We start from the raw sequence: 72,089 nt of genomic DNA, 5'->3' as shown, positions 1-72,089 counted from the left end.
TTTTCACATCCCACATGATTATGGTGGATTATGTAATTCTCGTTCCAAAAATGTATTGTAAATTGAAAGTCCAAATGACATGTATGAAATATGAATAGTCATGTCAAGGTGAAAATTCATAGAAGTCAAATAGTCATGAGAGTAGATGAAGAGTCACAAGGAAGGTGAAGCATCACCTCCTAATTTTTATATATACACCCTCATCGTAGAAGCAAAGGAATTTTCACCTTAGCTCCTCCCGCAAGGCATTAGAGAGATAAGCTAGTTCTTTTAAGGAGCAAGGAGTGGCTCCAACACTCCACTATTGGAGTTAGTGATGTTAACTATATACAAGTGTCTTGGAACTTTTACTTAATATAATAAGCCTTATGGGCTAGCATGTTCCTCATGCATGGATTATGGATACTTGTAAGACTATTATGTGAATGTTTGTAGTTCATGTTCACTTTCATCTGTGCTAAAGTAGTTGAACTATTTCGGTTATTTTTGTACTTATCATATTGAGAATGTGTTGTAAATTCTATTATCGTTGTCGCATCCTCATGAACTATTCCACTGGATATTAGACAGATTTTCCTTGTTACATTGGTTGCAATTCCCGTTTCATATTCGTGGACTATTCCGCTTGATTTTGTATGGATCTCTCTTGCTCACGTGTGTCTCTACTAAGGTGTTGCTGCTACCTATCTCTTAGAGGCTCACTTCTCCTCCCCTCTGCAGTGAAATAACTTTGACACACATACAATTGAAACACTCACTAGGCACACCACCTCTCTTTTCGAATGCGCATTTGCACTTCTCTCTCTTGTTGACAGTTAGATCCAATGTATATCTTTAAGATAACTAGAAACCAGGCCATACTCTAGATGGGGATCCTATCTCAAACGGTGTGAGGTATAATTGGGACCACATATCGGGGGGACCCCTTGAATGTTAGCAGGTCTAACATCGTCAACATTTCTAGCACTAGAAGGAGGGCAGCTAGATTTGTATGCCTGATAACCTCACCAACCCAAATCTTACTTCCTTTGGTCAAAGAAGTAACATTCCCAACACCTCCCCTCTGTACATTCCTGAAGTTGGTAATTCTTCTCAGCCTGAAAATGTACAAACTTGTGAAATCTCTTACGATTAGATCTGAGCCATCCACCCCATCACCCAAAAGTTTGCAAGAGTTATTGGATTGATTCCCAAAGTACATAATCTTCCATATTTTCCAAAGAAGAACCAAACCACCCCCACTAGGATAGTGGTATCAACAGTTGAATATTTGGTTCCCGCTACCCTTGACAAGTTAGCATATTCTAAAGAAAATGCAAAAAAACTAGAGCAGCCTCCAATATTCAACAGTGGTGATGGTGATAACGTGGTACTTTTGGACGATACTTTCCATGGGTTATATGACGAATAAGAAGAAGAAGAATACCAATTAGATTGTGATGAAGAAGGGGAAAATAGTGACGAAGACATGGTAGACCAAGATCTATACTCGATAACTCAGGGCCCACTTGTGCTACTGAGTGTGTTACACAAGATTTCGAAGCAACCAAAGAAGCTACTAACAAAGTATGATCCCGATAAAGAAATTAAAGTGGAGTACCATCTAGACAACTTCTACCTACATATGCAAACACTTGAGGTACATTATGATGATGTTGCATGTAGACTTTTTCCATGTACCTTAGATGGCAGAGAAGTTGTATGGTATCATAGCCTTCCTCCGAACTCAATCCAGAATTGGAGGGGTTTTAAGAAACTGTTTCTTGAGAAATTCGTTGATGATAAAACCCCCACCATGCTTTTAAAAGAGTTGGGAAATCTCAAGATGGATCAGAAAGAAAAGGTGAAATATTTCAATAAGAGGTTTAACTACATTTTGAACGGATTTCCAACAGACACAAAACGTCATGAATCCATTACTATCGACTATTTCACATCTTCCTTACCAACAAGCATTGCACAATTAATAAAAAAGAACTATGAAACCAACTTTGGCTAAGACTTTTAAAGAGGCAATCACATTTGAAAAGGAATTGTGTATGATTGGAGTCATCGTCGATGACGAATAAAAAAAGGACTCCGAAGACATGGGGAAAAGGTCTCAGGCCTTCGTAGGAAAGGCAAAGGAAAAATAAGCAATTGATCTTGAGAGCTTGACCCGCACTATCAAGTCTCTATCCAATGAGTTGGCAGAATTAAAAAAAAATCAAGCGAGACCACTGCGAGCAGCAAGCCACCCAAGTTCAACTTGCTGAGAAGGACTCCCAACTCTAACAGTAGCAACAATCATTCAACCAAGTCTGCACAAAGCTCGAATATTGTGCTGAATATTGAAAGCATGGCCATGGACCAGTATTGTTCATTTCATCAAGAAAATCATTCAGAAAAAACATGCCCATAATGGAACCACAGCATAAATGCTCTGGCTGGGCATTTTATTGATACAATGCTTACTGATGAGCAGACTGAGTCTGCGGAAGAAAAGGAAGAAACTGATGTGATCGAAGAGACATCAAGCATGGGGCATGCAGTGAACACATTCAGTTGCATACTTGCATCTAGAAAGGTAAATGCCGAAAAGTAGCCACTCAGTGATGACCTGACCCTGAAGTAGAACACTCGATATAACTTAATAATCCAAGGGAAAAATCCCACACAAGAGTTGACGAAGTAGAAATTGAAAGAACATTTGTTAAGTAAGATCAATCCACCTGTCAACTCAATGTAGAACACTCAAAACAAGTCTAGAAATGAAGTTACAATGAAAATTACTTCCGCAAGTAGTAAAAGTAATTCCATCTCTCTGGAAGTAGCATAAAAGCCTACTTCCCCAAACACTTCGACAATCTCTCCCACATTAGATTACAACATAGATGAATAGATGAAGAAATATCGTATGAATATCTCACTTTTCAAATTTACAAAGATCAAGAGCCAGTAGGACATGCTCCTACACGCACTCAGACAACCCATCTTAGGTAACAACGCTTCTTCATAGAGGGGATATGAATCTAGCAATTCCTTTGGTTCCTTGGAGTTTGTACTTAATGCTTTAACATCTGATGTAAACACACTATGCCCCTCATTTCTATTAACATTTGAAATTTTCAATTATAATGTACACAATTTCTTAGTTGATTATGGTGCATCAGTAAACGTAATGCCTCTATCTATTGCAAAGAAAATCAATGCAAAGTGGGATAAAATGGATGCACAGATCATTTAGTTGGACAAGACTCTTGTCCATGCAATTGGTGAACTCAAAAATGTGCTTATTCATTTATCATCCAATCACCAAGTTCACCAATGTATAAATATAGTAATTATGGACATTCCCGAACCATATGCTTTATTATTGAGCAAAGACTATTCCAACAAGTTACAGGGTTATTTTACGATGGACTAGTCACATTTATGGCTTTTGTACAAGGGAAAAAAAATCAGATTTGGGTGAACTCAGAGCGGTACATGAAACACATGGTAACTCCCTTTGAGAACGAGAATGAGAAAATGGATTTCACAAATATCATCTTTGGTAACTGCTTCTTGGAAACTGATCTAGGGTCTTATCTGGCTAAGTGATCCCCAATTCCACCAGACACACAGTTGGAGCTCCTTCCTAGTTCAACTGGTGAAAATGATATTTGTACAGTTAGTAGTAGTATTAATAACAGTACTAGTGCAGCATGTAGTCCTTGTACATATGATTTTTTGAAATTGTATTTGATGGTTCTAAAACATAGGAGGGCTCTAGATCTTGTTGTGTTTTAGTAGACCTGTGATAGAGAAAACATCTGATTTCCAGTTGCATCGAATTCAAGTGCACAAACAACACCGCAAAATACGAAGCACTCATCTTGGGTTTGCAAAGGGCCATCGACCTCAACGTTGTGATTCTCAAAGCAGTAGATGACTCAGAAATTTTCGTACGGTAGGTACGTGATACTATAGATTGTGTGTCACCTCATCTGAAAAGTTATCAACAAGAGATATGGCGTTTTATTTCACATTTCCAAGATTTTAATATTAATTTTTTTCCTAGAATACATAATGCAATTGCGTATGCATTGTCAAATGTTACTGCTAGGTTATCATCACTCAAGGAATTTTTTTTGTAGAAATTATTTATAAATGATTCGTCCCCAAAAATATTACTAATTTATGCATTTTCAATTATGACCAGCAGATACTACACTTTATGGTGAATGCTAATGCATTCAAAGATGCAACTATCAATGAAGACGAGCAGAAGAAAGCGTGTAGGATGCAGTTTGTGCAAGCAAAGAGAATCTCATGCCAAAAGGCGGGGTATCATTATAAATGATATATGATTTGCAGAACCGCTTTCAAGGGCCAGTCAATGAGAAAACCCATAGTTCAACGTTGTCACATAAGAAAATAAATCTGGGAATAGAAAAGGATTCAAAGTATGTCAATACTGGTACTTATTGAACAACGCAAGAGTGATAGGCTTTAATCCACTTATTTAAGTAGTACTGACATGTATTCACATGGACATACAATGAGCTCAAAGCTTATGACACGTGAATAATCGAGCATGTGATTCCAATCAAAGAAGGGGCCAAGTTATCTCAACAAAAGCTGAAGAAGGTACATCGATGCTTGAACCCCTGATTCTAAAAGAGTTAAGGAAATTTTTGGATGCTTAGATCATATAAAAACTGTGACATTCTACCTCAGGGTATCAAACTTGGTTGCAGTGAGAAAGAAGTCTAGGGAAATTTGCATGTGTGTCGATTTCTGCAACTTGAACCGCACCTCGGAAAAAGACAATTACCCCATTCCATCTGTTAGGTCCCTTTACTACTAGTGTAACCCCTTATTTTGATTATTGTAACCCCCTTATTATATTGTTGTGCCCATGTAGTCCACATATTGTTATTATTGTGCCCCATAGAAGCCCACTATTATTATTGTTGTGCCCTTACATTATTATTGGTATGTCAGCTCTGATTATATTATGACCCCTTAGACTCCTATATATAGAAAAGAGGCCTTGTCAATTGTATCATCCAAGAATTATTCATTTGTGTAATGTAAAGGAGGTTTCCCCCTCGAAGAGGCTGATTTTTAAGTCATTGATCTATCTTTTCTATATTTTTGTGAGCTGGTTTCATAACATTTGGCATCAGAGCTTTGGATTCTAGGGTTTCACTGCTCCAAATAGGTTATCGTGGAATTTTCACTATAAATTTTTTTCTACAAAGTTTCAGAAGCTAAAACAAAAACCCATTTGAACCGAAATCGTTTTGAACCTCAGGTACGAATTTAAGATCTTTTCTCACTATATTTTTGGAGATATGATTTGAGGAAGTAAGGGTTTTGCAAGCTCCAGAATTCCATCTCAAACAGGTCATCGTGGAATTTTCACTCTAATTTTGTTTCTAAGAAGGTTCCAACTCTGAAATTACAACCCATTTGAGCTAATATCGTGGTGAATCTTGGGCCCAAATTTCAGATCTTGTTTCACTATATTTTCGGAGCTATTGTCCAAGACATTTAGGGTTTTTGCAGGCTCCCGAATTACATCTCAAACATGTGACCTTGGGAAAATTGTCATAACTTTCTCTCTGAGAATCAGATTGAAATTTCATCAAAAGTTACAGAAATAAGGAATACTTGAATTCCCCTCGTATAATTTTCAAGTCCGAAGGTCGAAACAGTGACATGTGGAACTTCGTACAAGTTAGCTCTACTCAAAAATTATATAATTCAGTAATCTTGGGAGATTGGGAATAACTCTTTCTTGGAGAACCCAATTTCAATCAGACTTGTGGCATTGGAAGGAGGATGTAGAGGGCTACCACGGGTTTCAATTCCAAACATTGGAGATACGAACTTTCAAAGATATCAAAAATTCAAGAGCAAGATCCTAAAAGTAAGAAAAAAATGAGTCGAATAAAGAAAACAGAAACACCTAGTAATCAAAATTGGATTGATGATTTGAAGAATGCGATTGAAGCTAAGATAAATAGTTTTATCTATGCCATGGAAGCTGATATCGATGGTATGGAAGCATATTGGAAGAAATTCATGGAAGATTTGAAGAAATACATGGAAGGTTTGGAGGAAGGTGGGACAAACCTGCTACAAGAAAGGCCTCCTAATGGCGAAAAGGTAGTAGAGGAAACTGATGATGAGAACAAAAGTAATGTTAATCATGATTTCATAGAATCTAACATTGGATTGAAGACTCGTCATATTCCAAAGATAGATATGAGTAAGTTTTATGGCAAGAATCCCGTAACATGGATACTACAGATGGATAAATATTTTGATCTACATAATGTGCAAAACACACGAAAGGTGTGTATTGCATCTTTATATTTAGAACCGAATCAGTTTGTATGGTATAGAGGGATTTGTTCTCGTAAACAACTTGTCACCTAGTCAATTTTCACAGAGGAAATGATAGTAGATTATGAGGATACAAAGAGAAACACCTTAGTTAGCCAATTGATAAATCTCAAACAAAAGGGTTCAATGGCAGAGCACATTGAGGACTTCCAAAAATTGAAGATAAGGGTAAATGATATTCCAGAGAAGCATAGGATTGAAGTCTTCATAGGGTCTTTAAATGATAACATCCAACATGAGGTTCGCCTTTAGGAACCTGATTCATTGGAGAAGGCATACAGGGTGGAAAGAAAAATTGAAAGAAAAATTATAGCAACAAGGAAATCTACCACTCATAACTATAAAGATGGAACTGTTGTTTCTCCTAGCCTTTCACCACCTACAAGGTTGACACCAAAACAATTGGAAGAAAAAATAGAAAAAGGGCTTTGTTACAGTTGTGATAGAAAATACACTAAAGTTCATAAGTGTGCTGAGAAGAAATTAATTTACATAGATGGGGAAGAGGAGCAAGAAAAGGAACAAGAAACATCAAAAGAAGAGGATATACACCAGGAACCAATCCCAAAGGCAGAAGAAATGAATCTGACCATATCTTGTAATGCATTGATAGGAATAACCACTCCTCAAAGTACCAAGATAGAAGGGAATATCAAGAAGAAAAAGGCAATAGTGTTGATTGATTCAGGTAGTACCCATAATTTTATTCATTGTAAGATAGCCAAGGAATTGAATTGCTTCCTATATCCAGCACCAGAGTGTCAAGTAATGGTTTCAAATGGAGGAACCATAAATTTCTCTAGAAAGTGTCATAATATCAAGCTATCCATGGGAGAATATTTCTTGAATAGTCCAATGCTTTCCATTCCAACGAGTGGTGCAGACGTTGTACCAGGAGTCCAATGGATACAATCTTTGGGTATGATAGCTTTAAATTTTCAATAAATTTTCTTGGAAGTTTTTTGGGAAGGAAAATAAGTTGAATTAAGTGATATCGCAAGGAAACTGGGAAAGATAATCAGCTCTAATAGCATGAAAAAGATTCTAAATAAAGAACAACGAGGCATAATTGCACAATTATGTTCACTAGAGGTTCCCACATCGAAATCATATATTTCTCCATATCTCAAAAACATTTTGGACAATCATGACAAGGTATTTGAGACTCCCAAAGGCCTCCCACCTATTCGTGATCATGATCATGCTATTCATTTTATTCTAGGAAGTGTTCCCCCAAACATCATGCCTTACATATATCCATATGCCCAAAAGAGTGAAATTGAATGTATGGTTGCAAAAATGTTAGAGGTTGGTATAATTCAATCTAGTCAAAATTCTTTCTCTACTCCAGAGGTATTGGTACACAAGAAGGATTATAGGGAGCTCAACAAGCTTACTATTAAAGATAAATTTCCCATTCCTATCATTGATGAATTATTGGATGAATTACATGGAGCAATATACTTTACCAAGTTGGATCTTCGTTCAGGATATCATCAAATCAAAATTAAGACTAAAGACATTCCAAAAACAACATTTAGAACTCATGAGGGTCATTATGAATTTTTGGTCATGCCTTTTGGCCTTACCAATGCACCTTCTACATTTCAAGGTTTTATTAATTCCATTTTCAAACCCTTCCTTAGAAAATTTGTGTTAGTATTTTTTGATGATATACTAAACTACAAAAAGTCTTGGAAGGATCATGTTCAACATGTTGACAGGGTCCTCAAACTATTGGAGGAAAAGCAATTATATGCAAAAAGCTCCAAATGTTTCTTTGGAGTATAAGAGGTGGAATATTTGGGTACTCAGTTAGCTCATAGCTCATCTTATCATCCTCAATCTCATGGGAAAAATGAGATAGTGAACAAATTTTTGGAAGGACATCCTCGTTGTTTTGTATCTGATAAATAGACACAATGGGTCAAGTGGTTGCCTCTGGCTAAATGGTGGTATAACAATTCCTTCCATACTGCAGCAAAAATGACCCCATTTATAACTTTATGGATATTGTCCACCATCCATCACATCATCTTTAAAAGAAAATTCTAAGGTTCAAGCAGTGGAACATCACATCGAGCATCAACAACAAGTTCTCAAACTCTTAAAGGATAACCTCACATTGGCGCAAAATAGAATGAAATAATAGGTAGATCAACATCGCAACAAAATAAGTTTTGATGTAGGTGACTAGGTATTTCTACGACTACAACCATACAAACAAATGTCCCTAAAGCAAGCTAAGAAGGATAATAAACTATCACCAAAGTATTATGGTCCGTATAAGGTGTTACAAAATATTGGTACTGTGGCATATAAATTGGAGCTTCCTACATCTTCCCGTACGCACCCAGTTTTCCATGTTTCATGCTAAAAGAGTGTTATAGGTGACAAGCTCCTAGTTCAAACAATATTGTCCGAACTTGATGAGGAAGGAAAAGTCATATTGGAACCTGAAGCAGCCACGGAAACAAGAACCCAATAGCTACAAAGTCAATCAATTTCAGAATATCACATCAAGTGGAAGAACTTACCCGTTGAAGATTCCACATGGGAGGACGAGAATTTTATACAGAAGCATCCAGAACTACTCACGCATTGAGGATAACAATTTTTGAAGGAGAGAGGCATGTTAGTTCCCTATACTACTAGTGTAACCCCTTATTGTTATTAGTGCAACCCCCTTATTATATTGTTGTGCCCATGTAGTCCCCATATTGTTATTATTGTGCCCCGTAGAAGCACACTATTGTTATTGTTGTGCCCTTACATTATTATTCTCATGTCAGCTCTGATTATATTATGACCCCTTAGAATCCTATATATAGAAAGGAGGTCTTGTCATTTGTATCATCCAAGAATTGTTCATTTGTGTAATGTAAAGGAGGTTTCCCCCTCGAAGAGGATGATTTTTAAGTCGTTGATCTATCTTTTCTATCTTTTTGTGAGTTCGTTGCATAACACCGTCTATGGAATAGATACCGCAAACAGTGTCGGGGATAAAGATTTTTTCTTTGTTGTATGGGTATTCCGGTAATAACCAGGTTCTACTCTCAAATCCTGACAGGCTGAAGACAACTTTCGGCACAAAGTGGGGTACGTTTGCATTTAAAAGAATTTCATTTAGGTTGATCAACGTTGGTGCAACATTTCAAAGTGTCATGGACATCGCATTACATGGATTGATCTGACAAAGCGTAATGGTCTATCTCGATGATGTCATGTTATTTTCTAAGAAGATATCCGACGTGCGCCACTTGAAGAAAATTTTTGAGGGATGTCACAAATACAAGATATCTCTTAATCCAAAAAAGAGTATTTTCACAATGTCCGAGGGGAACCTCTTGGGCTATATCATTGCTAAAATTGGGATTAAATTTGACCCAGAGAGGGTAAAATAAATTACACAAATTCCCTTCCATGTGAAAAAGAAATTTATGCAATCCTTCTTGGGGAAAATCAACTTCCTTCGCAAATTCATCTCCAATTACATGCAGATCGTGAAGCCTATATATGATATGATCAAGAAGGAAGCGATATACAAATGGGATAAAAGGGAAAAGAACATGTTCTCCCTTATTAAGCAAGCCATTACAGAAGCACCCACTTTGCACAACCCATATTTCAACAAATATTTCTTTCTCTACACTTTCGCTTCCGAGACTTCTCTTATCATTGTGATGACATAAAAGGATGATCAAAACAATGAGCGGTCAATATCTTTAATGAGTGTTGGCCTCCAGGGACCTGAAATTAACTATACCGCCATTGAAAAAAAATATTATGCATTATACAAGGCGGTGAAGAATTTATGGCCCTATCTCTTGAAAAATCATTTTATGCAGACAAATCACTATTCGTTCAACAAGCGCTGGGTGAATGAAGAGTGAATTGGATGACTATTTTATAGGAGTACGACTTGGAATTCAAACCAGTTCACACAATCAAGGGCTGTGGTATTTTTCAAATAGCAGTGGAAGTAGTGGATGCAAAAGAAGAGGATCCTTCTATATGGGAGCAGTAGATCGAAATGTATAATGTCGAGTGAGCATCCCCCACTGCCATCACAAAATCTTGGTATGCAGATGTGCGCCAATACCTTGAGCACGACACAATTCCCTCCCATTTATTTGCACGGTAGAAGAGGGCACAAAAGTCTTAAAGTATTATCTTAACATTTTGTGCATGGGGTACTTTTCAAAAAACATCATAATGGAGTATTGCTCAGGTTCCTAAAAGCGCACGATTCACAGAAAGTATTGCGTGATCTCCATGACGGACCATTCAGGGGACACTTCCCAGGTAACACAATAGCGCATAAGCTTATGCAGGTTGGTTTCTACTGGCCTACATTATTCAAAGATCCTCATTCTTATGCTCGCAAGTATCTAGTCTGTCAAAGGTGCGTCGGCTAAAACAAGAAGTTAGTCACCCCATTGCATCCTATCGCTGTGGAATAACTTTTCCAACGTTGGGGCTTGGATGACATTGGAGAAATATTTCTACATTCGTCAAAGTAGCACCTCTCTATTCTCGTTGTTACAGACTACTTCACACATTGGACTGAAGCAGTTCTGCTCAAACATGTGAATGATCAGGAAGTCATCAACTTCCTTAGGTAGAATATCATTTACAAGTTCACATTCTGACTTCACTTGTTTTCGATAATGCAACATATTTTTTATCGTTAAAATTATATGATTTTCAATTATAAAATGGAATCTTATTGAAAAATTTAGCTAATTACTATCTACATGGGAATGATCTTGTTGAACCCACAAATAAGAACCTTATTCGTATCATAAAAAATACCATCTTCTCATAACAAAGGAACTAGAACTCTGATTTGGTAAATTCCTTATGGGTTGACCAATTCATGCCAAAGCCCTCTTTGAACGCCTCTCCTTACTTCCTATTTTATGGAAAATAAGCCATCCTCCCTCCCAACATCTACTTTCCTACTCTTTAAATTTCGCAAGAATCCCAAGGAAAACCATGTCTATTAGTTCAACGTAGTATGCATAATCTTCACAAGCTACAGGAAGAAAGCATGAAAGCAAAAGAAAATGTTTCCCTTCACGAGAGTCATATCAAGAGGTGGTTTGACAAGAAGTTTGCAGGGAAGAATAACTTTAGTGTGGGTGACTTAGTCTTGAAGTGGGACAAAGCCCACAAGGACAAAAGAAAGCACACCAATTTTAAATCCATATCAATTGGACCATTCACTATTCACAAAAATCTTGGCAAACACATTTATCGTCTGTAATCACTAGATGGGGATATTCACTCTGTTAACACCCAGGTTGTTCCCTATGACTCCCAAGGGAATACGGCCGGGGTAACCACTAACCAATCTTTGGATCACTGTTTCTAGCCAAACTGTGATCAGAGAGGGCTCTCTCTTTATGATTTGTAACTGTTTATGATAGGGTTTTAGGCTAGCTATTATGCACAGGTTTTGTTTATGTTTTTGTTGAAGAATATCCTTCAGATCTCTTGTGATGTGATTTTCAGAGAGTCAAGTATCATTGGGCAATGGAGTCTGTGGCTGTAGGTGTCTAGAAACTTTGAGATGAACTGGTGAAACTTACAGGGCCATTTGGATGTTTCATAGAACAAATTTTGATTAAAAACAGGAAACAGGTAAGGCAAACAAATGAAAGCATTCAAGAATTTTCACTCGTTGTTAACTGTTTCCACCAAACTGGTTACGAGAAAAGACAGATGTCACAGGGGCAAACTTGAATCCCTGGGAATGTCTATCACAGCGAAAGATATATATTCAAAGTGCAGCAACTAAGAATTACACTTCTGTTACTATATCTGAGGAAAACATAGATAATAGCTCAGTTTGAGTTCAGGGTAATCATGGATTAAGTCCTGAACTATTCTTCTACTTTGCTATTAAGTGTAAAGTATCTGAACGATAAAAGAGAACAAAAAGACTTTGAAAACATGTAATACAGAGATTTGAGAAGACTTATTGTTTTATGAAACAACTGGAATCCTGCAACATTCACCATTCATCACAACGCACCAAATACACCATGCTTTGGAAATTCCATTCTCCTTTTCTATTATTTCTCTCTGGGAATTTTACAACGAGCGAGAGCTCTTCAAAGGAAAATTACAACAACCCATTTCAACTGCTGTGAAGGGTGAATATATACTTGCGGTGATTTACAAAATATCTGAGTTCTGAGTTATCTCAGATTTTACATTCTTACCAACCACTTAAGATATTATGACCAAAATTTAATACAGCATTGATTACAGAGTACAGGCATTTTAATGCTCTGTCAGAAGATATTTTAGCCTTTGGAAACAGCTAAGTCGGTCGAGATATTCTGAATAAATGCTGGAAGACCTGTCTTTAAGGCTTGTACGCTGTATCCTGGACTTGTCACCTGTGATTGTGACTGCTGCTTGTGGTGAGTCAATGGTCCTGCTGAGTTGGCTCAGCCTCTGCCTCTTCCTTGTAGATATCTTTCTTCAAAATTGTGCCTGCGCATGTATGCTCATTTGCCTGGAGAATTAGCGCTACTGATTCTGGCCTGACAAAATTGTCTGTGTCAAATTTCTCCAGACATCCTGTGTGGGCAGTTGGTGTGCTAAGATTGCCCCTAGAGTTTCATCTACTTCTGTGAATTTGAAGAAGTTAGGTGGTGTATCAAACAGATGCTCAACTTCATTCATGAGGAAAAATAGGTTCTCCACCCTGTCATACATAGTCTGCCCGGTGGCTGGCCCTGTGTCTGCTGAAGTGCTGGGCGGTTTTGCAATCTCTGCTACTGCATGGGCATCAATTCTCTTATTGTAATTGTCTAGGGTGAGCAGTCTTCCTACACTGCTTAAAATGCTGGGGAGGCCTCTGTTCTGTAGTGCCACGAATTTTTCCAGGAATCTGTTGATTTCAGTCTGCATATCCTGTGTCCTCCTCTCCAGTGTTCCAACCAAGTTCCTCAATGTTATGACTCTTTTGGCTACAGAAATTGTTTCTGTCCTGTTGGTGATTCCCATGACAGCTAATTGAGAGCTAGTCTTATAGTTCAGAATATTGATCATCCTAGTAGCAGCTTCTGGCATGTGTCCAAGGCTTGCCCTGGCTCTCTGTATTTCTCTGTTTGCTTTAGTGATGAGCACCATTTGCTCATCCATGGTCTCAATATATTGCCACTGGTTGGCAATGGACCGCCCAATGTTGCTCCATAGCACTGCTTTCATTTCAGCTGTCACTTTTTCTAGTGCAAGCTCTTTCTCTAGTTCAGCAATTCTCCTCTTAAGAGCTCTTACCTCTCTCTCCTTGGCTGCCTCATTCTGTTTGCTCTTGTCAAACTTTTCATTTACTTTGGCCAAGGTTTTCTTAAGTTCATCCAGCTCTTTCATTTGAGATTCCATGGCTTGGATCTCAGCTTGCAGCTTTTGCATGTCTAAACTAGTAGCCTGTTCCGATGTTGTAGTTGTTGTTGTTGCTGTGGATGGCGCTGTAGTTGGTGCTGTAGCTTCTGTTTGCTGAGGAGGAGGAGTAGTCTTTGGAGGAATTTCCTCAAGATTTATTATCACAGGAGGAGGCTGGGAGGGTTGGCCCTCTTCTCTTTGTTTCAGTGCTTCTTGTAGTGCTGCCTTTGCAGCTTCAGTTTGTCCTAGCTGGTCTTGAGTCCTAACCAGCTCTTTGTATAGGGATACCAGCAGGTCTGTAGTATCCTTTTCTTGCCTTTGCTGGGCAACTTCATCTGTTTGTGGATGGATGGTGGCCGGGAGTTTGATTTTCTTTCTTAGGGCCGCCATGTCTGCATCCCTTATCTTCAGGAGTTCTTGGATGCCTTTGACATCTTTAGGATCATGCCCTATATCTATAATTACCTCTTCCAAGGACTTGATCCTATTGTCCTTGGCTTGTGATGATGCTCTTTCTAATTCCAGCTGAGAAGCTGTGTTATTCAGGCTGCTCTTTAGTTTGTAGTTCTCCAATGTCTCATCTGCCAGGGAGGCATACACCATTTCACCAGTTTGCTTATGTAATTCAATCTTGTCCATAGGGTGTATGTCTTTGGCAAGAACCTCCATGTTGGTTCTTAGATAGTCCGAGGTGGACTGAGGATGCAAAGTTGTGGGCATGAAGTGGCTCATTATCATTTTGCCTTCGCTCACATCGAAAGCAGACATAAGTCTCTGCTGGTTGCTAGGAGCTAGTTTTAACAAGTGATCATAGAGCTGCACTTTTATGGGATCACTCCTCCTTTTGATGTCAATGAACTGCTGCTTTATACTTGACTGCTCTTCTCTATGTTGACCGGAGGAGCTGACCTCTCCTCCCATAGTCATGTCATGTCCACGCTGAGATGAGCTGGCCGAAAGTTCTCCACTGGGTGGGCCCATGCCCATGGCTTGCCTTACTGCTATGTCCTCCTCTTGGGAGTCATTCAGTCTTTGTCTCTTCTCTCCTCTGATGAAGGATGAGGTCTGGGGGGTCTCTCTCTCCCTTTTCCTGGTCAAGTCCTCCTTCTGTGGTGTTTGGAGGACTGAGGTGTCTACATTGGTGTCTGTCCTGGGAGGCACCTCTGTTTTGGGCTGCTGCTCAGTGTAACTAGGTAGATCTGTCCCCTTTTCCTGCTGCAAGGGCTGCTGTTCACTGGACTGTGCTTCTTCTTGTTGCTGCCCCAGTTCTTGCTGTTCCATTTCTTCTTGCTGCTGTAGCAAGGTGTCAACTTGTTCTTCTGTCAATATAGGTGGCTGTTCCACCTGTTTTCCTTTGTCTTTGCTTGCTGCCTGGGGTGTCTTCTCAGTAGTTTGCTGCTGTGCTGCTGAAGATTTAGCAGCTGTTCCAATTTGCTTTCTGTAGGAGAGGGGCACCTGTCCACAAGTTTCCAAGTCAGCTTCTTTTTGCACATTCCTAGCTTCTTTCTCAAGTAATTCTTCCTTAGTGACTTGTTCTACTAGTGTACCCTCTTCCCAATCTAGTGCATTGGCATACATTTCAATTTCAGGTTGTCTTTTATGTGCATAGTTGCCCAATTTGTATCTAATTCTCCTGAGGGAGATAGAATGATTGGGGTCATAGGGAATCCATTCAAAGCTGGTCTGCAATCTGAGGCCTTCCAGGATGCTGCCTGCCTCTTTCCACCCTTCCTCTTTCCTGTTATATAGGAAGGAACCTAGCTGGTTTCTTACCTTCAATTGTGACTTCTTGTTTCTACTCTGAAAGTGAAGGTAATCTGAGTTCCCAAACTGCCTGAAATATTCTAAGGCAAAAAGCCTCATGGGGACATACCTCGGCAACCTAAATGGGTTCAATTCACAGCCATATATCCTAATGACTGTGTGGTTCTGGTAGAAGTACCAGTTGCCAATATTGTAAGATTTGTTCAAATGTAGAATCCTCTTCATATCATCGGTTAATCTAGGAGGAGGAGTACCTTGCAGCGCTGTTAGGGCTGGATGAACAAATAAATCAATAAACTCACAGTATGTATAGGGTGATACTGAGGTAGAATGAAAAACAGAGGTCCAGAAAACAACTGATCTTGGGATTCCTTGGGCATTGAGTGGCCTCAAAGGAACAGAGAAGGTAGCTGGCTGGTAGAAAAGGAATAAATGATATATATAGGAGGTGTACCTGAACAGTCTCTCCCTTTTCAAATTCATGAACTGCTCATGGATTTTCTCTGCTATGTAAGTTGCATAATCATACTGCACAGCTGGAGGCTTACCAGGGGCAAATATAGACAGCATTGCCATTATGCTGTCATCTACATCTTCCAACCCCCTGAATCCTAGGACATAGCCAATTAGATCCACCAACATTCTGCCCAACTCATTTAGAAAGTGGTACCCAATAGGAGGGGTTCTGACTGTTTCAGAACCTGGTGTGACAAACAGTTGGTTGATTTTGACAATCTGGTCACTGGACAGCTTGATTCCTCTGTTAATCAGATTCTGCATGGATAGAGGGGTCAATTTCTTGGCTATTTTGAAGCGCAGCATCTGGTTTATGCTCTCTGGGGTAATCTGGAACAGGACTAGGCCTGTGGAGCTCATGACTGCTCTTTGGCTGGGGTCATAGCATTCCTGGCAGCTATAAATGAGCTCTGGCATAGGATTGACTTGGGGAAGGTTGTATATGGGCAAATTTGACTCCCAAATCCCCAAGATATCTGCCCCACTGAGGTGCTGGGCTCTTAATTCATTCAACATTTGAATATTGTACTTGGTTCCCATGGGGAACCAATCCAGCATTTGGTAGTCCATGTCTCCTAGGGCTTTCCATGCTAATTCCTGGTGAGGAGCATTGATGGGCTTAATATTCAGTGCAATAGGGGTCTCCATAGCTCTTCAAGTTGCAAGAATTGCAGGTGGACAGGTGGAATGGTAAAAACACAGTCTGGAGGCAGTTCTCTGTGGAAACAGTTGATGTTTTGAGTATCCAAGGGGAATTCTCTCAATAGCAATTGAAATACTACTGGAGTCTAGTGACAGAACTTCTCTGTGGTCTAACTGAACTCTCCAATCGGGCGAATTATATCTATTAGGAACTCTGCCGGGAAAACGCAGAATTACAGTGGTTTTATGTGAATTGCAGGTTTCTAAAGCTCTGCAGGTACTTCTTGGCCCTCACAATGACAATGGTGGATGAACAAATGGAAATGAACGGTGCAAATATTGTTTTTATGGTTCTACTATCCCTCTGAGCAATTTCAAGCTTAATGAAGGTCGTATGGAGGGCGAAACGGTCTAAATACCTGTAATTCGATGAGCAGAGGTTGAAGCAAAGGTGCACAGTTGCTGCTTGAGGAGGTCGCCCGGGCTAATAGACTGGTTGGCGAAAATTGGAGTGCAAACGGTCATGCAGAGCGTCCAACAGAAATAACAGTGAAAGTGGTAAAAAACACGGGAAAATTGGTAAATATGGGTTATTTTACCAATTTGGCGCTTTTTTCTGCTGACGTCAGCATGACGTCATTGGTGGGTCATGGTGAGGTGACGTCAGCTGACGTCATCGGGCGACGTGGCAGTGGGTGACTGGTCAAAGGGGCGGTGAGGTGGCAACCCAGTCAGCAGTGAGGTGGACCAATAACAAATGCAGGTACGAGCAGATAAGGACGTGGCGGCGAGTCAGCGACGGGTAGGTGGCAGTCAAACCGCAGCGGTCACGGTTAAGGCCTTAACCGCCGCGGTTTCTCGGGGCGGTTTAGGTACGGCGCAGAAGCTGTCAGACTTGGCTCCGAGATGGTTGATCGGTTGACGCGTGGAGGAGGCGTGACAAGGCGCAACGTCACTTTCTCGGAGGTTAAAGTGCCGCCATAGGATGCGCTCCGATATTAATGTGGACCGTCGGATCTGATGGGCTTGATCCGACGGCTGGCGGAGGAGAAAGGTGCGCGCTTTATACTGCGGGCGGAAAAGATTAAAGTTTGTGGGTTTTTATGGGTTTTTCAAATGTTTTGGCTTAACCAATAGTGTGGTAGGATTGGGGAACGTGCCAGAGGCGGGTATTAACCTTTGCAAAGGTTTTTATAGGCAAAAGGGGTTTGGAGAGGGGGTTTTATCAATGCAGAGGTGATTTGAGGGTAAATTAACTTGCAGCAAAGGGGGAATAGGGTGGAATAGGTTCACCAAAGTGGCCAGATGCCATTTTGGTCCCTTTTGAAAAATACACGGCTATTATGCCTAGGGGAGGGAATATACATAAGATTTGGGGTTTTATACACCTTAGTGTTAATATTATTAGGGGTGGGGGTAAGATAGGGGAGGTTATATAGTAGAATTAGGAGTTAATATGAATGAAGGAAGGGAATTAGAAAGGGGGTGTTAGTGATGGACTAGAGAGGAAAGAAAAGAAGTTAGTGATCCTCTTTGCTGTGAGTTCATGGAATTCACCACTTTGTTTGCTGATAGATTTATTGCCTTGGCAAGAGACCTATTGATACCTGTGTAATGGTGATCATATTCTTTCTGCAACCATAACTGCCTACCCAACTATTTTGCCTAGCATTTTTTGTTTCTTCTTGGAGGGGCACTTGGACTTGCAACCCTCAATTGCCTTTTCTTTTCTTTGGATTTTTCCTTTTCTCTCTATCTACTTCTACCCTTATGTCTTCCAAGGTCCCAGATTAAACTTTTGGGAACCTTTGCTTCTCTACCTGAACTACTTGTCTGCCAAGATTAAGCTGTTTGGACAGACCTCTTTCTCTATTCTACAACTCAAAATTGAAACATGGCATGATCCAGATTAGACTGTTGAATCATCCACAAAATTGAAATAAGGTCCTCAATACTTGAAACACTTTACCCAGCTCTTGCTTTCTAGAAAATATGGGATGTTTGGGATACCAGAGCAGAGCATATTTGGCTTTTCTCTTGCCAATCATGAAATATGAAACCTATTACTATAGGTATCCAACAGTGGCTCCACATGGGGATGGTTTTTCTTTTGAAAGACCAAGAACAGCAGGTCAGATTGCCTTGTTCCTTGACTGCCCATCTTTGTCTTTGAAATCTGCTGCATGAATGTGTCAAAATTGTGTGCTTCTTTCTTGGAGAACCTCCGATTCTATCTGCCTGTTGCTGCTAGGTGCAGCATTTGGGAAAACCTCTTTTTACATTCTAAAATAGAAGATAATATGTAAGGCTGCATATATACAATGAACCTCTGAATTTCTATCATAGTGAACAGTCAAAATAGTGCTTCAGCATCCTGCCATTGACAGGACCTTCATCCAGTTCAGTTACAGTCAAACTTTTTAGGAAGTAAGTGTTATTACCTTGTACTGCTTGGACAGAAAATGGTCCTTTCCATAAAGAATCAAACTTCCCATGTTTTCCTTTCTCTTCTCTTCTTGCATCCCACTTTAAAACTTTGTCCCCTACATTGAAATCTTCTGCTTTAGTTCTTCTGTCAAAGGCCTTTTTTAGTTTCTCTTGTAGTATCTGCACTTTGCTGAAAACTTGTTCTCTGGTCTGCTGTAAACAGATTATCTGGTTAATCCTTCTTTGCATATTATTTGGCTCTGCTTGACTTTCTTGCAGAAGTTTCATAACCGGCACTCCTAGTGATGAAGGAAATCTGGCCTCTAATCCATAGACTAACTCATATGGGCTGGTCCCAATTGATCTTTTAGTGGTTAATCTGTCTGCCCATAAAGCATTTACTAGTTTCTTATGCCAGTTCTTTTTGTTCTCTTCCAGCACTTTCTTTATGATGTTTATCAGGCTTTTATTTGAGGATTCAGCAAGGCCATTTCCTTGAGGATAGTAAGCTGTAGAATGGCCCAAAGTAATGTGAAATTTATGGCAGAAGTTCACCATCTTCTTGGATCTGAAGGCAGCAGCATTGTCTGTTATTATCTTGTCTGGGCAGCCAAATCTAGCCAGTATATTGTTTTCCAAAAATTGAATGATTACTGAATCATTTGCTTGTCTGCATGGGACAGCTTCAATCCACTTGGTGAAGTAGTCTGTTGCTGTCAAGATCCATCTGTGTTGTCCTGAAGATGAGGGGTGAATTTCTCCAATGAAATCCAAGCCCCATTGTTGAAAAGGTCTCTCTGTTGCAATGGGCCTCAAAGGAAGTGGCAGCAACTGTCTTTTGCCTTCAAACAGTTGGCACTTGTGGCATGATGTTGTGAATTTCTTCACATCAGAGAACATAGTGGGCCAGTAATAACCAGCCCTTAATATCTTGTCTACAGTGGACTTCCAGTACAAATGTCCACCACAGTCTCCAGCATGGAATTCTTGCATGATATTGTCAGTTTCACTCTCAAGAAGACAGTGCAGCAAAATACCTTCATGGTTTTTCCAGAGTAGATTCTCATCTATCACACAAAATTTAGATATTTTCATTTTTAGGAACCTAGACTTAGTTCTGGACAGTCCTGGGGGAGCACACAGGTTTTGTAACACATAACAGATATCAGAGTACCATGGAGATTGTTCAAAGGCTACATTGATCTTTGGAGTCGCCAGCTCTGTTTCACTGTCCAGTTGGTTGATATCTAAGGCTTGGAAATTTGCTTCTGTCATTAACTTGGCCAAACCTTGCCCTTTTATCAGCTTTGTAGGCTTTATTTCAATGTCAAATTCAAGTATGTTTGCAATCCATTTTCCTCTTCTACCCTCTAAGTTTTCTTGTGAGAGAATGTCTTTGACAATAGGACTTGGTACATAAGCCACAACATGGGAGTAAAGGATGTAAATCCTAAAATATTTGATAGCTTTGATCAAGGCATAGGCTTGTTTTTCCATTATTTGGTACGTTAGAGGGGCATCTCTCAGAGCTCTGCTGAAAAAAGCAATGGGCTTTTCATTCCCTTGGTCATCTTTCTGTAATAATACAGTAGCAATAGTATGTTGGGAGGCAAAGGAGAAAATGATGAAGTCTCTGTCAAACTGAGGATTAGTTAACACTGGGGTTTGAGTCAAGGCCAATTTTATACTTTCAAAAGCTTGTTTTGCTTCAACAGTCCATTTGACCTTTGAATCTTTCTTTAGCATATTGTTTAGTAATCTGATTAACTCTGCTAAATTTGGGATAAACCTTCTCAAAAAGTTGATTTTTCCTAAGAATCCTTGCAGCTCCTTGACATTCCTTGGGTGAGGCATTTGTAGGATAGCTTGTATCCTATCTGGATCAATTCTTATGCCCTCTTTCGAAATGATGTGTCCTAAAAGTTTCCCTTCTTCCAAGCCAAATAATGACTTCTTGGGGTTTAAGGAAATGCCATATTTTCTGCATGTTATGAAGATTTGTCTTAAATGTTTTAAGTGTTCTTGGTCAGATTTTGAAAAGGGTGTAAGATCATCTAGGTAAATGACCAAGAAATCATGAATTTCCTTTGCAAAAGCAATGTCCATTGCTCTCTGAAATGTTGCCCCTGCGTTTTTTAATCCAAAGGGCATTTTCACATACTTGAAAGTTCCCCATGGGGTAGTGAATGCAGTTTTGTCTTGATCATCAGGGTGTACCAGGATTTGATTGAAACCTGAGAATCCATCAAGCAGTGATATCCTTGAAGCCCCTACTACCCTCTGAAGGATGTGATCCATTTTGGGTAAGGGGTAGTTGTCTTTGAGTGACACTAGGTTCAAATTCCTTAAGTCTACACAAAGTCTAATCTCACCAGTTTTCTTTCTTGTAGGGACCAAATTTGAAATCCACTCAGAAAACCTGATTGGTGCTATGATACCAGCTTTGAACATTTTTTGTAATTCCTTTTCAATGGAAGGAAGGAGCACAGGATTGATTCTTCTCAATTTCTGTTTGAATGGTTTTTGATTAGGCTTGAGGGGAATGGTGTGCTAGATAACAGAGGTATCATAAGACTTCAAGTCCTCATAACCCCAGGCAAAGACATCTTGGAACTCTTTAAAGAGATCAATATATTTGGGTTTTTGGTCAGGGGGCAAAGCAGCAGATAGCTTTATAATTTTAGGCTTGTCAGTGGTACCAATGTTACATTCTTCAATTGTTGCATCTAATGGCTGCATCTTTGGTTTCCTGGGGACATCATTTGAGTCAAAAATGTCCTCTAGTGGGGTAAGGCCTGCTGGAAGGAGATTGTCTGTGAGTTGTATGATTTCATCTTCAGCGTTGCTCACCTCTTCACAGTCAATTTGGTGAATTTGCTGAATGTTTTCTTTGTTGAAAATGGTTGGACTGAGTAATTGTTTGGCTGTTCTAGGTGACATTGGGTGGGCAGACTGTTGAAACTGTAATTGTGATTGACTTGCTCCATCAAATATTTGTGATTGACTTGCTGTCTCAAGGTCAATATTTAATCCTGTAAACTCTTGTTGCAAGGTTAAAAAGTTGTTTATTTGCATGTCATTCTCAAATACTTGCCACTCTTTGACATTGTTTGGAATAGAAGGCCTATATTTGACCTCTGCCGTGAAACAATTGTTGGGTTCTAATGGGAATTTAAAGGTGCTGGCAAATGTTGCCAAGCTGTGAGCATGGAGATTGTGGCCCCTTGGAATCTTTGTGATAACAAACTCAGAGAAAGTCTCTAGTATTTCAATTACAGCAGACCTATAGGACCTCAATCTTTTGTCATTGGTAACAAAATTTCCTTTGACTTGTTGAATTATTAGATCAGAGTCTCCCATGATGGAGAGTTTAGGAGCTTGTAGTGATTTTGCTAGCTTTAGACCCAATAGCAGCGCTTCATATTCTGCTATGTTGTTAGTGCATCTAAACTTCAATCTGTAAGCCCTGCCTTCTGCATAGCCTTTCTCTTTGTTATGTATCCATACTCCAGCTCCTGCCCCTAACTTGTTAACTGAGCCATCAAACTCTAGGACCCACAGACTATCTTGCTGGTCAGGAGATTTTAAATTCTTTTCATGGGATGGCAATGTGAGCATGAGTTGAGGTTTCTTTTCCCATTTGTCTCGTAGGATAATTTCATCATTTGTTTGACAATCTTTGACAACTAGAGGAGGGTTAATGGGTATTGTTGGCCTATTTGAAATTTGGCAGGTGCTACTTGTTTGATCAATGTTTTGTTCTTGTATGAGTGTTTGGGTCTTAATATCACTGCTTGAGAAGCTTGCGCTGTCATTGAAGAGGATGAAGGAGTCTATGTCCGAATGGACAGCATATATTGGAAAATTTTGGGGTTTCTCTTCACTGCTGACCATATATTTCATGAGTGTTTCCCTATAAAGTCTCTTTGGTTGTCCAAAGACAGAGATGGTTGCATATGACATGTCTAATTGCAGGGAGCCTTGGAGTTTCGCTCCCCATGATCTTGATAAGAGCATCCCATATTTGGGTGGGATATCAGCAACAACAACATCCATTAAAATGGTTTTGTTGGGAAATTGAACCAAGGACACACATAAATCCTTAATTAGGCCCAAGCATTTGACTTGACTAGAATCAAAAGAAAACAGGTCTTTGTATGGTCTTGTGATGTCTAAGTTTAATCTTTCCATGACTGCTTTTGGCATCAGGTTATGAGATGCACCTGAGTCAAACATTGCATTATGCAGTATTTTATCATGAACATGCAAGCTGACATAAAAAGGTAAAACCCCTGTGACTACTGTTTTTCCATCTACCTCTGGGCCAAACAGTAATTCCGGAGTGTCATCTAGCACATTTACATCATCTTTGCTGTTGGTGAGCAGAAGGGATTTTTTGATCTGTTGCTTATATATGTCATGCTTGGCTAGCTCTGAAAGGGGGATTGCTACCTTTAACTTGCCAATCTCTGTTCCTAGGTCAAAGGGTTTATCAATTTGGATTTTGGAGTCACGGGTAGCAGTTCTTTCTCTGTTCATTAAATCTTCTTGTTGGATTTCATCTTGATTTTGGAACCTGCCCCTTATATTGATGTCTTGAGGGGTAATGTTCGGATTTGGGTGGGAGGATGAGGTTGCCGTGGGCTGTTGTGGTGTGGACAGTAATTCAGTGACTTCCTCAACCACTACTTCTTTTGTAGGCAAGTTTGTTTTGTCATTAGGTTCAGTGACTAAGGTTTCTTTAGATTGCTGTTTCTCCTTTATCTTTTCAAGCTGATTTGCATTTACAGTCCGACTTCTTAGTTTGTATTGTTTATGGACTTCATAGACAGCAGTATCATATCCTTGTTTAAAGTCAAAGGATTCTCCTGATTGAGTTTGGAATGTTTTGCTTTCATCCTCCTCATGGTCCTCCTGAGTCAAGAATACATGACTTTTGCCATCCAGACCTATTAGGTTGATTTCAAGATCCTCATTGAGCTGATTAGCTGAGGAAGTTTCTGCATAATTTTCTTGAAAAGGGGGTCTGATATCTTGGTCAGCACCTGTCTTTCCTATATTTGGGTTCTGTGTTCTCCTAAAATTTGGGTTTCTAGGAGGATTGTTTTGTGGTGCCTCCCATGATGACTTTCTTTCAACTGATTCCACTCTCTCTCCCAATCTCTTCATGCTATTTAGTATTGCATCCAACTTTTGATCAAAACCCGAGGGTTCTTCTTTGAAACCAGTCTTCTTTTCCAGCTTTGCCCTGTTTCTTTTGGCAATTAGGTTGGCCTCTACAGTGACTGCAACCCTTTGGGCTTCTGCAAGGGTTGGAGGGTCTCTTTCCCTCAACTGATAGGCCATATCAGAATCAAAACCATCAGGGAAGTTATAAAGGGCCAAATCAGGAGGGGGCCTTAAGTTCTGGGGGATAGCATTGTATATGTTGTTGAACCTAGCACAATACTCCAAAACCGTTTCTTGGGGACCTCTTTTAATAGTGTTATATTCACCAAGTATATGGTGCGGATCTCTCTTTTTCTCCCATCTGTTGGTAAATTCCTGGTATAGAACTTCAGGGGTTGCAATGGAATTTGCATTTAAGGATCTAAACCAAGTTCTGACATCCCCAGTTAAGCTTTGAACGAAGATTCTCATCCTGACACTGTCATCATCTATTTCATAGGTCTCAAAGTGGTCTTGCATCTTTTTAGCATGCTGAATGGCTGTCAAAGGGCCATGGGAGTCAAAAAATGAGAGTCTGGTTTGGTAGTCTTGGGGTAGAGCTGGAGCATTGGCTGGTATCTGCAGGGGTGCATATCTGTTAGCCATATTTATGGGGTTTATAGGGTTAATAGGAACAAATGGGACAACAGGGATTACAGGTGTAACCGGGTTAAGAGGATGGGTAATAAGTGGGGAACTGGTTGAGAGAGTATGTGCAGATGGTGAAGATGGGAGAGGAGGGCTTTGAGGTGTTGATGACGAACTAGGGGAATTAGGTGTGGAACGGAAAAGGACTTTACAAGGAGTTGGAATGAGGATAGGTTGGTCTAAACTTGTATCTGAATCAGCAGGCTTTTCCTGCTTTTGCTGTCTCCTTATGTGTTTTGGAATGATATTTGGATTATCAACAATGATGGGTTGATCAGGGTCAGGGTTTGCCCTAGTGTGCCTTGGGTTTCTTTTGGGAGCCAGCTTCTAAGTATTCTTTTAGAACTTTATACAGGAGGTTTTGTATGTACAAGGACTAGGTAAGAATTCTGGAATGACTATATATTTTTCAAAGCTAAGATGAAGTTTCCCTAGCTAGCTCTTCCCTAAAGCTGTCCCTGTATTAGAGAAACAGTCCTAAGGCCTCTTGGCTAGTTTCAGGCTTGATGGTAGCTTTGGAAAATAGATAGTAATTGAAAAAATCTTAAGTCCCCAGTGGAGTCGCCAATGATGTTAACACCCAGGTTGTTCCCTATGACTCCCAAGGGAATACGGCCGGGGTAACCACTAACCAATCTTTGGATCACTGTTTCTAGCCAAACTGTGATCAGAGAGGGCTCTCTCTTTATGATTTGTAACTGTTTATGATAGGGTTTTAGGCTAGCTATTATGCACAGGTTTTGTTTATGTTTTGGTTGAAGAATATCCTTCAGATCTCTTGTGATGTGATTTTCAGAGAGTCAAGTATCATTGGGCAATGGAGTCTGTGGCTGTAGGTGTCTAGAAACTTTGAGATGAACTGGTGAAACTTACAGGGCCATTTGGATGTTTCATAGAACAAATTTTGATTAAAAACAGGAAACAGGTAAGGCAAACAAATGAAAGCATTCAAGAATTTTCACTCGTTGTTAACTGTTTCCACCAAACTGGTTACGAGAAAAGAAAGATGTCACAGGGGCAAACTTGAATCCCTGGGAATGTCTATCACAGCGAAAGATATATATTCAAAGTGCAGCAACTAAGAATTACACTTCTGTTACTATATCTGAGGAAAACATAGATAATAGCTCAGTTTGAGTTCAGGGTAATCATGGTTTAAGTCCTGAACTATTCTTCTACTTTGCTATTAAGTGTAAAGTATCTGAACGATAAAAGAGAACAAAAAGACTTGAAAACATGTAATACAGAGATATGAGAAGACTTATTGTTTTTTGAAACAACTGGAATCCTGCAACATTCACCATTCATCACAACGCACCAAATACACCATGCTTTGGAAATTCCATTCTCCTTTTCTATTATTTCTCTCTGGGAATTTTACAACGAGCGAGAGCTCTTCAAAGGAAAATTACAACAACCCATTTCAACTACTGTGAAGGGTGAATATATACTTGCGGTGATTTACAAAATATCTGAGTTCTGAGTTATCTCAGATTTTACATTCTTACCAACCACTTAAGATATTATGACCAAAATTTAATACAGCATTGATTACAGAGTACAGGCATTTTAATGCTCTGTCAGAAGATATTTTAGCCTTTGGAAACAGCTAAGTCGGTCGAGATATTCTGAATAAATGCTGGAAGACCTGTCTTTAAGGCTTGTACGCTGTATCCTGGACTTGTCACCTGTGATTGTGACTGCTGCTTGTGGTGAGTCAATGGTCCTGCTGAGTTGGCTCAGCCTCTGCCTCTTCCTTGTAGATATCTTTCTTCAAAATTGTGCCTGCGCATGTATGCTCATTTGCCTGGAGAATTAGCGCTACTGATTCTGGCCTGACAAAATTGTCTGTGTCAAATTTCTCCAGACATCCTGTGTGGGCAGTTGGTGTGCTAAGATTGCCCCTAGAGTTTCATCTGCTTCTGTGAATTTGAAGAAGTTAGGTGGTGTATCAAACAGATGCTCAACTTCATTCATGAGGAAAAATAGGTTCTCCACCCTGTCATACATAGTCTGCCCGGTGGCTGGCCCTATGTCTGCTGAAGTGCTGGGCGGTTTTGCAATCTCTGCTACTGCATGGGCATCAATTCTCTTATTGTAATTGTCTAGGGTGAGCAGTCTTCCTACACTGCTTAAAATGCTGGGGAGGCCTCTGTTCTGTAGTGCCACAAATTTTTCCAGGAATCTGTTGATTTCAGTCTGCATATCCTGTGTCCTCCTCTCCAGTGTTCCAACCAAGTTCCTCAATCTTATGACTCTTTTGGCTACAGCAATTGTTTCTGTCCTGTTGGTGATTCCCATGACAGCTAATTGAGAGCTAGTCTTATAGTTCAGAATATTGATCATCCTAGTAGCAGCTTCTGGCATGTGTCCAAGGCTTGCCCTGGCTCTCTGTATTTCTCTGTTTGCTTTAGTGATGAGCACCATTTGCTCATCCATGGTCTCAATATATTGCCACTGGTTGGCAATGGACCGCCCAATGTTGCTCCATAGCACTGCTTTCATTTCAGCTGTCACTTTTTCTAGTGCAAGCTCTTTCTCTAGTTCAGCAATTCTCCTCTTAAGAGCTCTTACCTCTCTCTCCTTGGCTGCCTCATTCTGTTTGCTCTTGTCAAACTTTTCATTTACTTTGGCCAAGGTTTTCTTAAGTTCATCCAGCTCTTTCATTTGAGATTCCATGGCTTGGATCTCAGCTTGCAGCTTTTGCATGTCTAAACTAGTAGCCTGTTCCGATGTTGTAGTTGTTGTTGTTGCTGTGGATGGCGCTGTAGTTGGTGCTGTAGCTTCTGTTTGCTGAGGAGGAGGAGTAGTCTTTGGAGGAATTTCCTCAAGATTTATTATCACAGGAGGAGGCTGGGAGGGTTGGCCCTCTTCTCTTTGTTTCAGTGCTTCTTGTAGTGCTGCCTTTGCAGCTTCAGTTTGTCCTAGCTGGTCTTGAGTCCTAACCAGCTCTTTGTATAGGGATACCAGCAGGTCTGTAGTATCCTTTTCTTGCCTTTGCTGGGCAACTTCATCTGTTTGTGGATGGATGGTGGCCGGGAGTTTGATTTTCTTTCTTAGGGCCGCCATGTCTACATCCCTTATCTTCAGGAGTTCTTGGATGCCTTTGACATCTTTAGGATCATGCCCTATATCTATAATTACCTCTTCCAAGGACTTGATCCTATTGTCCTTGGCTTGTGATGATGCTCTTTCTAATTCCAGCTGAGAAGCTGTGTTATTCAGGCTGCTCTTTAGTTTGTAGTTCTCCAATGTCTCATCTGCCAGGGAGGCATACACCATTTCACCAGTTTGCTTATGTAATTCAATCTTGTCCATAGGGTGTATGTCTTTGGCAAGAACCTCCATGTTGGTTCTTAGATAGTCCGAGGTGGACTGAGGATGCAAAGTTGTGGGCATGAAGTGGCTCATTATCATTTTGCCTTCGCTCACATCGAAAGCAGACATAAGTCTCTGCTGGTTGCTAGGAGCTAGTTTTAACAAGTGATCATAGAGCTGCACTTTTATGGGATCACTCCTCCTTTTGATGTCAATGAACTGCTGCTTTATACTTGACTGCTCTTCTCTATGTTGACCGGAGGAGCTGACCTCTCCTCCCATAGTCATGTCATGTCCACGCTGAGATGAGCTGGCCGAAAGTTCTCCACTGGGTGGGCCCATGCCCATGGCTTGCCTTACTGCTATGTCCTCCTCTTGGGAGTCATTCAGTCTTTGTCTCTTCTCTCCTCTGATGAAGGATGAGGTCTGGGGGGTCTCTCTCTCCCTTTTCCTGGTCAAGTCCTCCTTCTGTGGTGTTTGGAGGACTGAGGTGTCTACATTGGTGTCTGTCCTGGGAGGCACCTCTGTTTGGGGCTGCTGCTCAGTGTAACTAGGTAGATCTGTCCCCTTTTCCTGCTGCAAGGGCTACTGTTCACCGGACTGTGCTTCTTCTTGTTGCTGCCCCAGTTCTTGCTGTTCCATTTCTTCTTGCTGCTGTAGCAAGGTGTCAACTTGTTCTTCTGTCAATATAGGTGGTTGTTCCACCTGTTTTCCTTTGTCTTTGCTTGCTGCCTGGGGTGTCTTCTCAGTAGTTTGCTGCTGTGCTGCTGAAGATTTAGCAGCTGTTCCAATTTGCTTTCTGTAGGAGAGGGGCACCTGTCCACAAGTTTCCAAGTCAGCTTCTTTTTGCACATTCCTAGCTTCTTTCTCAAGTAATTCTTCCTTAGTGACTTGTTCTACTAGTGTACCCTCTTCCCAATCTAGTGCATTGGCATACATTTCAATTTCCGGTTGTCTTTTATGTGCATAGTTGCCCAATTTGTATCTAATTCTCCTGAGGGAGATAGAATGATTGGGGTCATAGGGAATCCATTCAAAGCTGGTCTGCAATCTGAGGCCTTCCAGGATGCTGCCTGCCTCTTTCCACCCTTCCTCTTTCCTGTTATATAGGAAGGAACCTAGCTGGTTTCTTACCTTCAATTGTGACTTCTTGTTTCTACTCTGAAAGTGAAGGTAATCTGAGTTCCCAAACTGCCTGAAATATTCTAAGGCAAAAAGCCTCATGGGGACATACCTCGGCAACCTAAATGGGTTCAATTCACAGCCATATATCCTAATGACTGTGTGGTTCTGGTAGAAGTACCAGTTGCCAATATTGTAAGATTTGTTCAAATGTAGAATCCTCTTCATATCATCGGTTAATCTAGGAGGAGGAGTACCTTGCAGCGCTGTTAGGGCTGGATGAACAAATAAATCAATAAACTCACAGTATGTATAGGGTGATACTGAGGTAGAATGAAAAACAGAGGTCCAGAAAACAACTGATCTTGGGATTCCTTGGGCATTGAGTGGCCTCAAAGGAACAGAGAAGGTAGCTGGCTGGTAGAAAAGGAATAAATGATATATATAGGAGGTGTACCTGAACAGTCTCTCCCTTTTCAAATTCATGAACTGCTCATGGATTTTCTCTGCTATGTAAGTTGCATAATCATACTGCACAGCTGGAGGCTTACCAGGGGCAAATATAGACAGCATTGCCATTATGCTGTCATCTACATCTTCCAACCCCCTGAATCCTAGGACATAGCCAATTAGATCCACCAACATTCTGCCCAACTCATTTAGAAAGTGGTACCCAATAGGAGGGGTTCTGACTGTTTCAGAACCTGGTGTGACAAACAGTTGGTTGATTTTGACAATCTAGTCACTGGACAACTTGATTCCTTTGTTAATCAGATTCTGCATGGATAGAGGGGTCAATTTCTTGGCTGTTTTGAAGCGCAACATCTGGTTTATGCTCTCTGGGGTAATCTGGAACAGGACTAGGCCTGTGGAGCTCATGACTGCTCTTTGGCTGGGGTCATAGCATTCCTGGCAGCTATAAATGAGCTCTGGCATAGGATTGACTTGGGGAAGGTTGTATATGGGCAAATTTGACTCCCAAATCCCCAAGATATCTGCCCCACTGAGGTGCTGGGCTCTTAATTCATTCAACATTTGAATATTGTACTTGGTTCCCATGGGGAACCAATCCAGCATTTGGTAGTCCATGTCTCCTAGGGCTTTCCATGCTAATTCCTGGTGAGGAGCATTGATGGGCTTAATATTCAGTGCAATAGGGGTCTCCATAGCTCTTCAAGTTGCAAGAATTGCAGGTGGACAGGTGGAATGGTAAAAACACAGTCTGGAGGCAGTTCTCTGTGGAAACAGTTGATGTTTTGAGTATCCAAGGGGAATTCTCTCAATAGCAATTGAAATACTACTGGAGTCTAGTGACAGCACTTGTCTGTGGTCTAACTGAACTCTCCAATCGGGCGAATTATATCTATTAGGAACTCTGCCGGGAAAACGCAGAATTACAGTGGTTTTATGTGAATTGCAGGTTTCTAAAGCTCTGCAGGTACTTCTTGGCCCTCACAATGACAATGGTGGATGAACAAATGGAAATGAACGGTGCAAATATTGTTTTTATGGTTCTACTATCCCTCTGAGCAATTTCAAGCTTAAGGAAGGTCGTATGGAGGGCGAAACGGTCTAAATACCTGTAATTCGATGAGCAGAGGTTGAAGCAAAGGTGCACAGTTGCTGCTTGAGGAGGTCGCCCGGGCTAATAGACTGGTTGGCGAAAATTGGAGTGCAAACAGTCATGCAGAGCGTCCAACAGAAATAACAGTGAAAGTGGTAAAAAACACGGGAAAATTGGTAAATATGGGTTATTTTACCAATTTGGCGCTTTTTTCTGCTGACGTCAGCATGACGTCATTGGTGGGTCATGGTGAGGTGACGTCAGCTGACGTCATCGGGCGACGTGGCAGTGGGTGACTGGTCAAAGGGGCGGTGCGGTGGCAACCCAGTCAGCAGTGAGGTGGACCAATAACAAATGTAGGTACGAGCAGATAAGGACGTGGCGGCGAGTCAGCGACGGGTAGGTGGCAGTCAAACCGCAGCGGTCACGGTTAAGGCCTTAACCGCCGCGGTTTCTCGGGGCGGTTTAGGTACGGCGCAGAAGCTGTCAGACTTGGCTCCGAGATGGTTGATCGGTTGACGCGTGGAGGAGGCATGACAAGGCGCAACGTCACTTTCTCGGAGGTTAAAGCGCCGCCATAGGATGCGCTCCGATATTAATGTGGACCGTCGGATCTGATGGGCTTGATCCGACGGCTGGCGGAGGAGAAAGGTGCGCGCTTTATACTGCGGGCGGAAAAGATTAAAGTTTGTGGGTTTTTATGGGTTTTTCAAATGTTTTGGCTTAACCAATAGTGTGGCAGGATTGGGGAACGTGCCAGAGGCGGGTATTAACCTTTGCAAAGGTTTTTATAGGCAAAAGGGGTTTGGAGAGGGGGTTTTATCAATGCAGAGGTGATTTGAGGGTAAATTAACTTGCAGCAAAGGGGGAATAGGGTGGAATAGGTTCACCAAAGTGGCCAGATGCCATTTTGGTCCCTTTTGAAAAATACACGGCTATTATGCCTAGGGGAGGGAATATACATAAGATTTGGGGTTTTATACACCTTAGTGTTAATATTATTAGGGGTGGGGGTAAGATAGGGGAGGTTATATGGTAGAATTAGGAGTTAATATGAATGAAGGAAGGGAATTAGAAAGGGGGTGTTAGTGATGGACTAGAGAGGAAAGAAAAGAAGTTAGTGATCCTCTTTGCTGTGAGTTCATGGAATTCACCAATTTGTTTGCTGATAGATTTATTGCCTTGGCAAGAGACCTATTGATACCTGTGTAATGGTGATCATATTCTTTCTGCAACCATAACTGCCTACCCAACTATTTTGCCTAGCATTTTTTGTTTCTTCTTGGAGGGGCACTTGGACTTGCAACCCTCAATTGCCTTTTCTTTTCTTTGGCTTTTTCCTTTTCTCTCTATCTACTTCTACCCTTATGTCTTCCAAGGTCCCAGATTAAACTTTTGGGAACCTTTGCTTCTCTACCTGAACTACTTGTCTGCCAAGATTAAGCTGTTTGGACAGACCTCTTTCTCTATTCTACAACTCAAAATTGAAACATGGCATGATCCAGATTAGACTGTTGAATCATCCACAAAATTGAAATAAGGTCCTCAATACTTGAAACACTTTACCCAGCTCTTGCTTTCTAGAAAATATGGGATGTTTGGGATACCAGAGCAGAGCATATTTGGCTTTTCTCTTGCCAATCATGAAATATGAAACCTATTACTATAGGTATCCAACACACTCTCTCCCCATCAATGGCCAACACTTAAAGCACTATTTTCAATGATGATCTTAGGATGTACCCTACACTATGTACATAGTATTTTCTTGTTTGTTTGATTTTGTTTTTTGTTTGTGTCATGTAAATAAATGTTGTGTGTCAACATGTTTCCCAATTTCTTTATGTGTGGATGAGTTAAAAGAGAGTCTTGTGACACTTCAACATTTGGCTAACCTTATTTCCATATTTCTTGTGTTGGTTATATGTTTTGGTCACTGAAGTTCCGAAGGAAAATACGTTCTATCTGTGAGGAGAGTTTTGGTTAAACCATGAACCTATGTCTATCCAAGAAAACCTCATGTCCACACTCGGTTTTTATGTTTCGGTGTTGTCATGCCTAACCAATTAGTAGAGGAGGAGAAGAGGAAAAATCTAAATGAGCAAACGTAAGTCAGATGTATGTATATGCTTCTCTGAAGGAACAACCTCTTCTGCTCTCAATAAGTTGGGATGCCTCTTCCGCCCATAAAATGAATAAGTGCCAATGCATAGTCCTATAAAATAAATAAATAAATAAATAAAGGCAAAAGAAGAGAAAGGTTTCCTTCACAGAGAGGTGAAGCAAGCAAATCCAGCAAGGTACTGTCCAGGTTCACTGGAAGCATAGAAATGTTTTTGTTCCTGTAGTGACTCAATCGAGGTGCTTTCAAGGCCTACTGGCAGTGGAGCAACACTAGAGATGAAAAAACATATTATTAAAATCTTAAGATCATGAAGTTCACTACCCTTCCCAACTAGAAACTTTGTGATAACGTTGAATCTTATGATGTGTTCAACAAAGAAAGCTATAGAGAGGATCATGTTCATTCACGGGGTAATTATGGAGACCAAAGTATTCTACATGATGAATCAATACACCCTAAAGAAACAAGATCTTGCACAGAAGAGTTAACCAAGGCAAAGGAACTAGAATTCTACTAGTGTGTCGCCAAGTGTTGTCGCTTCTACAACACACTCCAAAATTTTGGCCTACACTCAATTCCAGAGCCCTCCTTAGTCTTGTACATTGTCATTCCAAATATTGAAACTCATTTCAAGTGTTTTCTTGAGGAGTTTTTGTCCCCTTTGCAATATAGGAAAAATGTATTTTTTTCACATGTTAGTCATTGCATAATGTGTTTAAGCATGTTCTGGTGATTTCAAGAGGTCATACTTTGGTAAATGAGTTGTTATAACCATGTAAATATCAATTGCACTTGTTTCCAAAGTTTCAAGCATTGTCGCACAAGTGTCATCATGGTCATCACAATGTGTATCTTTGGTGTCACACTTATCGTAACTCATCGTAAATTTGTCACACTAAGGGAAGTGCAGTATTCATGTGTCCTAGATGATCTGTGTGGTTATTGCGTCAAGTATTCTAAGTCTCAATCGAAGTTTTATCATTGTTCACATCAGTCTCACCGATCCTGCACTTAGCCATTTTCTGAAAAGCTTCCCGACCAAGCAACCTAGCTTCACCCATCCTCCATGAACTAAACATTGTGCAATATCAGCCCCCTAGATGAGAACTTGCCTCTTAACATTATGCAATGTGCAGTTCCTATCTCCCAAGACTGTTGTATTGCGCAGTCCCATTTCTCAAGCCCCTACCCTCGCTCCCAGAATTGTGTAATCCATCTGCTAACCTAGGCTCAATTGTGCATTGTGCAATCTCTGGCCTCAAGCTCATCCCTTGAGCCCCTGAGTTGTGAAATTTCACAATGGCCCAACCTCCTTTATCTCCCAAAACTGCATAGTATTCTCATATAGTGCTCATCCCCTCAACCTGCCACTCTCACTCCCAAAATGGTGCAATTTTATTCCTTAACCTAGCTTGGACTGCACATTGTGCAGTCTCAGGGCTCAAGGTCCACCCCTATAAGCTTGAGTTGTGCAACTTTGCAATCACTGAGTCCTTCTCCCATCTTTTTCCCTGGTTCCGGTTCAGAAAATAGATCAATATGCATTATCCTAGACTAGGGGTTTTTCGAGCTGATGTTGTCTCGTCATGAGTGAATTATAGATACAGGTTTCTTAGCATAACATGGCGAGATGATAAAGAAGGATATGAAGGAGGGAAACATGTTGAAAGCCATATTTATAATTGAACATGCAAGCTATTCAACCAAGAGAAATCAAAGGGACATTATTTTGCGATCACAACCCAAGAATTGAGATCATTGAATATTTATTATCACCAAGCCATGCAGAGGTGGAAATAAAATCATTCAAGCAGACACTCAACACACAGCAGCAATAGTGGCTTGACATTGCCACATCATCAAGCATTCTATGGCAGCAGTTTCATGTCATGTCATGTCACGAGTTTCCACATCCCACACTAATATGGTGGATTATGTAATTCTTGTTTCAAAATGCATTGTAAAGTGAAAGTCCAAAGGACATGTATGGAATACAAAGAGTCATGTAAAGTTGAAAAGTCATAGAAGTCAAACAGTAATGAGTGTAGATGAAGAGTCACAAGGAAGGTGAATCATTACCTCCTCATTGTTACATATACACCCTCATTTTAAGAGTAAAGGACTTTTCATCTTGGCTCCTCCTCCAAGACATTAGAGAGATAAGCTAGTTCTTTTGAGGAGAAAGGAGTGGCTCCAATGCTCCACTATTGGAGCTAGTGATGTTCATTCTATATATGTGTCTTGGAAATTTTACTTAATATAAGAAACATTATGGGCCAACACATTCTTCATACATGGATTATGGATATTTGTAATACTATTTTGTGAATGTTTGTAGTTCATGTTTGCTTTCATCTATGCTAAAGTAGTTGAACTATTTCAGTTATTTTGTTACTTATCATATTGAGAATGTGTTGTAATTTTTAATATTGTTGTGACATCCTTGTGGACTATTCCACTCGATATTAGACATATCCTCCTTGTTACATTGGTTGAAATTGTCATCACATCTCTGTGGACAATTCATATTGATGTTATACGGATCTTTCTTGCTCACATGTGTCTCTACTAGGGTGGTACTAGTACCTCTCTCTTTGAGGCTCACTTCTCCTCCCCTCTATAGTGAAAAAACTTTGACACGCATATAATGGAACACTCACTAAGAACACCCATTTTCTTTTAGAAGGTGCATTTTCACTCCTTTCTCTTGTTGACAGTTAGAGCCAAGTCATATCTTTAAGATAATTGGAAAACGGGCCATACTCTATATGGGGCTCCTATCCCAAACGGTGTGAAGTCGAATTGGGAGCACATATCGGGGATACCCCTTGAATTTTGGTGGGTTCAACACCATCAACATAATGGAAAAGACTATACATCAAATTAATTTGAAAACTATCTTCACCAACATGGGATCAAACATCAAACAATGGTGCCTTATAATCCCTAAGAGAATGGAGTAGATGAAATAATGAATAGGACAATCTTAAATATGGTACATTCGATGATTGTTTTCAAGAATGTTAATTTGATGTTTTGGTTTGATGCAGTTCTATGTGTTGTGTATATAAATATGTCAACACAATGCTATCAAAAATAAGACTCCCTATGAAATTAGGTATGGCCAAATTCCTTCGATGAGGCATCTTAGGGTTTTTGGTTCCACCTGTTATGCCTTGGTACCTAAGGAACAAATAAACAACATCAGTTCAAGGAGTCTCAAATGTATCTTCTTGGGGTATTCAAATACCTCCAAAGCATATTGCCTCTATGATGAAGTGAATAAGAAGTTTATAATATCTAGAGATGTGATCTTTCTTGAATGTTCCAAGACTGATAATGTTGTTGAGTGGTAGCTTGATCACTTGGAGAGACTCAGACATTCAAATTATTTTCAATAGTTTGATAACGATATTCCACATCTTGAAGGGGGTATCCCTATACTGGATCAATTTGTATAATCTTCCTTTAAAGCGCTCTCTCCCCCACATGAAGCTCCAGCCATCGATCAAGATGAAATTTTGAGTGATGTGATTGAAAAAATTGGGAGACTGCATATTGATTCGACTCCATCTTATTCCACTGAGCAGCTTGGTACATCTTAAAAAGGTCCTCCAAAATGGTTGACAAAGAAACTTGAAAGTGTTCGTCCTGATGAGGTTGGAAAGACAAGAATAAGAAGCTCAACCAAATATAATGGAGGTGATGTAGAGGATTATGATTCATCTATTAATATGGATGTTTCTTATGATAGTGAATTGAATTTATATAAAAATTTTGAACCAACTTTCTTCAAAGAAGTTGCTTCTCATGATGGATGGAAAGAAGTGATGCAGAAAGAATATGATGCTTTGATAAGGAATGGCACCTAGAATCTGGTTGATCCTCCATTGGGAACCAAACCAATTGGCTGCAAGTGGGTGTTCAAAAAAATTATAACTAAGATGGCTCACTTGACAAACACAAACTCATGCCTATGGAAAAAGGTTTTTCACAGAAGGAAGGGGTCGATTATGAGGAAACTTTTTCTCCCACAACAAAATGGGCTACCATCCAGACACTCTTTGCCTTAACAGCTTAGAACAGTTGGAAAGTCCATCAAATGAATGTAAAAAGTTCTTTCTTGAATGGAGATAAGAAAGAGAAAGAAAATTATTTCCCAACCAGAAGGGTTTTTTTGGGTTAGGAACATAAAGCATGCAAGCTTTTAAAATCCTTGTATGGCCTCAAGAAAGCACTGCAAGCTTGGTACGAGAATTTAACTGTGCATCTTCTGAAACTCAATTTAAAACATTATGATCTTGATGATGCAACTTTGTTTGTCAATAAAGTTTGAAAAACATTTGTATATCCTGTGGTGTATGTATATGATCTTTTGATGACAGGGAACAATGAGAGGTACATTGCATTCATAAATAAAGAACTGAGGAAATTTTTTGGAATGACATATTTGGACTATGTTCACTACTATCTTGGTGTTGAAGTAACTCAACATCTGAAGTTTATATTCATCTCTCAGAAGAAGTACATTGGAGATTTGTTGAATAAGTTTGGAATGGTTGAGTGCAATTCTTTGACTACTCCAATGGAATAGAACTTAAAGCTCACATCCATTGAAGGGAAAGAATTTGAGAATGCAAAGAGTATAGACAACTCATAGGAAGTCTCTACTACCTGACTACTAATATACTAGACATTTCATTTGTTTTTTGGAATCCTCTCCAAGTTTATTCACAAGCCTTATGAGGGTCATTGGTTTGCTGCAAAAAGAGTTCTAAAGTACTTGAAGGGAACTCAAGACTTTGGACTCAAGTATACATAGGTGGATGGCTCTAGCTTCATTGGATATTGTGATTCATATTTTGATGGAGATAAATAAACTGGAGTATCTACTTCAGGTTATGTTATGAGTCTTGGTTCAGGATTTGTCTCCTAGAGGTCACGCAAATAATCAATTCTAGTATATTCCATAATTGAGGTATAATATGTGGCAAAAGTTGAAGCAACAAAGGAAATCGTGTAGCTTAGGAAATTTCTAGAAGATTTGCAGGAGAAACAAGTGCATTCAACTCATCTTTTGATTGAAAAAACTTCTACAATAAAGTTTGCCAAAAACCCAAAGCTTCATGATCGAACCAAGCGCATCAATGCAAAATACCATCTGATTCGACATCATGTTGAGGAAAAAATAATACAACTATAATATTGTTCCACAAATGAGAAGATTGCATACATCTTCACCAAATCACTTGGAAGGGAAAAGTTTGAAAGATTCAGAATGATGCTTGGATTCACAAACATCCCTTCAGATTAAGGGGGGGAATGTTGAACACCTAATCTTTGGGATTAGGAACCCTATGAAAATATTATGAATAGAAAAATAAGAGAAGTTGGAAGATGAACAGACATTAGGAGATGAAACCCAATAGTCTCCCTTTCCTTGTATATAGTCATATTCTATCTTAATGCAAATGAAACAATTCAATTCGTGGAGTTATTCTTGGCTTGAAAAATTTCAAGACAAAGATGCACTTTTCATAATTTGGTTGTGTTTACAGTAAAAAGTTGTAGAATGATGAGACAGGCATGCTGGTACTGTGCTTGATAATTTTGAACAATGAATCTGAGGGCTCATGGTTAAGGACCACATGTTTCATTAATGCTCGACATGAATTTTGAGATGTATATGCATTTTTCAGAAGTTTATCATGTTTAAAAACAAAATTTGTAGAACGATTAGACATACCTCTAGGCATTGTATTTTTTGAGTTTTGAACAATGGATCTGAGGGCTCATCATTACAACCTACATGTAATTAATGTTTGTCATGAATTTCGAGACAAAAAGGAACTTTTCAGAAGATTGTTGTGCTTACAATCAAAAGTTACAGAATGGAGAGACATACATGTTGATGATATGTTTGTTGAGTTTTGAGCAGTAGATCTAAGGACTCATGGTTAAATCCCACACGTGTCATTAATGCATGGCACAAATTTTGAGACATATGCACTTTTCAAAAGTTGGTCTTGTTTACAATCAAAAGTTGCAAAATGATGAGACAAACATGTCAGTGTTGTGTTTGTTGATTTTTGAGCATTTGATTGAGAATTTTGGCATGAAAACCAATGTATGTCTCAATTATTATTGATTTCCATTTTCAAGATTTGTAAGAGGGAGGATATGTACTTGCAAATTATATATGATATTTGCATGATGCAGGAAGGTAGCAAGATTTGAATTACTACATAGAATTCTTTGTTTGATCCTATGCATGAAAATCAAGATGATATGATATTGAAAAGGTCATTTTTCCAATTGAAGTGAAAAGTTCAATCCTTTTGTATTGTCAAAGGATAATGTCTCTTTGAAGGAGATACATTACCACTTGAAGTGAGAGTTTAGTCCTTTTGTATTGATAAAAGGTCTCTTTGAAGGAGAGATATTTCCACTTGAAGTGAGAGTTCAATCCTTTTGTATTGACAAAGAAGAGCATCTCTATTGAAGAGTAGCTAATGAAGTGACTACATAGTTGAGCGGAGCCGAGAACCATATCTCACACTGGGTGAACTCTGTTACCAACTCGGTGATCTCTTCTCTTACGTGATTGATCTGTTGTCTCATGTTTTATTTGTATGTCATTTCCGCAATTACGATAATTAAATGCATTAAGTAATGAATTTGGAGAGTATTATCACATTCACAAGTTTAAAACTCAAATTTGATTCAAGTATGTTAATTCAATCAAGTCATAAGATCATTATTAAGAATCAGGTATTGTTTAAGGGGATTTCATCCAGACCAATTTTGGGGTCAATTTCCTTCGGATTTGGATCAGTAGAGGTGCCAACCTTTTTTACCTGGTAGCTCTAGTTTCTTGCTATCCAACCTTCTACCATTTTCACTTTTCACATATTCCCATATCCATAATTGTTATACAGGATTTACGATTGCAGACAAAAGTATCTCCCCTTGGTCAGTGGCTAACCTAGAACAACATAGAGATGAGGAACAAAATTATTTTCCTTAAATTAAACAGATGGCGGAATGAGGCCTACTTGGAATCCTTCAGGCACTTCGCTTCTTCTTTAGCTTGGAAGCTCCAATTCCAACTCAGAATTCCAAAATTAGAACCTTCATAGTCAGATAACAAAATCCAAGAAACTACGAGTTCTATGCAATATCATCTAAGTACTTCATTCAATAGATCAACATGGTATTGAAATAAGTGAAATAACAACATCAAATATAGAAAAACAATGAATTCTTTTCATTACTATAAATGGAATGAGATTACAACCATAAGTAGCAGTTGATCTTGTAGAAGAGCTCCTCCATTTGTTGACTTGTCCTTTCCTTATCACAATATGCACCTCCAATCACCCTAAATGCATGAGATGATGACCAATCACTATAACAACATAAGGGCAGAACCACTCTTCAAAAGCCAACCAAAAACTAACCAGGTGCTTGTGGAATGAGGTAAATATATAGGAAAGAGAGGTAGTTCATGAATTCTTATCCATTTACCAATCTAGGTTTGAGATCCAAAAGTGATGGGAGGATGATCTCAACGAATAATATGGTGATTTCTCCAAGGTGGAATGAAATAGGATTCAAATGTTTATCCAAGGTAAATGGTTTAAACAACCTTTAGAAGCTTCTGGAAGAGGAAGCTTCATAATTTTTTTTATTTTTTCATAAATTTCTAGAATCAGTGGACCCCTACAGTTATGCAAGGTGCACGGCATAACACCCTGAGATAAGGAGAGATTGCACTACAACGTAGTTGCTCAATTATGCGGGGTCCACTGGTCCTTAAAATGAATGAAACAAGGTGCTTTCAGATAGAAACTTAGGGGTTAGGGAGAGTCATGCTTAGGGATTTGTGTAGTGATGATGACAAGGGGGAACATGATGTTGATTGATCCCATTAGGAGTTCTATTGGTAAGATGTGAAAAAATGGCCTATAACAGAATGCCCCCTAAAGCACAAAGTCAAAGATGATGACTGATGACTGAAGTGCTTTGCCTTGTGACATGTCGGGATCAAGGACAACCAGTGAGCTTCATCTGTTACAATACATTTACAACATGACATATGTGTTTGCTGAGGGAGTCATACCCATACTCAACTCATAAGCTAACATAACATGTATAATGATCAAAAGATGCATCCGCAGATGCAACTGGTGGACATATGAATGGATGATTGTCTATATGATCACGACCATCATACATTGTAATCTTCATATAACTCCTGAAATCACATCCCAGATCAATGAAACTAGATCCGGGGTCTTCTATCACATTTAGACGACCAATCAATGTACGAGTCTAACCATGTGAATAAATGAGTTGGAGTCGAACATGGTAGACACCATCTGATTACCGTCTAATGATGTAAATCATTAACAAACATGAGAGAAACCACCAATGATGTTAATGGCTCTCAAGCTACTATGGTACAATCTATATGGTTTGAATAAATGAGTTGATGTCAAACACCACACAGAATATTTTTTTCGAAGGCCATTAATATAAACTTGTCAGCGACAGCAAGGAAACTTTCCATTGATGTATGCAAGCACTAGGGTACCAAACGTGTGTTTCTAAGTCAACTTCCTAGATGATGTGTAGATGTCGACAAGAAGCGACCCATCATAGGAATGCCTTGATGTATCCCCCATCAACAACACCAAATAGGTATGATGATTGAGATAGAATAATTAGTATGATGCTGAAACGGAACTGGATCAGGAAAGGAAAACATGAAATGAAGGCTTAAGAGTATTGTAGAGGAGATCAACTAAATGGCTCTTCTTGAACACGTCAGCGTCACTGAATGGATTTGGTAGCATTGACCCAAAACCAAAATGGAGGCTCTGAAATTTGTATGATAACCAAAAGAAAAGACGATTACCCAACCCAAAAACCATGAAGATGAAGTGGAAAAGTGTCGTGTTCAAGAGAAACTCGCTACCATTAGAAAAATGGAATCTCTAGTTTTCCCAATTTCCCCAACCATTCTAGTCAATACTTCTTTATTTTTTAGCAAGATTGAGGAGGATAACATTTTCTTGATCTATAAGTTCATCCTTCATATGAATCCCTCTGAGTGTATTTAACAAACCCTAATAAGAAGTGGTTTGGCCCCATCATAATCAACAACTCCATCTATGTTTGATGTTTTTATGAGTTCAACGAAGGTAAAACTTGACATTTTTTTATGTTTAGTGATCCAGGTGGATGTTGGTGGCCACCCACCTATCCCATTTGGACCCCCAAAACTGTCTCTTTCAGCTCTTTCAGTTTCCTAAATTGTAGTACAGTTTACTATTTTTAGCAGTTTTTCAGGTCCTGAACTTCCGGAGCCGTTTTGAGGCCCTAAACGACGTTTTTTTTAGAATCTAGGGCAACATGGGTCCATGGACCGATGTTGCCTCCCAAAGTGGTAGTACTCGGATAGATCTTTCTAACGAGCTATCGTACGCGTCAAATAGAGATCGTATGCCAAAGTTACGACCCCGGGAAATTGATGTACCAATTTACCCAAACGGGGCCCACAATTTGGTGTTTCATCTTCTAGGGTTAGGTTTCGGGATGTGAAGGGTTTTCCATTGTTTCTCAGCAATAAATAGGCCTTCGAGCCTCATTGTAATACAGTTGGGGACAGTTCAGAGGCATGTAGCCGCCACATCTCTTCTCAGAGATAAGCTACCATCGCCCTAGCTGGTTTCTTTCCATTTCTGTTTGTAAGCATATTTCAGTATTTTACAGTAATGAAATGAAGTATTATTTCCGCTGCATCTTTGTGTATATGGTTATCGCATCTCTGTATTTATGGTTATCTCTGTAATCTATTGCATTCCTGTTTAAATCCGGATCAGTGGTATCAGAGCGGTCTGCTTTTTCTCTGTTTTCTTTGCATGTCCCCAACGAGGTCGGGATATAAGGAGTTAGGGCTTGAACTGGTTGAACCTTTGCAAGACCAGCCTCGCAAATCTCGACGGCCTCCCATGGCGGATGAGAAGAAAGACGAGGGGGCAGGAGATCCTATCAAAATCTTGCTCAAAGAAGCGCTCGAGCGGCAAAGGAACGCGATGATGGATAGCTTTGCGCAGATTCTTCAGCGGCTACCCAGAGGCGACGCATCGGCTTCCAACAGTGACTCTGGAAATGCCACACCCTTCAAGGTACAAGTTAATTTTGAAATCCCCATATTCGAGGGTCAAATAGACGCAGATGCCGTAGATAAATGGTTAAGTCTGCTAGATGGGTATTTTTCTGTTCATCAATTTTCAAATCGGGAAAAGATTGTTTTCGCTCTTCTCAAAGCAGCCCCCCACGTCAAGGACTGGCGGGAAACCTACTGTGAGCAGAAGGATGAAAGTACAGGCTCACTATTTTCAGCCATAACCACTTGGAATGACTTCCGAGATGCCATCAAGGAGCAGTACTACCCTGTCAGAAGCTATGAGGACAAATACATCAAATGGACCAAACTGCGGCAGGGACGAGACGAAGATGTGCTGGAGTTCACAAAAATTTTTCATACCCTTCACACACAGTTGGGTATCAAAGATTCTGAGCTGCATCTGGTACTCAAATATCGCGGCTGCCTACACAGATACATCCAGGAAGAGATGGGGTTCTTGAACATCCCCTCACTCGGCACAACATACCGATACGCTGTCAAAATCGAGCAAAAGTTCAAACAAAAGAAGCGAGACTTTGGATCTGCAAATCCGAAGCCCAAAGGACAAAGCCAAGGTGGGGTGACCCAAGACAACCCGTCGAAGCCGCAAGAAAAGAACAACACCACGAAGCCGAAGAAGGACACAGGAAAGTGGTGTGAGTTCCACAAGAGTCCCACTCATAACACAAGTGAGTGTCGGACCAAGCAGTCGCTGGTGGCTGAGTTAAAGGCTTCCGAATCAGATGCATGTTCCGATCCTGAGCCAGAACCCGACAAGGGGAATGGTAAAGGGAAGCAGATCATTGATGCGGATCCCAGCGCCACTGTTGCCACCGCCAAGATCCAGAAAGATGAGTCCGAAAATCCAGAGTAAGGGGAGCGTCTTTTCCACTCACAGATGTGGGTGAAGGGTTCGCTGCTACAATTCATTGTCGACAGTGGCAGCCAAAAGAACCTCGTTTCAGCAGAGGTCATGAAGCGGTTGGGCCTACTGACTACACCACACCCACAACCGTACAGTATCGGGTGGCTTCATCAAGGACGAGATCTCAAAGTTCACCAGCAGTGCCGCCTTCCCTACAACATCAAGCCCTTCACATACGAGGTATTGTGTGATGTTACACCTCTGGATGTTTGTGATGTATTATTAGGCCAACCATACTTGTGGAGGCGACATGCTGTGTATGAGTCAAGGCCTCGTGCTGTCATTATTTCTTTGAATAATTCATTATACGGGATACCGGAGGTAGCCCCACCTACCGCCACATCTTTGATCACTACCAAGAAAGGCAGCAAGCTCATATCACAGACCAGGAAATTCATCTGTCTGGTTCACTCCCAAAATAAGGGGAAGATCGTTGCTACATCCATGACCCCTGCAAAGGGTTCCTCCATGCAGCAGCAGTAGCAAAGGGATACGATCATGACAAAACACAGGAACAACTTCTCCTCACCCACATGGGTACCACACAAGTTTCAGGTGGGCAACAAAGTTTGGTTGCATCGACAGAAAGAACGCCTTACCAGAACCCATCAGAAGCTCAGACCACTCCGACATGGTCCTTCCAGCAGTACCAAGGCTATGGGGAACAATGCTTTGGAGCACATCATTCCTCCATTCCTTCGCCTGCACCAAATGTTCAATGTGGACCATCGTCGACCATGCTTCCCACCATCACTGGACACATCAGAGATTGCAGGACAAGTTCAGCAGATGGAGGAACTCAACGCAATGGGGACCATTGCTTCCTAAGGGGGGAGGAATGATCCAGGTGGATGTTGGTGGCCACCCACCTATCCCATTTGGACCCCCACAACTGTCTGTTTTAGCTTTTTCAGTTTCCTAAATTGTAGCATAGTTTACTATTTTTAGCAGTTTTTTGGGTCCTGAACTTCCAGAGCCGTTTTGAGGCCCTAAACGACGTTTTTTTGGGAATCTGGGGCAACATGGGTCCATGGACTAATGTTGCCTCCCAAAGTGGTAGTACTTGGATAGATCTTTCTAACGAGCTATCGTACGCGTCAAACGAAGATCGTATGCCAAAGTTACGACCCCAGGAAATTGATGTACCAATTTACCCAAACAGGGCCCACAATTTGGCGTTTCATCTTCTAGGGTTAGGTTTCGGGATGTGAAGGGTTTTCCATTGTTTCTCAACAATAAATAGGCCTTCGAGCCTCATTGTAATACAATTGGGGACAGTTCAGAGGCATGTAGCCGCCACATCTCTTCTCAGAGATAAGCTACCATCGCCCTAGCTGGTTTCTTTCCATTTCTGTTTGTAAGCATATTTCAGTATTTTACAGTAATGAAATGAAGTATTATTTCCGCTGCATCTTTGTGTATATGGTTATCGCATCTCTGTATTTATGGTTATCTCTGTAATCTATTGCGTTCCTGTTTAAATCCGGATCATTTAGAGAGTTTGAAAAAGAGGTGAAAAAAGAAAACTCGAGAAGTCCCTTTTCGTAGGTAGTCCCTTATGTCCGAAAAGGTATAAAACAATACCCAAGAGAACCTCTTAGCCATGTTTGACTAAGGTATTCCTTTTTTGTAGTTAGTCTATCTCAGTTTGGAAAAGGGTTAAACTTATATTGAGTAGATGTCTTTTCATTTACTTTTACGAGTTCGAAACAACAAGTGCTCGACAATATTTTCATATTTTGGGAGTTTGAAAAGAGCTGAAAGAGGACTCCGCTTGGAGGAACGAGTGATATAAAGGGTAGAAATTGGTTCTAGTCATGATGGGACTACTCAAAACAAATAAAGGTTAAGAGGCTGGCTAATAATACCATGCATCATAGTTGTTCCTTGGGAAAAGGTAAAAACCAATTGAAAGTGTATGATCGGCCAAGAAGATGGTAACAATGGAATGAAAAAATGAAGGCTCTTCTGGAAAAAACAAGCTGATAAAAATGGCACTCACAAGGGATATAATGGGAATGATTTCATTTTTACAGAAGCTTGAAACATGGGAAACTATGCTTGAAATTGGTTTCATTTTTATCAAGCTTGAAACATGGGAAACTATGCTTAAGATTGGTTTAATTTTTACATAAGCTTGAAACAAAGAAAAACTATTCTTGGAATAAGGTTGCATGCCCCCAACGTAATGACTTAATTCAAGGTACATGCCCCCCAAACTTCATTTATTTCACCTGAGTACATTATCAGTTACCAACAGATGGATGGAATGAAGGTTGATTTACGAGATCAAGTGAAAGACTCGACTGGAAATTTATGATATCTAATCAAAGAATCTAATTAAAAGGGGATTTGTTTCATTTTTTAACGATCTTCACACAGGAAAATAATTATTCTCATAGGAACCTATTTTATTTGTTAACGAGGTTGACATAGTAAAATAACTATCCTCATGGAACCTATTTTATTTTTTAATGAGGTTGACATGGTAAAAGAAATATCCTTGTTTAGTCAATTTAGTGTGTTTTAAATTGCTGATTAAAATGTCAATATGGGATTCGTAAACTGACGAAGTGAAGTGTACTATATGTACAAGATAACCATTTTCTTAGTCTTTTGTCATTTTTGAGTTTTTTTAGTTTGTTTTTGGATTTATCTTTTATGGATTCCCTAGTGTGTGATGGCGAAAATGAAAGTATGGATGGTAATGGTGATTTCTACAGTGATTTTCCAAACTTAAAAGTGTTCAAAAAGAAAGCTCTAAACTAACTGTAATAAAATCAATTCTTAAGAGGAAGTAAATGTATCAAACAGTGAACTAATGACAATGTCCCAGTATCCTTACTGTTGTATGAAAAAGAAAGTAAAAACTGAACTTAAAGCAACTCAAAGACTGAAAGAAAAGAAACTAATTCACACTACTTCAACCCTTTTGATCCTTTACCCTTCAACTCAATCTACCTTATGGGAAGCAATCATGAACAAGTTAAGCAATATGATATCTAAATTGTAGGAAATTAAATTGCATAAAGGAAACTAATCACACTACTTCAACCCCTGTTTTGATCCTTTACCCTTCAACTCAATCTGCCTTATGGGAAGCAATCATGAACAAGCTAAGCAATATGATATCTAAATTGCAAGAAAGCAAACTAAATCATACTACAATAAGTAATATTTTGATTCCTTACTAATAGAGTCACATGACTATAGAAAGAAACCATAAACAAATGAGTAGTATGATGTCTAAGTAGCAGACAAATAAATAAGAAAAACACAATTTGAAAAATGACAGTGCTGGAATTAAACTTCAGAAAATGAAAATCAGCAGGAAGGAAAAGATGATCTCATGTCAGTAGTTATCAAAAATAATATGTAAATCTGCCCGGACTACCCACAACAAAACCTGTAAAAGAAGCACTGATCAGCTAACAGTTAGAAAAGAAACATAAAGGAAATATAGACAGCAATGATCATCAGAACAGCACACTATATATACAAGCAATGATTAAAAAAAACAGTAAATGAAAGCAAGTAAGAAACTATACAAAGCTCTGGTGTACAGGGCCCCTCTGCAACCTCGACCAGTGAATCACTTAGTCACAAATCCGATTCAGAAAAACTGTCTTCTCATATATTTAAAGTGAAATGCAGTACAGTGGATGACAACAGTCGAAATTACAATATAAAAGTTAATCCCTTCAGCGTATATCAACGCGTTATTTATAAGAAAAAGATGCTGCAACTAATTCCTAGATTTATGCTGCTAAGAGACACGTAAATTCCTTGAGCCGAGATCTAGCGTGATGATCATGAATTCATGGAGTGGTGGTTGTTTGGTTTAGTTCACGGGCTGCTCTCCAGGTGTGCCAATACCTCTGAAAACTAAGGATCGTGCCATGCAAACCTTAACGTGGGCAAAAGAGAGTCGTGCCACCGCGAAATTCTTCATTTGGCCCTTCCTTTGACCATCGTTGACCGTGATCGTTTATGAATGATTTGGCTGATATGAGGGGACACACCCCATGTACACGTCACGTGAAGCTTACCCATGTGGTTGGTTTCTCCATTGGACACCTGTAACATAGCCTTTAACAAAATGGCTGCGGAAACTTGGGTTGGCTGCGGAAAGTAACAATTTCCTGCAACTGCTTGAACAAAAATCTAAATCAAACAACAGTCATAAGCATAGTTAGGAAACCATTCCATAAGTTCTTTTTAAACTATTATGCAACGATTTGACAGCTTGGTGGATGAAGTAAATGGAAAAAGAAGGCTGAAAGGGTAAATAGAAAATTGCAGGTTTGGGACTCAACATACCCCCACTGTGAAGGTGTTGCATATCCTCATGCAACCAAAATTTAGTCACCCCTCTCTAATCCATATGTTCCAATGCTTCTGCTAGGACATCTAGCCCTCTTTTCTTCTTCTTTGTTGCTACCACCATTCTTGGTTTCCTTATTAGACACCTGAACTTGAGATTAATCAATGCTCTGCTCAACTTTTTGCACTTTTTCTTCAGCTTCTTGTTTTTCTTTTGCCATAGTCTAAATGGAGCATAGTGTTATCATGAATAACCTTATCTACCTTACTCTGCTCTTTGAGTGCTTCATTTTCCTGCTTGATATGCCTATTTAGGACTTCTAATTCAAATACCTCCTGTTTTAAGGACTGAACTTGTGCATCTAGTGGCGGAGTGGTGCTTGGACCTGTAGCTGACTTTTCTAATGGTTCCAAGTAGTCATATACTTCCTGTTGATTGGGTCTACTTCAGGTGTCTTTCTTGGACTGAGTTCAAAATCTGGTGGAGGAGGAGGACTGCTCTCCAACTCTGGCCGAGAAGGGCTTTCATCATGTGTAGGACTGATTTCAATGCTTGGTTGAGGATGAGGTGGACTACGACCAGCTGGAGTTTTCTCAGGTGTCTCTCCACCTTAGTCAATGAAGTGGGGCCGTTTTACTTGTGTTTTGCTCCCTTTTCCTCTTAACCTTTTGCTTCTCCTTAAGTATGGTGGACTAGTGCTCGTTTCTTGTATACACTGTTTTCCTTTTGCCTTTTTCTTTGCTATAGCAGCAGCCTGAAGATGTACTAATCTTTCTGACAGTGGTTGATAATCCTCCTCTATGGATTGCTCAGGGGATGGGTAGAGTTCTTGGATGGTTCTTTTGCCTTTTTCTTTCTTCTGTTTCTTGTCTTTAGCTCTATCTTCTTCTTCTTTTTGGCCAGTTTCTTGAGTTTCTATAGTAGGGGAGTCTTGGACTGTAGTGCTATTTTCTCTCCTCCTACTTTTCCTTGGTGTCCTCAGTGTGCTACTTTTAGAGGCCTCAGATGGCTCTTGGAAGTAGTTTCTTATCAAAAATTGCTTCCATGTATCTTTGTTTTTCCTTAAGTGGTCTTCAATAAGAATTTTTATAAGTCCATGATGGTATAGATGAGGGTCTATATTGCCTATGTGTTTTTGGACTGTAATGCTCATTTTCTTCAAACTCAACAGCAAGAAATAAGGCAAATTAAGAGTCTAATTTTCTAAGAAATTCATCAACAGTCTAGCATGGTACATATACATCGAACCGAAGCGTCCTTCACAGGTGACAAATTTTTGGATAACTAATGGTAGACTAGCCCATTCTTCCTTTAATGCATGAACAGGGATTCCTTTAGTAAACACAGTGGTGTCCATACCTGGGTTTCTTAGCATGATTCTCCATGCCTTTTCATCCATGCTTTTATTTTTGAATCATCTCTCACCCTCCTAAGGTAAGCCTATAGCAGCCGCTACCGTTGTTTTGGTCACTGTAAGCTTCAAATATCCAATCTCCACTTTCTGACCATCAAATGACCGTGCAAAAGCCTTGGTTACTTCTTTGTTATAGCCTTTAAACCTTTGAATGAACCGTAACCACTTAGCTTTCTTCAGTAAATCCTTGGCCTGAGGGTAACCTTCTAGGTATTTTGTTCCTTCTGGCTCTGCCCTGAGTAGTTTTCCCATTTCTTTCTCTGTTTCGAATTTCAGTTGAGGATACAATTGCATGTGAGGATTTTAACATAGGATAGTAGCTCGGTTGCAGGGTTTATGGTAAAAGGTAATGGTTGCAATCGATAGCAGGTGACGGGAATGCTTCGGATTACAGGCGGAACAGAGGATAGACAGTGGTGAACGGGTTTACAAACTGAAGTGCGTGTATATGAAAGGAAGGTCTTAAATGAAATGGTAAGTGACCGGTAGTGGAGGCGAGATCTTTTTGAATTAACGGCTACATACAGGAGATCACACGTTTTTAATAGATAGTTGCGGAAAATACGGTGAAGAAGAGCCGTAAGGAGATTGGTCACATCTCATGAGCGCAGGTGGCAAATGAAGTGCAATTAACTTGAATTTAAACCCCAAAAAACCCATCATGAGACCGTTAAGAAATGAATTCTTGGTGTATGGAGTAATGTCGTGGGATAGGAGTGGTAATGGAGCTATCATATCGAATCATTGCACATAGTAGAACTTTTCATGGTTTGATAACTATGCATAATCATGACTTTAATTGCTATTTGATAAAAAAAATTGCTCGTACCTTTGGAAACTTTGTCATTTCTTGCCCATAGATTTTAGCCAACTATTCTTTCTTGATGTCTTGGAGATGCTCCATGTCTTCATGGTATTTGCTCACTTACACCTGCATTTTCATGATTTTTGTACTAACATTTTGACTGTGTATTTGAAAACAGAGTGATGGTGGCTGCGGAAATAGTTTCTGGCTGCAGAAACTGTTTCTGGCTGCGGAAACTGCTTCCAGCTGCGGAAACTGGGACAACACACACTTAGCTGAACAAATGTGGTTAAAAAAGAACTAACTGAGTGGAAATAGTTCTAAAAGGAACTTTTATTGATGAAATGAGAATGAAATGAGTGGAATGGAATGAAAATGAAGCGGAGTGAAGTGAAGAGAAAATGTGAATGAGATGGAGGTGAAGTGAAATGGAAAATGAGGTGGAGTGAAGATGGAAAGAGAAGGAGAGGAGATTTTTTTTAGAAAATATAGAGTGTCAAGTGTCCTTGATTTTCACTCCATATTTTCTGTATAAGACTGCCAATCTATGATTGGTTTTCAGGCTTATACATTTATTTTTTATTTTTTATTTTTTAACTGAAAGAATAAAAGGCCAGGCTGGTGGGGAAGAAGGATTCTTCTCCACCAGCCTTATTGCAGAATTCTCTTGGAACATCTTGACAAATTCTTCTTTTGAGAGTGGCTTATGATAAATTTTCAATCGGTGACCATTCACAAGAAAAGAAATCTGAAATTCATCAATGGTCTTGACTCTTACTGCTCCATTATTAAAGACTTTTTCAATTTCATATGGCCCAAGCTAATGGGTCTGAAATTTACCTTTAAAGTCTTTGAACTTGGAATCAAACAGTAATGCCCAATCTCCCTCTTGAAACTTTCTCTCTTTGATGTATCTGTCATGCCATTTAGCTCTTTGATGTTGAACTAGATCATTCTTTAAAATTGCTTCTTGTCTGATTTCATCTAGCTCATTCAGCTGCTCCATTCTGTGCTTTTGGCCTTCTGATAGATTCATCCCCAACTGGACTGCCATCTTGAAAGTCTTGACTTGAAACTCAATGGGGAGCAGGACTTCTTTCCCATAAACAAGTTCATAGGGAGAATGTCCTGTTGTATTCCTCCATGTAGTTCTATAGGCCCATAAGGCTTCAGGAAGCCTTTCTGCCCAATCTTTTCTATGTAGATGAACAGTTTTGGTGATGATTCTTTCAAGAACTTTGTTTGTAGACTCCACCTGGCCATTTGCTTGCGGATGGTAAGGAGTAGATTTTCTGTGCTTGATTTTTTATTCTTCCATCAGCTTCTCCATCAAGTTAGATGTAAATTGACATCCCTGATCTGTCACAATTTCTCTTGGGACACCAAAACGAGTAAAAATATCCTCAAAAAGAAATTGAACAACTGAATTTTCAGTGGCAAAAGGCAATGCTTTAGCTTCTACCCATTTAGTGACATAATCAGTGCATACCAATATATACTTTTTCTGTTTATATGGTGGATTAATAGTTCCAATGAAATCTAAAGCCCATTTTTCAAAGGGTTCGATGAGTACCTGTGGTTGTAATGGCATTTCATTTGAAAGAGTCGGTCTCCCAACTCTTTGGCAGCTGTCACACCTTCTGACATATTGTTTTGCATCTTTGAAAAGGGAAGGCCAATAATATCCTAAAGAAAGGATTTTATAGGCCATCCTTTTGTCAGCAAAGTGTCCATCGCATGGTTCATCATGACATGCCTTGAGGATGTCAGGCATTTCATCTTCCCGAACACATCTTCTGATCACACAATCTAGCCCTGTTTTAAACAATTCATTAGAAATCCATGAATAACTTGAACTCTCCTGAATAATTTTTCTTTTCTCACCAGGAAATAGATGTGGAGGTAGCTTTCCTGTAGCCAAATAGTTAGCAATATTTGCATACCAAGGAGTCTTAGTAGTTATTGCAAATAAATACTTATCTGGAAACTTATCCTCTACAGGAGAATCTTCATTAGTATTTTGGATTCTAGACAAGAAATCAGCTACTGTATTTTGTTTTCCTGGTCTATCCAACATAGGTAATATTGAATTCTTGTAAAAGTAAGAGCCATCTTGTAACTCTGCCATTAGTAACAGGTTTATTCATGAGATATCTAATTGCAGAATGATCAGTATGGACAAAAGTTTCATAGCCAGTTATATAGTGTCTAAACTTATTGATTGCATGAACACAAACTAAGAAATCTTTCTCAGTCACAGTATAGTTTAACTCAGTGGGACTCAAATTTTTACTTGTGTAGTAAATTGCATAAGGAACTAAATCCTTTTGTCCCAAAACAGCTCCTAGAGCTGTATCTGAAGCATCTATGGAAATATGGAAAGGAAGTTTCCAATTTGGCCCTCTCAAAATGGGTGCTTCAGATATTCTTGTTTTCAAAGTTTCAAATGCAGATTGACAATTAGGATCCCATTTGAATTCACAGTCTTTTGTAAGTAAGCTGAAGAGTGGAGATGCTATTTTGGTGAATTTTTCAATAAATATTCTATAGTATCCAGTAAATCCAAGAAAACTTCTAACATCTTTTTGACAATTTGGAATAGGCAACTTGGAGATGACTTCAACTTTTGATCTATCAACTTTAATCCCATCCCCTGAAATATGATATCCTAAAACAATCCCTTCAGTAAACATCATAAAGCATTTTTCATGACTTAATGATAGGTTTGTTTCTTTACATCTTATAAGTACTTTTTCCAAATTCTATAATGCCTCTTCAAACGAATTACCATAAACTGTAAAATCATCCATATAAACCTCTACACAATCATGGATTAGATCGGAAAATATTCCTAGTATTGCCCTTTGAAATGTTGCGGGTGCATTACATAATCCAAAAGGAAGTACTCGGTAAGCAAAAGTTCCCCATGGACAGGTAAATGTGGTCTTGTCCTGATCTTCAGGTGCTACCTAAATCTGATTGTAGCCACTAAAACCATCCAAAAATGAAAAATACTTTTTACCTGCTAAAGTATCTAATACCTGATCGATAAAGGGTAAAGGAAAGTGATCCTGCAAAGTTGCTTTGTTCAATTCCCTGTAATCAATGCATACCCTCCATTTACCATTTTTTTTAGGTACTATAACCAAAGGAGAAACTCATCGGCTATCTGAAATTGGATAAATGAAGTTTATATTAAGTAACTTTTGGAGCTCTTCTTTCACTATCTCCCTAAGGTTTGGATTCATCCTTCTCTGAGGTTGTCTGATTGGTCTACTGTTTTCCTCAATGTAGATGTGATGAATGCAAGTCTTAGGGTCAATACCTTTCATATCAGTATATTCCCATGCAAATGCAGTAGAATGTTTTTGCAAGATTTTGGTTAGTTCTTCCTGTTGTGATCTTTCCAAATTTTTGTTGATATTCAATGTTTTTCCTAGAAAGATCTCAATGGCGGAACTACCAAACTCTTCCATAGAGAAAAGAGACATTTGTCTAGATGATAAATACTCAATGTCAGAATCTAACTGAAATTGTGTGTGGTCATATTCTGAAGATGTTTCAAAGTTTTCTAATGTGTTCAGAATTTGACTATCTTCACTAACTTCAAAAATGGTAAAGACAGGTTGTATAGTATCTTCATCATAAATCCACTCATTATCTCCTATTTCTGTAATTGCTTTTGCTAGAGGATACAGATTGAATTTCTTTGTCGAATTACCATCAGAAATATACATATCCCCAGACCTACAACTGATGAAAGCATCGGCTGTGGCTAGCCAAGGTCTTCCTAAGATGAGAGGGTGTCCTCCTAAATTACTCTTGGGGGTTAAAATCATAAAATCTACTGGATATTCCCAAGAGTCTAAGGAGACTGAAATGTCTTCTAATACACCATATGGTTTAATAATTGATCAATCTGCAAGTTGCAGTAAAGTAGATGTAAAGAGAAGATTAGGAAGTTTCAGTTGTTCCATAGTCTGTCAACTCATAATGTTGATAGCAGCCCCTAAATCAATCAAAGTATTTGGAAATTCTACCCCATTGATATGTGTTTTGACAATTGGACTACCGGGATCTACATACTTCTGCATAGTAATTTTTCCCATCATGATGTCTGCAATTTTCCCTACCAGGTGGATTCTTCTTGTGTCTCTAGGTTTCCTTCCTGGTCTTTTAAGACTCAACTCCTTTATTGTTTTTGCTAGAATAGGAATCTCTCTAATGGCTTGTAACAAGGGAATCTTGATACAAACATTCTTCAATTCATCTAGAAAATCATAGTCAGGCAACAAGATTTGTTTTTCCACCCTTTTGTCAATTTGTAATCTTTCAGGAAAAGGAGGTGTGGATGAAGATGCAGGTTGCTCAACTATAGGAGTTGTGTGGGTTAGCTCTTTTTCTTTTTCTTTCTGAGTGTTTGGGTTTTGAAGAGATGCTTCAGAACCCTTATTGGCTTCAAGAGAATTATCCTCAGAAATGCTTTGATTTTGGTCATCTATAGAAGGTTTATCTAAAACTCTACCAGATCTGAGTTGTACATCATTGAGAGGAACAATCATATAGGTAGGAAATTGTTGACCTTCTACCATGTAAGCATTTTGAGGGTTTTTATTATTGGGGTTTGGCAATGGCTGAGAAGGAAGTTGATTTGACTTCTATTGGAATGGAAGCAAGAGTTGAGAATTTGGGTTCTGTTGAGACGGTTGTTGTTGTTGAAATGGCAATGATAGTTGTGGGTTTTGATTTGGAAGTTGTGGAGCTTGTTTGTTTTGAAAAGATGGAGGATATTGATAAAATTGAGAAAATCTACCCTAAGGATTTTGCATGCCTTGTACCCATGATTGAAAAGGATTTTGAGGTTGGGACCAAGGTTGTTGCCAAGGATTCCAATTTGGTGGGGTTTGAAAGTTCATAGAGTTATTAAACCTTTGGTTTTGTTGCCCCTGCCAAGGTCTCCTTGCAAAAAAACAGAGAGACTCAATTGTATTTGGATCTTCTTGGAAGACAGCTTTGAGCCTAGGAATTGAAGGACAATCCTTGGTCTCATGATTCTCTGAACAAATCGCACATGTTTCTACAACTTTTGTATCTAAGGGACATTCCCTGAGAGCATGTTTTTTTCTACATTTTGGGCAAAAGATGGCTAAAGCTTCAGCTTCTGCTTTCTTCTTATTGTGGATCTTAAGAGTGTCTAGTTGCTCACTAAGACTTCCTAAGATATCAGTTTTGAATTCATCAAGCATATTTCCAATCTCAGCCCTACTTACTGATCCAGTTGCAGATTTGTTTGCTCTGATGAGAAAAGGATCTCTAGGCCCTTTTCCAATTTTAGATTTTCCTCTTGAGAGATGGACACACAGCTTTGCTATATCATGAAGTGGAAGTTGAGATATGTCTCCTTTTCCCATCATGTTCAAAATATCTATCCATTCATCTCTAATGGCTTTTAATAGAAGGGCTTTTAAGGTTTCCTCATCTAAGTTACTCATTTTTGCTCTTTTCAGATTGTATTGGAATCTTTCAAGTAAATCCTCCAAGTTTTCATCTTCTCTTTGTACCATTTTAAATACTTCATCCTTGTGGTTGGTAGGCATACAATAATCCATGTATCTATCCAGAAATGTTTGTTTCATATCATTACAAGTCCTAATGGACTGAGTGAGTAATCCCATGAACCATTTCAAAGCAGCTCCTTTCAATGTTGAAGGAAACAGTTTGAGTTTTTTAGAGTCTTCCAGATAATCATAGGTTCGACACATGACCTCAAACTCAAATAGAAATGTTTCAGGATCTTCATTTCTTAACACATGAAAGTTTGGGAGAACAGATGGTGAAATATTTTTCATTATTGCTCGAGAATCCTCATCAACTATAGGAAATCCAAATGAGTTATCTCCATCCCTATTTCCCCCATTGTTACCTCTACCTCCTCCATTATTTCTTCCTCCCCCTCCTCTACCTCTACCTCTACCAAATCCGTTAACTCCCTCTTCTGTCATGGTAGTTTTCTCAGAGATTTCAGAGTCCTCTGGTTCCTCTACTAATGGCGAATGAGGAGGAATTTCTCCCTCTTCTCCCTCAAATGATTCTACTTCTTCAATTACAATGTGTCTCCCTGTAGAAGGAAATAAAGGATCTTCTCCTAATTCAGATTCGATGGATGGTGAGGAAGAGTCTCCTAACTCAACTACTGCCTCTTGAATTCCAGGAATCCTAGGGCTAGAAGTGTAGGTTGGAGATGATGGAGGTATCTCTTGTCTATTCCTTAAGGTAGTTGGAGTTGTGAAAATCGAACTCTTGGCTCTAGCTAAAATCCTTCCCCTAGAATCTCTTGCTCTATGCATATCATTTTTATTTTTCTTCAAGTCAGGTTAATAATTCTCTTTCTGATCTTCCAGGTCACTCTAGGTGCAAGAAGAGAGCATACTCAAGAAACTATTAAACCAATAACTTTCTCTTTTCTGATCCTCCAGATCACACTAAGTGCAAGAGGAGAGCATACTTTGAAAGGTTATCAATTTTCCTTCTTTGAAAAAAAAAAAAAATTTAAGAAATTGGCTACCTAGTTTCACTTCCCCGGCAACGGCGCCAAAATGTTTATTCAATTTAGCGTGTTCTAAATTGTTGATTAAAATGTCAATCCGGGATTTGTAAACTGACGAAGTGAAGTGTACTATATGTACAAGATAACCATTTTCTTAGTCTTTTGTCGTTTTTGAGTTTTTTTAGTTTGTTTTTGGATTTATCTTTTATGGATTCCCTAGTGTGTGATGGCGAAAATGAAAGTTAAGTATGGATGGTAATGGTGATTTCTACAGTGATTTTCCAAACTTAAAAGTGTTCAAAAAGAAAGCTCTAAACTAACTGTAATGAAATCATTTCTTAAGAGGAATTAAATTTATCAAACAGTGAACTAATGACAATGGCCCAGTATCCTTACTGTTGTATGAAAAAGAAAGTAAAAATTGAACTTAAATCAACTCAAAGACTGAAAGCAAAGCAACTAATTCACACTACTTCAACCCTTCTGATCCTTTACCCTTCAACTCAATCTGCCTTATGGGAAGCAATCATGAACAAGTTAAGCAATATGATATCTAAATTGCAGGAAATTAAATTTCATAAAGGAAACTAATCACACTACTTCAACCCCTGTTATGATCCTTTACCCTTCAACTCAATCTGCCTTATGGGAAGCAATCATGAACAAGTTAAGCAATATGTTACCTAAATTGCAAGAAAACAAACTAAATTATACTACAATAAGTAATATTTGATTCCTTACTAATAGAGTCACTTGACTATAGAAAGAAACCATAAACAAATGAGTAGTATGATGTCTAAGTAGCAGAAAAATAAATAAGCAAAACACAATTTGAAAAATGACAGTGCTGGAATTAAACTTCAGAAAATGAAAATCAGCAGGAAGGACAAGATGATCTCATGTCAGTAGTTATCAAAAAAAATATGTATATCTACCCGGGCTACCTACAACAAAACCTGTAAAAGAAGCATTGATCAGCTAACAATTAGAAAAGAAACATAAAGGAAATATAGACAGCAATGATCATCAGAACATCATACTATATATACAAGCAATGATTAAAAAAAACAGTAAATGAAAGCAAGTAAGAAACTATACAAAGCTCTGGTGTAGAGGGGCCCTCTGCAACCTCGGCCAGTCAATCACTTAGTCACAAATCCAATTCAGAAAAACTGTCTTCTCATGTATTTAAAGTGAAATGCAGTACAGTGGATGACAATAGTCGAAATTACAATACAAAAGCTAATCTCTTCAGCGTATATCAACGCGTTATTTATAAGAAAAAGATGTTGCAACTAATTCCTAGATTTATGCTGCTAAGAGACACGTAAATTCCTTGAGCCGAGATCTAGCGTGATGGTCATGAATTCATGGAGTGGTGGCTGTTTGGTTTAGTTCACGGGCTGCTCTCCAGGTGTGCCAATACCTCTGAAAACTAAGGATCGTGCCACGCAAACCTTCACGTGGGCAAAACAGAGCCGTGCCACCGCGAAATTCTTCATTTGGCCCTTCCTTTGACCATCATTGACCGCGACTGTTTATGAATGATTTGGCTGATCTGAGGGGACACGCCCCATGTACACGTCACGTGCAGCTTACCCATGTGGCTGGTTTCTCCATTGGACACCTGTAGCATAGCCTATAACAAAATGGCTGTGGAAACTTGGGCTAGCTGCGGAAAGTGACAAGTTTCTGCAGCTACTTGAACATAAATCTAAATCAAACAACAGTCATAAGCATAGTTAGGAAACCATTCCATAAGTTCCTTTTAAACTATTATGCAACGATTTGACAGCTTGGTGGATGAAGTAAATGGAAAAAGAATGCTGAAAGGGTATATAGGGAAGTGCAGGTTTGGGACTCAACAATCCTCATAAGAGATTTTTTCATTTTTTAAGGAGATTAACACAAGACAAGTAATTCTACTCCAAACACCTTGCTTCATTTCTTAATGAGCTTGACACAAGAAAAGGAACTTTGCTCCAAGGACCTTGTTTCATTTTTAAAGGAGCTTGACACGAGAAATGGAACTCTACTCGGGAATCAAATCATGGCCTCCAAGAGACCATGGCTTCCAAGAGGTTCTCATCAGATGGGAGAACAATGCCCTGGAAGGGATCAAAGGATCCCATGTAGAGATCAAACTCAAATTCCCCTAGTAAATGATTCACCATATCACCTACCGGATCTGTGTCGAAAGAAGTTGAGAAGATAATAAAAGGCTCATGTTCAGTAGTAGGTCCATGAATGGGATAGGTTACCACATAATTAATCTATGGTGGGGAAGATACCACTTACATATGAGGACCGTTTAGGGATGTTGTTTGATTGGGAGCCATATTAGGACCAACGAACGAAATCTGGTCAATAGTCATGATTCCTCATTCATGCAGGAAACACATCACACGAAAGAGTGAAGAGACAAGATCTCCCATGACATAACCATAGTCATGCAAAAGGAGTAAATTAAAATCCAAATGGCCTTGGACTACCATTACATCAATATAGATAGTATTTCCTCCTAAAGTAATAAGAAACTTAGGAAGGATCCCTAACAGTTGATTGGTTCCTCTATTAAAAGCCAACAAATTCTGGGTAATAGGAACAAGTTGTTGAGAACCTAAAGCTTGCCAAGTAGTTGAGTACAAAATACTAACAAAATCTCCCTCATCTATGATTGTTCTAGGTATGACCACATTATAAGCATGTACCATGATCTAGAAGGGCCATACTACAACCTATCAGTCAACTCCAATCAAAGGAAGTGACCATACTACTTGGAGGGGGTTTCGTGGGAATGGGAGAAATACCACCTTGTGTTATGGGAACCGGAGGATTGTCTTCCTTTATTGTGGGAACAAGAGGATTTTCCCCCAGTTCATTGGGATCTGAAGAACCAAGAAGAACCTGAGCGGTATGAACTTCACTCTCTATGGGAAAGGTATGATAAAATAAAGGTGGAACCAAGTCAACCAATGGTTGGTCGGGAACGAACTCACGGGATTCACGTTTAGAGAGAGTGGGAATGATTGGATTAATATTATAATCAATCACTTCATCAACTAGTGGATGATTGGGAGAAATCTTTTGATAGCCATTCGGGATTCAATGCTGAGAAGCTGTAAGGTTTTCCAACACTTTTGAGGCTTCATCCATATGAGGAAAAAGGTGAATAGGATGATTCCCTTCACATAACTTACAGGGGAATTTGACTTTACCCTTTTTCCCATGGTTCTTACTATCACTAGTTTAGGGTTTATCACTAGCATGATCTCTAGAGGCTGATGACAAAGTCTGATGTGAGTCTGTGGACCACACTTCTAATACCTTAGGAATACCAGGACAATCTCTAAAAAGGTGATCACCCTTACAAATCATTCAAAGGAATTCAATTTTGTGGGGCTAATTGGAAGGTTCCTCCATACTATTTTCATCTGTAGCAATGGTTGCTTGGTTTCCCCCCTGCTTATTTTGCTTCTTCTTCTTCGTCCTCTTCTTTTTATTCTTAGCTTTCTAGTTACTAGAATCAAGACTTCCACCAAGCGAAGAGGAAGAAAGGGATGAAGAAACAATAGGTGAAGAAGGCAAAGTGTCAACTTTAGGATCAACATGAGGTTGATGTTGTTTACGTAGAGGACAACTCGGTTGAGAAGCATTTTGGGCATTCATAACCATAGGGGTCAAAAACAACCAAACTGGAAAACCAATGGTAAATCCGGGAAGGGACAACGTTTCCATGTAAGCAACACCAATATTTCCAAAAGGAGGAAAACGACTAGGATTCCCATCAGAGGGGTTTTCTTGATTGGTAGACTCAGGAACTATTTCCATTAGTCTCAACCTATTATCTACTAAGGAGTATTTCCACAGGAATGATGTTGTTTCATGGTCAATTAATTGATTTTAGAAATTAAATATGCAAACAAAAAAGGGGTAACTAAGCATAAAGGTTTACCAGGTAATCATGAACTGCAATATACACCTTGGCGAACCAAGGACTTAACGTATGGGCAAGAAATCTACCAAAATGTTTTGTTCGGTGTATCACGGTATACAAGGCAATAGACTCAGTTACCTATGGATGGATAGAAATCTATAGGTGAATTCCAAAATATACATGACGGTACGTGGAAGTGTAGTTCGTAGTAGTGTTGTCTGATGTGTAACCATTTGATGAGAGTGTTCCCATATAATTTACATGTGTGGAGCACCACCAATATACCCAAAGGTACATGGATAATGATCTTATAAAATTACGTACGTGGAACATGATTTCATCCTCGGGATGCAATGCTAGTAAACAACGACAACTACTACGTTTAATGACATCGAAACACATCTCTAGCCTAGATCTCTAAGTGTGTCATTAAGTTTCAAATGCTCCTTAGATTAATTGAGATGAATTTTAGAGTTGATATTGAATTATATTTCAGTTTCAAGGCTCAAAACTCAATGTCACCTGAACACACCTAGAATGCAACTAATATGAAAAAAAGAAGCCTTTTCATTTTCCTTTTAATAATGAAAGGCCTAAATAGGCAGGGGAAGAAGAAATCAATCAATAATGCAACAATCGATCTCTATAACTTCACATTTTCAATCAAAATCAAATCCCTATATGCAATGCATGATGCATAATATTTTTCTTTTGGATTCCACTTAATTTTCAGATGAAAACTAAGATATTTACTTAATCATTGATAAAAACACTTTTCAGAATGATGACTAAAACACCAATTCCTTCAAGCACTTAATGATCAAACAATTTAGTTTGCTAATGACCTAATGGCAAGAAAAAGGGAAATTCTAAACACATTCTTATAAAAGCAAATAAAAACCAAAAGCAAACCAAATGGAGGCTTATGAGAGACCAAGAAACACTTGGGTACACATTGAGGACCAACCAAAACAAAGTTAATCGGAGAGAAAATCATAAAAATTCATTTTTTTGCATCAAATCGGGATCATAGCAAGTACTAAAAGGGCCAGGGTGCACTGCAATGTAGGTGCGTAGAAGGATAGGGTGCACTGAATGAGGTGATCAAGGAAATCCAAGTTCTAACACAAAAAATGCAAGTGAAAATCAATGAAAGGTATTCCTAGGTCTATTCAAGACTGAGTGAGATAGTAAAAGTCTAAAGAAGAGGTAATACAAGCTCAATGGAAAAGGAAACCACCAAGGGAATCAATCATTCCCGAATATGGTCACAGTTTTTTTATACTAGATTTACGATTGTGGACAAAATTATCTCCCCTAGGTCGGGGGCTAACCTAGAAAAATAGAGAGACAAGGAACATAATGCTTTTCCTTAAAGTAAATAGATTGCTAAGTGAGGTCTACCTATAATCCTACATGCAATTCACTCCTTTAGATTGAAACCTCCAATTCTAGCTTTGAATGCCAAAATTAGAACCTGCGCAGTCAGATAACACAAGCCAAGAAACTACGAGATCTATGCAGCATCATCTAAGTACTTAATTCAATAGATCAATGTGGTATTGAAATAAGTGAAATAACAGCATCACATGGAGGAAAACAATGCATTATTTGCATTACTATAAATGGAAGGAGATTACAACCACAAGTAGCAGCTGATCTTGTAGAAGAGCTCATCCTAGTCGTTGACTTGTCCTTTCCTTGTCACAATATGCACCTCCAATCACCCTAAATGCATGAGATGATGTTCACACACTATAATAGCATAAGGGCAAAATCATTTTCCAAAATCCAACCAGAAACTAACGGGTGCTTGGGGAATGACGTAAATATATAGGAAGGAGAGGTAGTTCATGAATTCTAATCCATTTACCAATTTAGGCTTGAGATCCAAATGTGATGGGAGGATGAGCTCAAGGGATAAGATGGTGATTTCTCCAAGGTGGAATTAGATAGAATTAGAATGTTTATCCAAGGTAAATGGTTGAAACAACCTTTGGAAGCTTATGGAAGAGGAAGCTTCATAAATTTTTTATTTTTTCCCGAATTTCTAGAATCAACACACCCCCACATTTATGCAAGGTGCAGTAGATATCACCCTAAGAGAAGGAGAGGTTGTGCTACAACATAGTTGCTTAGTTATGTAGGGTGTGCTTGTCCTTAAAATGACTGAAACAAGGTGCTTTCAGAAAGAAACTTAGGGATTAGGGAGAGTCATGCTTAGGGCTTTGTGCAATGATGATTACAAGGGGGAATAGGATGTTGATTGATCTCATTAGGAGTTCTATTGGTCGGATGTGACAAAATGGCATATAATAATAATTATGGGCTTATCATATAGGGACATTGATATATTGAATCCTCTTGTTCTTTACATCTATCAGTGCAATGATGGTTAGTCCTCAAAGGCTATTCCTCAACCCCTTGCAACTGAGGTTTGTGACTATCTCCTTCACCTACCGAATACAAGAGATCCTTTGAAGCCCTCAAATATGAGTGTTAGACAATTAATTGTTCATAATTATGGTTTCTAACTCTATCCTTAACATGCCATATATAGGAGATACTTCAAAGCCCTCAACTTTGTTTTTTAGATGAATGGGCATCGATGGTCGTGGGTTATGACCATGTCTCATTCCCCATACCAGTTACCATTCGAAATCCTTAGCTTTGAGTGCTAGAAGTTAAACCCATGTGACAATGTGTTGTGACCTTGGTCCATTCATACCACTTCAGTACACTCCAAATTCTACATCAGGATGTGGATTATCATCTTACGACATATATTTTGGTGATATTTAGGGACATGGTCTATGTCCCAGATAATAGTGAACTCAAGAAGCATATCTTGAGCAAATTTCATGTTAAGCCATATTCAAATCACTCGGTATATCAGAAGACATTGACAATTGTGAATAAGTTTTACTACTGCCCAAATCTGAAGAAAGAGGTAGTTGCATTTGTCACAAGGTGTTTGAATTGTCAATAGGTAAAAGTAGACTGCAAGCATCCAAATGGTTTATTGCAACCGATTCTTATTACATAGTGGAAATGGGAGGTCATTTCCATGGATTTAATTACAAGTTTGTCGAAGATATCTAGAAAACATGATTCCATCATGGTTGTTGTTGACAAGTTGACCAAGGTAGCTCACTTCATTCCAATGAATTCTACAAATTTAGCTAGTGAGGTAGCTCAGGTCTCTATCAGGGAGATAGTGAGATTTCATGTTGATCCCAAAAATATTGTATCCCATAGAGATGCCAAGTTCACTTCCAGGTTTTGGAAGGATTTGTTTGCAAGTTTTGGGACAAAGTTGCATTTTAGTACAACCTATCATCTATAGATAGATGTATAGACAGAGAGGGTTAACAATATTCTGGAGGACATGTTGATGATGTATGTCATGCATCAGCAGCAGAAGTGGGAAGAGTATCTTCCACTTGTAGATTTTTCATACAATAATGGGTTTCATGAGTCTTTGAGGATGATTCTATTTGAGGCACTTTATGGGTTATTTGTAATACTCCCATCAGTTGGAGTGATCTAGTGAACAGGGTACTAATTGGGCCGAACATGTTGGCAGTGATGGAATAAGAAATGCAAGTTATCAAGAAGAATCTAGAGGCAACGTAGGGCAAGCATAAGAGTTATGCATATCAACACAGGTAATTTAAGGAGTTTTAGGTTGGAGAGCATGTGTACTTGTGCATCAAGCCTAAGAAGATCTCCTTGACACAGGTAATTTAAGGAGTTTTAGGTTGGGGAGCATGTGTACTTGTGCATCAAGCCTAAGAAGATCTCCTTGATAATTGGGTCATGTGCAAATTGGCACCTCGGTATTGCGGGCCTTTTGAGATCCTTGAGAGGATTGGAGTAGTGGCGTATATGATTTCACTGCAGCCAATAGTGAAAGTCCATGATGTTTTCCATGTTTCATTGCTTAAAATATATGTGAAATATGCTAATCATGTGATTAACTGTTCTGTATTGCAGGAAGAACTAGAAGGATAATTCAATCTTGAACTTTAGTGCATATTGCATTGGAAACAACTCATGCTTCAAAATCGAGCAATAGAGAAAGTTAAAGTGCAGTGGAAGCACTTTTGGCCCGATGAAACAACATGGAGATGGTTGCTCAGATGTAGGTTATGTATCCTCCATTGTTTGTTGGTTGAGACAAAAGAGTTTTGGCATATGTATACATCTATGAATGGTTTTTATTGTAAATACCTCAATGAGTTGTGTTCTAAAACTCCAATAAGTGGTATGGTTTTCATGTTGGTTTTGATTTTCAGTAGGTTTTTCATTGTAAACATGGGATTGAAATATGTTATAAACATCCATAGGCAGTATGTGTTGGTTTTCATCAATCTTGCTGGTTATAGGTGTCATAGAACATTGAGGATGGTGTTCCCCCAAGGGGGAGGGGTTTGTAACAACCTCAGATTAAAAGTTCATGTAATAAAAGATAATAAAGGAAAAAAAATAAGACCAAGGTCATGGGACATGTATTCCAAGTTGAATGTTGGACAAAAAATTCTAGTGGGTGTCGCTTTAATTTTATTAATGGCTAAAGAAATTGGCAAAGGTATTGGCAAAGGCAAAGAGGCATTAAAGGACATTTATTTATGAGAATAAATGAAAATTGGAGAAAATGGAAATGAAGGGTCACATATTTACATGAGAGGGGAATTGAAGGGAAAATAGAGGCCTCAATGATAAAAATGCTTCTAAGGATCAATTCACAGCTTCTGGTCATTTTTTTTGGAATTAGTGTTAGAGACAGAAGAGGAGAAAGAAAGAAAGCAAGCAAAGGGAAAAAAAAAAAAAAGGAAAGACAAGGAAATCGAAGGACAAGCAAGAAATGATGGATTAAGAAACTTTAGCAAGAGGATTTTCAGGTAACAAGTTGCATGTGTGATTTCCTAGATGATTTGTGAATGCATGGTACATCCATTCGTGTATTTAGTTCTTTTGTTGTCATTGGCATGGGTTTTCTGGGTATGACATTGGTTTCAATATTGCCTTGCCATTACCAGATAGCCTTGGTGTGGTGTGATTATTTTTTGGTTGAGCTTCGTATTTCCAGAAGGTTTTGGAATCAGGTGAGGTGGCCTCAGGAAAATTCCCAAGGGTTCTGTTAGCGCTTGAAATTTTACTTCAGGCTGAGAAAGGTAAACCTCAAGGCAACATCAAACCACTTAGCCTCGTAGCTAGCCCTACGGGGCAGGTGAGGGCTCTCTCCGGTCTATCTCGATAAAGATATTCAATGGGCAAGATAACCAATAGGGTAACACTAATTTTAGGCTAGTAAACTGATCAAAAGGGTTGATTTGGGATTTTTAGGGTTTTTGGTGGAAAATTGGGGAATGGCAATTTCGGGTGCGGGGATTGGACACAGTTTTCGCAGGGAGTTCTTTGGGGCGAGGTAGGAAACAGTATTGATGCCTTTGATAGATATGGATGGATGAGAATTACTGGTGAGGAGTTAAGGAGAGCAAGCAATAACCTTGAATTCCCCTTAAACAGTTGAAAACATTGATATCAAGCAAACTTAAAAGCAGAGCATGACAATCATGAATTCTACTTTAACACTTCATTTTCCTAATTTGCAGAAGGAAAAGTAAGGAAATGGTTCACATAACACACTTACAAGTACAAAGAGAAACACACCATCAATAAATGTGACCACAAGAATCCCAAAAAGGACTGCAAAAACCTGGTCTTCCTTTGCCAAAAATTGCAGAGATACAGTGAATAATACAATAAGAGCTTCTCCCTCAAGAGTCCAACCATGAAAATGAGAAAGAAAGTACATAATATAGATCATCTAACATCCTTCCCTGCCTCTAGGGGTCGAGCTCACTATCCTAGGAGCTGTTTCAACCACTTCTAAACTAAGCACTAAAAACTAGGAAGTCAAAACAACTTGTCTCTATAAGCTAGGAAACCAATTCATTCATTTAATTTTCACCTATTTCATGAATGAATCTTCTAGAAGAGATACATAAGTGTAAAAGTGTCATAAAATTACATTATTTACATCAAGGAGGATGACAATCCACTCCAAAAAGTCAAACATGTTCAAAATTGCGTTTTGCTGAGCTGTACACTGAAATTTTGAGAAATTTGCCTGATGGGTCGCCCACCATTTCCTGACGGGTCGCGCGCCTTTGAGGGCACTTTTGGGGCACTTCCAGGTGTCCAAATGAGGCAAGAGTAGGCTTTTTGGAAAGGTATGTGAGTCTACTTTCCAACCCAACTGGAATTTCGGAATTTGGTGGTCATTTGCCCCTCCAAAATTGCAATCTCCCAAGACTGCTTTCTGTGTGTCAAAAATGTGGCAGAAAGTCATTTTTTGCTTGTTTTTTAACTTTCAGGAGGCCCAAAACTTCATAAAATCTCTTGGAAATGGGTGAGAATGTGTAACTTTTCATGCCAAATCTAGAAATGCTGAGTTTTTTGAAAATAGAGTTGCCAAGTGAAAGGGTCGCACGGGGGGTGAGACCCGTCAAGCGGAAAAACCTGTTTTTGGCACAAAAAATTCACAATTGACAACATTTTCTCCAAATTTCTTGAAATTTGGGCTGGGAGTCCCCAATAAAGTACCATGCTCATTCAAAGAGGCTTTGGCCAAAATTTGGAGTGGATAGGGCCTTTTCCGTCGTTTTAGTGCCTTGCTCAACCTCCTTGGATCTAGCGATTGAAATTTTGACATTTCTCTAAAACCATGACACCTGTGCAAAAAGTGAAGGAGTTTTTTCTTATTTGGCATGTTATGGACAAAAACCTCTCTCAGTTTTCCAAAATTCATCTTTTATTGCTCTAGAACATCATTTGAGTGCGACTTGTCCCGATGTGTGAAACAAGGAATTTTGTCGAAATGGAGCGAAATGAAGGGGATAGGGGGCTTCTAAATTCTTGGGGAACTTTTTGGGAGTGGGGAGGGATGTTAGGAAGCAGGGGAAAGTGGAATCTCAGAGATTGAGTGAGGGGAAGGGGTCCAAAAGGGCAAAACACAGGTCAAACCTAGAAAATTACCAGGTTGTAGCTAGAAACTAGGGTTTGTGCAAAAATGAGGAATTTGGCGGATCTAAGGGATGGGAAGCATTTGGTAAGTTACTTTAAGGATAGGGGAAGGTGTATGAACATCTGGATCCAAGTTTTTCTGATGATTTGGCCGTCCAAGAGAAATTAGCTTTCAAAACCCTAGGAGAGAGAAATGACCTTACCTAGGCGCAACTGAAGCATGAACAAGGTGTACAATGACTCATTAGACACTGAGATGATAATGAAAACCCTATGAATGATGATAGACTCAGCTGAATAGTGACATAGATTGGCATTTGGACAACTTTAGGAGTGAAAGCAAACCCTAGACCTAATGCCTAATGACCAAATTTTGCTTGAAAACTCTTTGAAATGACAAAATTTGACCTTGACACTTCAAAATCACTTTGTAAGAGCATATTTGATCATTGGAGGAAGGCTGGAAAGATTGATACTAACATTGGCTCCAATGGGGATGGTAGCTCCTTGGAGGTGCCAAGAACCTCAGACCTCTGGGAAAGCAGACCAGTGTCTTATCTATTGGGCAATGGAGTCAAAAACTCAAACTACAATGCATGACTGAAAACCGACACAAACTAACTTAACAACAAGACTGAAAATTGACTCACAAAGGACTCATGACTCAACTAAAAACTGACTCGATACTTAAACACAATCGACCAACTGAAAATGATGCTCAAAGGGGAGCTTATTCATCAAAACCTACTCTAACAGTTTCATTCATCACCTGATCAAGTGAAATGAAACAACCAATGCAACCAAGTAAGTATCCCATCTGCTGTTCGAATTCTCCACAAGTGCTCACTTATGACCAACAAGAGAGAACTACTGAAAGGCAACTCCCATGACAACTTGGAAACAGATCCGTTGAATGATATGGATTCACTATCCGCCTCCAAAAACACTGCATAAGGATCTTGAAGTTCATGCACACTGGGACTTAGCTCATCCAATGGATTACTTCTCTTTTCCTCATACCATGAATGCAAACTTTGATCTGAGCCTTGTGACGAGACCTCTGCTGAAAATGACAAAGAAACCGGCTGCCGGATCAAGTTCATATCAGCACATGTTTCAAACTCACATGTAGTTAATGGAGAAGGGCTTTGACTGCAAACCTCATTCAAAAAATCAGCTATTGGATCATGAAAAACTTGAAAAGACTGTTGTAATGTATCCATTGAAAATGTATGACATCCTTCTAGCTGTTCATCTTTTTCTTGAGAAATTTTACAAAGATTCTGCCTTATAAACTGAAATGCTTCGAAACAAAAGGGTATAGAATCTTCCTGCATCATCAAATCATGTATTTTGTCTGCCACAACTTCATCTATAATCTGCCCTTCAATTTCATTTGGTGGCTGCAAATCTGATGCTACAAGCTGCTCAAGAATTTTGTTGTCTGTCTCATCCTCAACATTAACACTGAGAGATTGCTGATTTGTTATAGGCTGTTCATTTGAAGTTTTACTATGTAATCTACCCTTCAAAAACTGAAATGATTCAAAACAGAATGGTATGGAGTCACCTTGAATCATTAAATCATGTGTGTCCACTTCCAAGTCTTCAACTGCAACTTGACAATCAATGGCTTCCGGGGGTTGCAAATCTGAATATGAGAAGTCTTGAACAAAATTTCCATTGCTCTCAAGATGATTCAAATCAAGACTTGTTGACATTTGATTTCTGACTGCATGGTAGTTATCTCTAATGAACTGAAACAAATCAGAACAAAAAGGCAAAGATCCTTCACTTACTTCAAACTTTGATGCACTTTCCTCGGCAATGTCATAGCTGATATGTGATGGCTGAACATTGTATTCAAGCTGCTGAAAATGAACTTCCTCCTCCCAAAAACTAGCTGCTGATTTGTCTGCAAGATTAGCTTCTGTTTGGATAACATAATCATCATCATACTGATCAAAACGAGGAAAATCATCGGTATAAAACACATCATCAAGCATACATGTCATATCAACAGTTCTTTCTTCTCCAAGGTGATCTACAAAACAATCATTATCAGATCTTTGACAACTAGGATAAGAAACAAAATGTTTTGGATCAACAACTTGTTCTTCTTCAATCAACGAGCCTTGAACATCATAATCATTCCTTATGTTGATCTTGTCCATCATCTTTTCCACTGCACTTACCAAACTTTCAAGCTTCACCTCTAGAGATGCTGATTCTTCCGGATCTATGTTTTTCATCTCTACTTCTTTCAACCTTGCCCTTCGGATTAGCGGATGCGCCTCTATATTTACTGCACGGTTTTGCATCTCGTGAAGTGTTGCAATATCCCTTTCTCTCAGTTGAAACTCCATCTCCGGATCAAAGGCACCCGGATAGTGCAAGAGAGCAGATCTAGGAGAAGGTCTAATATCAACTGGCATCGAATAATAAACTTGGTTAAATCTGGCCGAAAACTGTTGTACTGTCTCCCCTGGTAGTCTTTTCAGCTGGTTATACTCTTCTATAATCAAGAAAAGGTTTTGCCCGATCATCCACCTGTCGAGAAAAACTTTGACAAACTGCTGGAAATCTGAAATGCTTGCATCAGGCAGGGTTTTGAACCAACTCTTCACTTTAGCTTGCATAGAAAGAGAAAAAAGCCTTATACTGACATCTTCTTCATCAACTTCAAAAAGATCTAGAAAATTCTCAAAATTCTGCACATGTTGCTCAGCATTGACATTCTTGCTTTCACTATCGAACATCGGCAAGTATAGATCATAGTTTTTGGGGAAAGCATGGAGAACAGAAGGTAAAACAAGAGGTTTATACCGATCTGGAATTTTACAAGGTGTAGGGGTATGTACAACAGGTATAGGTTCATCACAAAATTCGGAAAAAGGATCTTGATCAAGCTTAAAAGCATGCAAATCTTTGGTATTCACAATCTTCAAAGGGAAAGAATCAATTGCAGGCCGAGGATCTCTTCTCAAATACAATATACTTTGCAAAGCCTTCTTGACATTCTTGGGAAAAGAGAAGAAATAATTTATGACAAAGAACAAAATGTCTTGGATGAAATTCCAACTTGAATACCTGATCTGTCCATGTTGTCCTTTCATGTTTTTGCTGGTCGGGATCATCCTCCAGTGGAGTCTTTGGATCTGATCTCGAAAATGATTTAGAGTCGCCAGGTGAATGATTTCAGCCTTTCAAGTGTCTGATCCTTGTCCACAATCAACAATCAGATCTGAAGATACATGTACTGGGGTAAAATGCAAATGAAGTGTTGTATTCACAAGCTCACGGAGATTGACTGAAGCAGCGTTTATCTACTTTCGCTTATGTAAAGCAAAAGCGTTTCGAAGGCTACCTGGCATAACTTCAGGCTCCGTCTAAGACTTATGAAACCAACACATCAATCCACAAACAAGTTTGTTCTCCCAAGTATGGTCGCCAATATGTTAGCGCTTGAAATTTCACCTCGGGCTGAGAAAGGTAAACCTCAAGGCAACATCAAACCACTTAGCCTCGTAGCTATCCCTATGGGGCAAGAGAGGGCTCTCTCCGGTCTATCTCGATAAAGATATTCAATGGGCGAGATAACCAATAGGGTAACACTGATTTTAGGCTAGTAAAATGATCAAAAGGGTTGATTTGGGATTTTTAGGGTTTTTGGTGGAAAATTGGGGAATGGCAATTTCAGGTGCGGGGATTGGACACAGTTTTCGCAGGGAGTTCTTTGGGGCGAGGTAGGAAATAGTATTGATGCCTTTGATAGATATGGATGGATGAAAATGACT

Source organism: Pinus tabuliformis, chromosome 6 (genome assembly GCF_031772625.1).
Source record: "Pinus tabuliformis cultivar Carrire ecotype Pingquan chromosome 6, CPIR1, whole genome shotgun sequence".
Classification (NCBI taxonomy): Eukaryota; Viridiplantae; Streptophyta; class Pinopsida; order Pinales; family Pinaceae; genus Pinus; species Pinus tabuliformis.
This window is presented reverse-complemented; position numbering follows the sequence as displayed.